Source organism: Musca domestica, unplaced genomic scaffold (assembly GCF_030504385.1).
Source record: "Musca domestica strain aabys unplaced genomic scaffold, Musca_domestica.polishedcontigs.V.1.1 34, whole genome shotgun sequence".
Taxonomy (NCBI): Eukaryota; Metazoa; Arthropoda; class Insecta; order Diptera; family Muscidae; genus Musca; species Musca domestica.
The window spans coordinates 176,778-248,866 of record NW_026712313.1 but is presented as its reverse complement, the minus strand read 5'-3'; positions in this window follow the sequence as shown (position 1 = coordinate 248,866).

Below are 72,089 nucleotides of genomic sequence, written 5' to 3'. Positions count from 1 at the left end.
CTTGAAAAAATATTCTTTAAAAATCCACGTTTATTGGTCTGGGAGTCCTTGAAAAAATATTCTTTAAAAATCCCCGTTTATTGGTCTGGGAGTCTTTGAAAAAATATCCTTTAAAATCCACGTTTATTGGTCTGGGAGTCTTTGAAAAAATATTCTTAAAAGTCCACGTTTATTGGTTTGGGAGTCCTTGAAGAAATATAAAAATATTTTTTAAAAATCCACGCCTAGTGATGGTCCTTAAAAAAATATATTTTAAAAATCCACGCCTAGTGATGGTCCTTAAAAAAATATATTTTAAAAATCCACGCCTAGTGATGGTCCTTGAAAAAATATTTTTTAAAAATCCCACGCCTATTGATAGTCCTTGAAAAATTATTCTTTAAAAATCCACGCCTATTGATGGTCCTTGAAAAAATATTTTTTAAAAATCCCACGCCTATTGATGGTCCTTGAAAAATTATTCTTTAAAAATCCACGCCTACTGATGGTCCTTGAAAAAATATGTTTTAAAAATCCACGTCCATTGATGGTCCTTAAAAAAATATTTTTTAAAAATCCACGCCTAGTGATGGTCCTTGAAAAAATATTTTTTAAAAATCCACGCCTAGTGATGGTCCTTGAAAAGATATTTTTTAAAAATCCACGCCTAGTGATGGTCCTTGAAAAAATATTTTTTAAAAATCCACGCCTAGTGATGGTCCTTGAAAAGATATTTTTTAAAAATCCACGCCTAGTGATGGTCCTTGAAAAAATATTTTTTAAAAATCCACGCCTAGTGATGTTCCTTGAAAAAATATTTTTTAAAAATCCACGCTTAGTGATGGTCGTTGAAAAAATATTTTTTTAAAAATCCACGCCTATTGATGGTCGTTGAAAAAATATTTTTTAAAAATACACGCCTATTGATGGTCGTTGAAAAAACATTTTTTAAAAATACACGCCTACTGATTGTCCTTGAAAAAATATTTTTTAAAAATACACGCCTATTGATTGTCCTGGAAAAAATATTTTTTAAAAATCCCACGCCTATTGATAGTCGTTGAAAAAATATTTTTTTTAAAACCCACGCCTATTGATGGTCGTTGAAAAAATATTTTTTAAAAATCCCACGCCTATTGATAGTCGTTGAAAAAATATTTTTTTTAAAACCCACGCCCATTGATGGTCGTTGAAAAAATATTTTTTAAAAATCCCACGCCTATTGATAGTCGTTGAAAAAATATTTTTTTTTTAAAATCCACGCCTATTGATGGTCGTTGTAAAAATATTTTTTAAAAATCGACGTTTCGTAACACTGTTCCCTTGTCCTGGAGTTAGCGTTAAATGTACTTACACCAACTGATACCGAAAAAAAAACACTTTCTCTCTGCGATCTCTCCATTTTCGAAATGTTGTCAATGGTTGTGCAACAATAAAAACAAATCAACTGCAATTAAGATGTAACGTGGCATAAACACATCCTTGTACAACTTCGAAATTGCATCAACAGCAAATCCTTGATGACTCTTAGATGGTGTGTGAGTGTGTGAGTATGTGAAATGTCCAAAAACAAACACACCCAAACACAATATTGGGCAATTCTGGATGCTATGACAACTACCGGTATATCGTTACCTATATCGCATTTGATAGGAAGCTATGTGTTTCCATATGTATGTATGTATCTGTGTGTGGTATGTATGTATCTGTGTATGGTATGGTATGTATCTACCACACAATAAACAATTGAAAGATTTTATGGACAATCTAAAAACAAGTATGAATAATTTCAGCAATTTCTTGCCCATTCGATTTTGGGGCTTCGTCCTATTTACTACAGGCTGGAAGGAAGTATGATATGTATTTTTTCATTGGAAATTGTTTGGCTTGAAATATGGAGAAATTGTAGATTGTTATTTTCTGGATGTACCCTACAGAACAGATGCGAAAAATGTTTAGTCTATAACATTTCGAAAAAATGGCATCGATCGGACATTAAAACCAATACCTCCCTCCTATTTTCACAGGATTTGTTTTTTACGGCCGCATCAGTATCAGTTTTCCCAAAATAACTGTTCGAAGCAGGTGTTTTTTTTCGTTCACAATTGAGACTAATATTTTTCCACACTTTTTGGTTTGTAAAGTGTTCGTCGATGTGTCGACAGGACATCAAACACTTGTTGAGAAATGAAAACCCATTCTAAAGTCTAAAGTGTTTGTATTTGATAATGGGAGTGGAAAAACTAAAAAAACAAAAAATCGTTTCAGGTCTTTAGACATGCATTCACTTGAATGCAGGTAGAAACAGCATGGAAGCTATGCCATGGATGACCTCAGATGAAAGAGGTCTTCTTACCTTTCCGTTATTTATGTGCATCAGGATGTGATCATGGACACCATAAAAGCTATGTGAAATGATGTGTGTTAAAAGTTATGAGTGTGTTTTCTCTGTAAAACATATAACCAATTAATTTTGAAATAAAGGCAAGACAAAATTGATTGCTCGAATGTGAAGTTTTTGATTTTGATTTTTATTTCTCTTAAGGTGGTCATGGAACTACTATCACTAGCAAATTTGTAGATTGTGTTTCTCAATTGGCACTAGTAATGGTCATATTGTGTAAAAGCGTACTGTATCTTGTCAAGAATATTAAAGACAAAAAGACAAAAACATTTTTTTTTTTTTTGGTTTGAAGGCAGTTTGGATTTTTGCAAAATATTTTAATTTTTTTTCCAGGGTTATTATCCAGCTAACAATCAGGAGATTTTAAAAAAATATTTTTTAAAAGTTCGATTTTTTAAGTTTTTTTAGATTTTTTAAGACTTTGGATAGGAGAATGGAAGAAGTGGGTGTTTTAAAATGTCAATGACCATTGGACCATTAAGCGCACATTTTTACAAATATTTCTTTAAGGATCATTAATAAAAATGGGTTCTTTAATAGGATATCAGGTTATTAAGGGTACATTTTCAGGGAACATTTGACAAATATAGGTGGATTTTCTGACAAAAAAAAAAAAAAAAGAATGAATACATAAAAAACATTGCTTTAATAATTTTATGGACCAAGTGTTTTTAAGAATATTTTTTTCAAGGGCCACTAGCATTAGTGAATTTTTAAGAATACTTCTTAACAATCTCTAGGTCAGTATTTTCACATTTTTTGAAAATACTTTTTTCATAGACTTCCCTCATAACATTTGTGGATATGTTAGGAAATTTTTCAAAAACTATTGGGGAAAAAAGCTTAGCTTAATTCAGAACGTTTTTCTAAAGAAATTTTTTCGAAGGCCTAGAGAACAATCTTTGGGAATATTTGGAAACATTTTTTAAGGATATCTAAATTAACTGCCTAGAATTTTTATGACTAAATTTTCTCAAAAAGATTTCTAGGTATACATTTCTAATTTTTTTTTAAAATGCCGCTTGTGCAACATCCATTTCTGTTGTTATACCCTACAACACTATGTGTTGGGGATAGTATAAGTTTGATTGGGCCAAAAATTATGTAACGCCTCAAAATATTGGTTTCCCGCATAGGAAAGTATATATGGATCTTCCTATCTCGCCAAGCTGTGTCGATCTACCTATGTATGTCCGCCCGTCCGTCTTTCCATGTTAATTTGTTATCACGCTACAGATCGCAATTATGGCCCGATATTCACGAAATTTAGAATGGAGATGGGGCTATAGCCAGAATAGAACCCTATTTCTTTTGGAGATGATCGCATAATATTTTAGGGTTGAAAAGGACCAACAACTGAAAAATATTTTGAATTCCCAGTTGCTTTATAGGACACAATTATGGACCAATCGACGCGGATGTTAGCATGCGGCTAGAGCTTAGGGCTGGGGAGAAGAATTCCAATTTTGATGGTCATCGGGTAAGGTTTAGTGGGTGAAATAGACCATTAAATTTGCATAAAACAAAAGTCGAATTTTCCATTAAACCGCGAATATTTTTAATCCCGGCGAAATCACAAATAGACGAACAGATCAATTCTGACCGCTAAATATATCGGAGAAATATAACGAAATATATACAATGTATATATACAAGGAGGCTGATGTTATCTTGAATGCTTATATCTCAAGAATGGCTGGACCGATTATGACAAATTTTGTCAATTCAGAATGCCCTCTTAGCATAAAAGTATAGAATCTAAAAAATTGCATAAAAAGATACCAATAATGATTTTAATATAGATTTTGTAGTATTTTGTGACTTTTTTTATTTTTTCATATTTTTTATCGCTTGCGATTTTTTTAATTTGACTTATAATATTGAAGTGTTTGTTTTGTGAAATTTTTTCACCTTACAACACAGGTTTGGGATATTATATACAGATTGCAATTATCGTCCGATCCGCACGAAAATTTTCACAAGGGTAGGGTTAGGCTTAGAAGAGCTATTTTTTTTTCAAATATGTTCGCACTATATTTGGGTGTTTAAATGGACCAAAAACAGAAAAAAAGCCAATCGACACGCTTAAGAAGAGAGTTAAGGACAGGTAAGAATTGTAGCATTTTGGATGACTACTGGATTATATTTAGCTATAAAAAAATGAACAGCACGACGGAGTGTATAAATATTGGGCAAATGTCCCTATTCAAAATGTTAAGGGTAATATCTGGTCAGTGCTCCGTGACATAATTTCAAAAGCAAATCTTCCAAAATGGATTTGGATATAAAGGAACTTCTAACATATTATAGTGTTGTAGGGTATATCTGCGAACCCGTTTTGGTACCTGACCCACAAAGGCTCACACATTCCAATACTTTTATCTGTCACAACTTGCGAAACAAGTCAGCGATTTTTTACAAATAAATTTCTTTTAACCTGAAACTTGAGATGAATATAGAATTTATGTTTGTTTTTGTATAAAAATGAAATATTCCGGTCAACTATATCTGACATCTAACGCACATTTTAACATTTTCTAGAAGTTATCACATGTCTCATATAAAGTGAAGGAAATAGTCGATATAGTCCAAACCTGGCGCGTCGCAATATTTATATCATATTTATTTAGGTCCAATACGAAGTGAACAATATTGACCCATTCATTCGGAACCTACTCTATAGAGGGTCAAACATTTGAATAATAATAACAGAAGTAAAAAAATATATTTAAATAATTGAACATTGGCTGAGGGTATACATCTGTCGGCAAAACCGACTGATACTTTTTAACTTGTTCTTTGAAAATGTTGATCTTTTGTGTGGGGTTTGGAGTGGGCTAATTTCATAAATTTTCGTACGAGGTCTAAGTTTTTTAGAAATATGACGTTGTACAAAAATTTTAAAAAATCAGATGCTGCCTTCGAAAGCTATCGTGCGTGCAGGCAGACAGAAGGATGGACATCGCTAAATTGACTCCAAATGTCCTAAAGCGGATTTCGTTCCTTATATGAAAGGGGTACATTTTCGAATATGAAATGAGATATCCTCCGTAACCACATGTGTAAGGGTGTAATTATAACTCTTTCCGACTCTGTGAGCCCCTTAGAATTTAAAATTATATGGTATAGCTCGAACGTCCAACAGATAAATTTTGGATATAATTTCTACCATATGCCAAAAAACGCATTTGAAATACACTTTAGTTTACGACTAAGCTTATCTACAGCAATACAACTTTATGATTATGTTTGTCAGCACAACTTCTACAAAAGTTTTACTAAACATTATTTAGATAAAACATTAATGTTTGCTTTATATGTGAAAAGTTGCTTGTCTCCAGCAGCAGTGGTAGAAGATTAACTCCTTTCACATTATTGTTTTCTACCTTTTCCTAGTAACCCAGAAAAACTGAGATTTTATTTGGCAACTTAGGAGGGGGTGGATAACATAAATGTTATTCAAAGTAACACACGAATACAATTTGTGTATCGTTGGCAATAAAATGTAAACGCCCTCTGATAATTTGTTTAGTATTTCTTTTTTCGTTGTTGTAGTTGTTGTTGTCCCATTATAACAAGATTTTATGTCGTTCAAGGATAATCAAAGCCAAACCCAATTCTTGTTACAGTCGTCGTTTGGGAACATTATTAAAATGAGTGAAAGAAAGAAGATTAAAAATGTAGCTGGGAGATGTAGGGGAATTTGCACACACATACATATATACATATGTATTTATATTTGTGTGGAGGGATATGTGTTTATATGTCCTAGCTTCTAGGGAGTTGAATTGTTCCCAAAGATAGAGACTTCATAATTTTGCTATACACGTGCACACATACATCCTCCCTCAGGGGGAGATGAATGCAATTGTCATTGTATTTGTACAAATACAATAATACTTCTTGGATCTCCTTTATTCTCATTTTCTCTTTTAATACCCTACACCACATAGTGGCAAGGGTATTATGTATTTGTGCATTTGTTTGTAACATGGAGAAGGAAGCAAGAATTACTTTTGAGGATCTTCAAAGAATCACTTTCTGAGTCGATTTATGCACGTCAGTCCGTCCGTCCAAGTATTTTTGTGAACAAAATACAGGTCGCATTTATTATCCGATTGAGATGAAATTTTCCAAACAATATTTGTTTGGCCCAAGAACAAACCTTATTGAAATTGGTGAGAATCGGTTCAAATTTAGAAAATACCTATGTAAATTTTTTTCTAGATCGGATTAGGTTAAGATATAGTTCCCATATCATACATCTTCAACAGATTTCGGGTTTATTGTGAACCAAGTGGATAATATAAGTCCACATGTCCTGAATTTTACCTATTCCAACTGAACTCATCCTAGAAACTAGTACTTCGCATTTTGAGAAAATAGGTTCAGATACAGCTACAGCTTCCATATATATTTTTCATCCGATTTGGGGTTTCGGTCCCTCACATTCGTAATATGCACTCCACAACAAAAATCTTTGCTACCAGATATCAGAAACATCCCAGAAATATCTCTACCAAATTTTATCAAGATCGGTTCAAATTTGGATATAACTCCCGTATATATCTTTATCCGATTACAGGTTTATTGTGCACCCAATGGCTAATATCAGCCTAAATGAACTGAATCTTGGCTATTCCGGCTAAATTCACCCTAGAAATAAGTACTTTTATTTTGTATGTACTCCACAAGAATGATATTGGGCACCAGATAACATATGCAGGATGAGATATAAAAAAGTACATCAAAGCCAAACACCATAATTTTTACATTTTTTTATTTTTTTGACTGAAAGCAAAAAATGTCGGAAATAGCATCAAATTTTAGAATAAGTTTAGATTTGTTCGAATTGGTAACCTTTAGCACGAATTATGGCCTTCAAACGGCCAATGAAACCGTTACACGCTGACCGAAAGTTGCTCTGGGGTATTTTTGCCCATTCCCGGCGAAGCGCTTGCTTGAGGTGATCGACACTTTGGTAGTTTTTAGTGCCAACCTTGCTTTCCAAAATACTCCAGACACAACAGTCCAACTGAGAGGTGGCCATTCTGCGCTGGAAATTAAGCGAGGAACCTCATTTTGTAACCAATCGCGCTCAGGATTGTGCTGAATGCGATGGTTCCAAAGGCTTTAATACACCCTCCAGAATATTTTCGCGATAATATTCGGGATTTTTTCTGATGCCACGGTCGATTAATACGAGCGGAGAGCGGCCATAGGCTGTTATGGTGGTCCACACCATCAGCATGGCCGGCGCTTGAGTTCTGGTGGCCAACCGAAGGTGCACATTTTCAGCTGACCTCTTTGGCAGGTAAACACGATCATTTTGTTTGTTGACAAACTGCTGGACAATGGATGTTTTCTCATCGGAGAAAACTAAATTCGGCAGTTCACTACTTTCGACCAATCGAAGCAACTCTTTAGCTCTTTTGAGTCTATTTTCTTTCTGTAGCGGTGTAAGTTCTCGCACTTTTTGGAATTTCAATAGCTTTACCCCGAGTTCATTTTTTAATATTTGCCGTATGGAATATTGCGATATGTTCAGCTCACGACCCATTTTTCGGCCACTGCGTCGCGGGTTTCGATCAAGTCGCTTCTTTACCTTTCGAACCATTTCTGCTGATGTTGGTGTTTTCTTCCGTCCACTTCCTTGACTTCCTCGGGCTACGTTACCAGTATCACGGTAACGAACGATGGTACGAGACAAGAAAGATTTATTCACATTTAAATGCTGGAGTGCTCTAACGATAGCCACTTGTGGTCCAGCCAAATATAAATAAATCTAACCATCACGCTTGAATTCCACCACGAATAACTTTTTTTTTTTTGGAAAATTCTCACCAAAATGCTTTTGTACACTTGTAAACAATATAATGAGCTGTCACTGGAATAATTTTAACAGCCGTCGGACGAGTGGCTTAGAAATAACTGCAGTCTGAAGTTGGTTGCATTTTTTTCATCTTTCCCTGTATAGCTCCAATAAATATTTTGTAATATAATCCTAATCGAAGTCATATCGCGCACTATTTGGTATTCGAGGTTCAAAAACCTTTGTCAAATTTGTCGAGAATCGATTCGGAGTTATGTATAGTTCCCAAATTGTGACTACTCTAAAGTCATAATACCCATTAAAATCATAGTTGAACGGGAGCTCCACTAAATAATCTTAGTGGTTAGGGTATCATATAGTCGACTCCACCCGACTTTTTGACCTTTCCTTACTGTTTCTATCTCCATTTTCCCTAAATGGCTCACCACACATAAATCAGCGCCAAGTATCAATTGCTTCGTAATGCTATGCGTGTTCTTCATCTTCTTTTCTCTTCCAAGAAATGGAGAATGAAAGGTGTTTATTGAGTTACGATTTGTTGTTGCTGCTGCTGCTGTTGTTGTTTATGTGCATATAATCCGTTAAAATGTTCTATATTCTTTGCTTCCTCACTTTGTTACCACCTTTTTGTTGTTTGTTGTCGTTTTAAATGTTATTTTCTTCGTTTCGAAGACATTTGAGTCCTTTTGTTGCAGAACAACCACAACAAGTTTAGGGGCTGTGGTTGCAGCTTCTTCTTCTTCTTGCCGTAGTTGTTTGTAGTTGTTGCTGCCATTGCCATCAACTTGTTATCCTTTCAAAAAGGTACTTATCATTCACAATAACCTGTTAGCTGAGAAAAAGAACTAGAAGAAGAAGATGGAAACTTGATCGTCGTGTTTCTTTCCACCATTGCAATATTTTGCCATTTTATTGTAGCAAAGAATTGGTGAAGAAAAATATAAAATGACGACGAATTGTCCATTATAGCAGCAGTGGCAACAGTAGCGGCATCAGCTTAAAGTCCGCAATGCCAGTTGAATAGTGGCATTGATGGCAATAGCGATGATAGCATAAACAAAGCCATAAAGTTGAAAGAAAGTATTTCTTTTAATTTTTTTGTTTCTATTCCTTGTCTTTGTAATAGTTTTCCATAAAATGGTTTGACAGGACACCCACCCACAAATGGCCAGGAAGAAAACCCGAACAACAAAGTGGTCCACTTAATAGACACTTCAATGGAAAATAATAACGAACAAAACAATAATATTAACTCAAAACTTTTAGCATTTCATAGCATCAAAGTTGTTTTGCTGGCGTAGGTGTTTAATGCCATGAATAACTGACACTTTCAGAAATGGCAAACTTGGCGATGGGGGGAGAATATGAAAAGAGAACCGGTTTGTAGGGAGGAAGTGATCAGAGAATCTAAGAATATAATAATAACCAGTAAGGAGAGGTTAAAAGTCGGACGGGGCCGACTATATAATACCCTACACCACTATGCGTATTTAGTAGAGCTCCCGTAATAAAAAAAAGTTTGTATTGGGAATTTATGTGAAGTAGGTCATACCAACTATAAACCTTGTTTCAATGCGTATCAGGGCTTCAGAGTAGTCAAAATTTGATAACTATATCCAACTCTGAATAGATTTTTAGCATGATATGACTTCGATAAGGATTATAGGAAATATTTATTAGAGCAATAGATATACCGAACCGGAGTTTCACCGAATGGAAAAATTCGATTGAATATGTAAAAATGTATATATTTTAGGCTGATATTACATATAAGATGAACAATAACCTTAGAATCGGATGAAGAAGTATATCGAAGGTATCTACAAATCTGAACCGATCTCGATAAAATTTGACAGAATTATTTTCGAGTTGTATCTGATGTCTGGTACCAAATATCATTCATTTGGAGTGCATATTACGAGCGTGAGTAACTTTAAACCCCAAATCGGATAAAACATATGTATGGGAGCTATAGCTATATATGAACCGATTTGTTGCCTCTAGACTGAATTTGGTCGGATATGCCAAAATGTAGGTAATTTGGACATATATTGGCCATTTGGTGCATAATTTACCCGAAATCGGTTGAAGATATTTATGGAATATATATATATCTAAATTTGAGCCGATTCTCACCAAATTCAAAAGGGTCCGTCCTTGGGTCACACAAATATTGTTTGGAAAATTTCATCTCGATCGGATAATACTTGGGATAATACTTGTTCACAAAAATATATGGATGGACGGACTGACATGCATAAATCGACTCAGAAAGTGATTATACGAAGATCCTTCGAAGTAACTATGGGTCTATATTCTTCATGTTGCAAACAAATATATAATATCCTTACCACTATGTGGTGTAGGGTATAATAATACGGGTATAAAAGGTCCGCTGTGCTAGAACGGTTGTACACAACAAATGAATAGCTGGAAACAATTTCGTAATTTTTTCCATTGCGGTAGTAGCAGTCATGGTTATATTTTCTAAATCCTCGGCAAAACCGAGACTATCACTGTTTATTTCGCTGCAACCTAATCGTACAACAACCACACACATGTCGACATACATTTTCTGAAATATATCGCTTATCCTATCTGGTATTGCAAATATATGCTAACACAGTTATAACAGAAACTATTAAAGTGGAGGACACTATTACTTCTGGATGAGATTGGGCTGAAAACCTTTCATTCTATTTACTAACAAGTAAGCAAAGGCTATAGTCGTGCGGGGTTGACCATGTGATGCCCTACAACACTTCAATATGTTAAAGGTCCCCTTATGTCCAAATTCATTTTGGAAGATTTTGCTTTTGAAATTATATCACGGAGCACTGCCCAGATATTACCGTTAGCATTTTGACCAGGGTCATTTGCCGAATTTTTAATGGCCCCAACACATAGTCTTGCAGGATATAACTAGCATATAAGGCCGGCTTTGCCCGGTTTGCAGATTGCGAGGTACCAAATTATGCACCACCAATGGAAATATCAATTTCGTCCTTCATCTCCTGAATCGAATAAAAAATTTACAAAAACCAACACAAAAATATTTTACAAAAATGTTGCTGTTACCAAAAACCTTTGCTCAAAATCGCACGATTATTTCTCATTCTGAGAGAGTAGTAATTATTCATAATTTTACTCTTCTTAGGGAAGGAGCCGGAAGGAGTGGACCGATATATCCAATATCCACTTTGTGATTGTTAGAAATATTGATGTTGTGAAATAACCGACTGAATGGGAATCAACGCTTAGACGATACGGTTGAAGCTAGAATCTTGAAATTTTTCACGAATGTCGGTCTTGTCGTTAAAAGGGTACGAAAAGTACCAAAATGTACTAAAATTGAATACTTTGTATTGGAGGAACGAAATTAGCTAGAATTCTGAAATTTGGAGAGAGAGTCACTGATAGAATGCAGCTTACAAAAAGGTTTTGCGAAATTCGAACTTTCAGGATACGAAAAGTAATAAAATGGTACCATTTGGTATTATGTAAACGGATAGACCACAAAGCTTAAAATTTGGTATGATAATTAAGGTTGGAAAGTAAGTGTGATACAAGAAGGTTGTTTTCGAAATGTGTACTAAGTGTACTAAAGTTCTACAAAAATAGTACTGTACTAAATGACACTAAATTTGGAGCAGTTTTGTTAAGAGTGAACAGATGAAGCAGCAATTTTGAAAATTTGTAATGGGATGATAAAGAGGTGGTTTTAGAAATGTATACTAAAAGTGCACGAAAATTACTAAATTATAGTACTATATTTGGTATAACTCGATATTTAGTTAACAGAGAGTGTTTGAAATTTGAAATTTGATATTAAGGTTACTTTTCATGTGTAGGAGGTGGTTTCGGAAATGTGTACTATAATTGTGCGTAGAGTACTAAATAGTACTGTATTTGGTAGTGAGTGAAGGAATAGAGCTCAAATCCTGAATTTTGATAGAAATATCACTGTTGGTGTCAGTGGTTAAGATGTTGAGGTTTTTTTGGAAATGTGTACTGAGTCTAAGAGCTGCACTTAATTTGGTAAAAATTATTATTAAATGGTACTGATATTGCTTAAAAACTAAAATTTGGTATAAGGATCGCTGTTCACGTTTGGCCCGATATATGAAGGCGGTTTCAGAAATATGTACCAAAATTTTGACGAAGGGATAAAGATAAACATCGAAAATTTGATATTTAAATTACTGATGATGTCTATGTTTGAGATTTGGCGGTGGTTTGGAAATACGTTCCATATTTTTTACGAAAAGTACTAAATGTTACTAAATTTGGTATCGGGAGAACGGATATAGCTGAAATCCCGAAATTTGATATAGATGCCACTGTTAGTGTCCGTGGTTAAGATATGGAGGTTGTTTTGAAAGTTTGTATTATTATTGTACGAAAAGTACTAGGTGGTACGAAATTTGGTATTGGGTGAAGGGGTACAGATGGAATTCGGATATTTGGTAAAGAGGTTACTGCTGGTGTCTAGAGTGGGGCTAGTTTTGGACATGCGTAGTATAACTGTACAAAAAGTATGGTAATAAATTTGGAATTGGGTCTAAAAATAGAACTGGATTTTTGGAATTTTATATTGAGGTCTGTATTGGTATCTGGTTTTGAGATCTACTGGTGGTTTTGCAAATGTGTACTATGATTGTTCGAAAAATACTAAATGGTACTAAATTTTTTGTTGACTGAATGGATAGAGCTATAAACCTGAAATTTGATATTTTGGTCACTGTTGGTGTCTAGAGTTTAGATATGGAGGCGTTTCTGGAAATATGAACTATAATTGTACGAAAAAAAGTGAATTTAGTATTGGGTGAAGGAATAGAGCAGAAATGTGATATTGAAGTAAGTCACAGTTGGTTTTTTTTGAAAAATATTTAAAACCTGCAAATTTAGTACGATTTATGAAGTTTTGATGAAAAATATTTGTCAAACGGAACAAATGTAAAATTTTAAGTTGGACTACTCGCACTTTTCGTAGAAGTCATCTGCTAGTGACATAATATATACCATCTGTTGCCATATGGCTGAGGGTATCAGAAGAAAGTATAAGTTTGAAGCAGTTATTAGAATTCAAAACGTTGACGTTTTATAGGCAAGGTATGAATGGGAGTGGTTCAATGGTGTCCTGAATTAAGTCGGATATAAATAGGAAAAGTAAAATTCCTCCTTTCATTGGTGCTCTGCAAGAGGCATGAGTCAGCATTTTAATCTTAAAAGACGACATAATAACTATTGGTCTACAATTAATGGAAGTTGTTCGTTTTGCATGGGTAGAATATAATTTACAGTTCTTCTGGTCTTTTACAGATCTTATATTTATAGAAGACCTGTAATAATTCTTCTATATATGGATGACCCATAGAATTTCTTCAATACGTATAAGAACCGAGGAATTTTTTATATCCTCATAAGAACTATAGAAGGCGCTTTATCCACATAAAAGTCTGGAAGGTTTTATATAGGTAACCTATTAATGATATTCAATCATTATAAGAACTGGAGAGGTCTTCTTTTTTTAATTTTTATACCCTCCACAATTCTATGGAGGGTATATTAGATTTGTCATTCCGTTTGTAACTCCTCGAAATATTCATGATTGACCTTGCAAAGTGTATACATTCTGGATCAGCGTAAAATTCTAAGAGGATCTAGCGATGTCCCTCTGCCTGTGTATCTCTCCGTCTGTCTGTTGAAATCAGGCTATCTTTCGAAGAAATTGAGATAGAAGGGCCTAAATGGGCCATGTCGGTCCACGTTTTCTATATCCCTCACATAACGGTAACTCATTTGGTAACGACATTTGGTATTTTGATGATTGTTGCGACGTTATTCACCAGAATTATTTCAAATTTCGCATTTAAAGGTCTTAATGGGTACTACAGCCTATGGCAAAAAAAAAAAACTTATGCAGGTCCACGTCTTCGAATAGTCCCCATAAACAGGTATCTCCCGATAGTCTGTAGTTTGATGATTTTAGCTACATTATTCAGCGTTACAAATTTCGTATTCGAAGTTTGTAATGGATACTACAGCCAATGCCTAAAAACTTCGTATGCAGTCCCACGTCTTCGTATAGCCCCTGTATAAAGGTATAAGAGTATTTTTCGTAATTTTTAGAAAAATTCCAAGTTCCTTCCAAATGGTGGAGTGTATTAAAAACTCGGCCCGACCGAACTTAGCTGCTTTTTATTTTTTTATAAAATAGACTGATGGTAGTTCTTCTAAAAATCTGGAACATTTTTAATTCCTAAAAGTCCTGTGAAAGTATGCTTCCGTGAATGAAAATATTTTGTTACAGAAATTCCTTGAGGGTTATCTCCTATTTGTATAAGAGTGGTCGAAGAGAGATAACTTCTTTTCAATTTTTAGCTTTTCTTTTAGTGAAACTTCATTACTTCTTTACTCCCTTATATTTCATTAACAGCTTCTACTATTTTTCTCCATTCTCTACAATATTCTCGGAATAGTATTTGCTGTTATAAGTGGCAAAGAGTCTTAAACAAGAAAAAATGCCGATTAAAAGAATACAAAGAAAATGTTTGTACTTGGGCGGGTGGGTAAACATGAATGCATTCTTTTTTCCATTTGTTTTGCTTTTCTAAGGAACTTTTTTCGCTCTTGTTCTCGCTTCAATTGTTTTTGTGTTTGTGTATGATTTATTGAAAGTCTTTGTGGGTCCCTATGTTAACACCCCATTAATCATCTTCGCTCTCTAAGCTGGAATGTAAACAAAACACTTGGTGCAGTTGTAAAAGGGTAGTGGATTGAAATGTGGTGGAAAATGTCTAATGGTATAAGTATTTCAAGGAATGAGAAATATCTATGATTGAGGTATAAACTATATAATGGAACACAGTCTAACTTGATGTAAAATATTTTGATATTTCAGTATTGCCCCATATATCCAAATCAACTTTTTCTGAACATTTTAGACAATTATACATTAGTTTCTTGCTGTTTTTATTTATTTACTATTTATTTATTTTTTTTTAAAGCTATAGAAGAAAATCTGGAAATTTTTGCTAAAGGTGTAAATAATTTTTAAACTTATTGCAGACAGTTCTCATTATTTTTTCAAACGTTTAAAAGTTTCTATATCGCCCTTTAATGAATGTACTTCTTGAGTGTAGCTAAAAAACCTCAAATTCGCCTTCATTGTATAATCAAAATTTGTTTCTTCTCAACTTTATTTTACGTCCAAACCATTTTATTTAGCATTTTACTATCATTTAACATTCTACCCTCCTTCAACTTTGATAAGCGGCTTACTGCTTACCCGGAAAAAGTATGGAAAATTAAAAAATAATATATGGCAAAATTATGCATGTTAGTGTTTGGGCTAAGTAAGAGAAAAGTTGCAAAGGCAACAAAACAAAAGTTGGTTCAAAGAATAACAGCGATGTAAGTAAAAAGAATATTGCAAAACAGTACAGAAAATTAAAAGCCTGCAGTTTTTATTTAAAGTTAAAAGAAAATTTCAGCTGGAGTAAACAATATATACAATTTAACAACACAAACTCTGTCTGAGTTTGGAAAAAAGTATTTTTCGGAGATTCGAATGGAAATATGTCTTTAGAAGTATTGTCATTGGATAGTGGACATTTTAATATTGTATCCAGAAAAGAAGGTTGGGAGTCCAATGAAAAATGAATTCAAAATTATGCCTGTGAAGAAAAATTTTAAAATAAAAATGCAAAGACACAAGTCACTTGTATTTTGTGTTGGTGCGCAAGGGGTTAATTTAAAAATATTTTTTTTTTAATATTAATGATTTTTACCATTTTTTTTTGGATAAATCGACGTATTTTTAAATTAATTTAAATGACACATTTTCCCGACGAGGACGAATAACCAGAGTGGTGTTGGCGGTAGGAAAATTGCATGGAAAATGCTGAATTGCACAAAAACTATGCTAGCTGCGTCATTGAAAGGTTTCGAGGAGTACTTTCTGACTATATATTCCTTATATTCCCAACTGATTTCAGATAATCGAATAAAATGGTACAAATCATTAATATTAAAAAAAAAACTATTTTTCGATTAACCCCTTGCGCACCAACACAAAATACAAGTGACTTGTGTCTTTGCATTTATATTTTAAAATTTATCTTCACGGGCATTTCAAAATTATACAAATATTTTGTTTAGGTATTGGGACATGAATACCATGCCAAAGGACAGCACTCCTGTCATTCCTCAAGGACCCCATTTTGACGATAGGTAGCTGACAATAAACAGGCTTAATTGTCAGGTCTTTGTGGCTGGCAATATTTCTTTTTTCAGGCCTCTGGAGGATCTTTGAATCGCTCTCTATCAGCTAGACAGACGGACGGTTGTTTTTTTTACAATACTATGTGTTGGGGGTATTATAAGTTTGATTGGGCCAGAAATTATGTAACACCTCGGAATATTGGTTTCCCACATAGGAAAGTATATATGGATCTTCCTATCTCGCCGAGCTGAGTCCATCTAGCTATGTCCGTCCGTCTGTCTGTCCATCCGTCCATCTGTCCATGTTAATTTGTAATCACTCTACATGTCGCAAATATGGCCCGATCCTCACGAAATTTAAAATGGAGGTGGGATTAAGGTCAGAATAGAACCCTATTGCTTTTGGCCATGATCGCATAATATTTAGGGGTTGAAATGGACAAAAAACTGAAAAATTTCATGATTTTGCAGTTGGTCTACAGGTCGCAATTATAGATCAACGCGAAAGTTAGCATTGGGCTAGATCTTAGGGCTGGGCAGAAGCCTTCCGATTTTGATGGTTATCGAGTAATATTTAGTGGGTGAAATAGGCCACAACATTTGTGTTAAATAAAAGTCAAATTTTCCATTAAACCGTGAATATTTTTAATCCCGGCGAAATCACAAATAGACGAACAGGTCAATTCTGACCGTTACGTAGATGCCTATAGTAAATATATCGGTTATATATAGCGAAATATATACAACATGTATATACAAAGGAAGGGGATGTTAGTTAGAATACTTATATCTCAAGAATTGCTGGACCGATTTTGACAAATTTAGTCAATTCAGAATGCCCTCTTGACATAAAAGTATAAAATCTAAAGAAAATCGCAGAAAAATATGCCAATAATGATGTTAATATAGATTTTGTAGTATTTTGTGACATATTTTTATTTTTTCATATTTTTTATCGCATGCAATTTTTTCAATTTGACTTCTAATATTTTGTAATATTTTTTCACCTTACTACACAGGTTGGGAATATTATATAAGTATTGCAAATATCGTCCGATCCTCACGAAAATTTTCACAAGGGTAGAGTTGGGCTCAGAAGGGCTAATCCTATTGTTTTCAAATATGTCCGCAATATATTAGGGGTTGAAATGGACCAACAACTAAAAATGTTCCTGATTTTGCAGCCATTATAAAGGTCACAAATAGAAACCAAAGGACACGAAATCTGGCATAAAGTTAGAGTTTAGGACGGCGGGTACAATAGAACACTAATTTTGTGTGAAAAATACCAGCATACATATACATGCACAAAAGGCGAACTTCTGGCTTTTTTATGCTGATTTCGTTGACGAATATAGCCAAATATCGTAGACAAGCAAATCATATAGATGAGTCTAAATTTGGAGGTACGGAGGGGCTTTTTGCTTTTAGAGATGATTGCAAAATATTTAGGGGTTCAAATTAACCAAAAACAGAAATGTTTTTCCGATCACACAATTGAAGCCAATCGAGACGCCTGTGAAGGGAGTTAAGGACAGGGAAGAATTCTAACAATTTGGATGACCGTTGGATTATATTTAGCTGTAAAATGGATCACAACAACTAACAGCACAACGGAGTGCGTAAATATTGGACAAATGTCCCTGGTCAAAATCCTTATTTCAAAAGCGAAATCTTCCAAAATGGATTTAGACATAAGGGAGCTTCTAACATATTGTAGTGTTGTAGGGTATCACATGGTCGGCCCCGCACCACTATAGCCTTTGCTTACTTGTTTCAATTTAAGTTACAATTTTGAATTGTACATTTTCTAAAGTTTTCCACATCCTGCGAAACTATGTGTTGAGAGTATAATATACAGATAGCAATTATCATCCGATCTTTACGAAATCTTGCATGAGGGTAGGGTTAGGGTTAAAATTAAAGCCTATTGTTATGAACATGTTCATTTAGGGTTTCTAATAAATAAAATAATAAATAAACCAATCGACTCGGGATAAGGACAGGAAAAAACTTTAGAATTTTGGATGACCATTGGAGTATATTAAGCTGTAAAATGGACAACAACCTTCGTATTGAATACCTCACAACACGACGGAGTGCGTCCGGTCAAAAAGCTGAGGGTAACATCTGGGCAGGGCACTGTGACATCATTTTAAACACGAAATCTTCCAAAATGGATTTGGTCACAAGGGGGCTTCTAATATATTATATGGTCGATCATTATTTAGCTAAACCTTTAAAAGTAATTTTATAAAGTCCTAGCAAATATTTTTAATAAAGTCCTTCAAAAATATTTTTTAGGACTTCACTTGGACTTTTCGGACATGAAGTCGTTGAAAAAATTAAGATTTGTTAAAAAAATTGTATACTAAAAAAAATTCAATATTTACCTAAAACTTAATGATTTTTGTCCTGAAGACCTTAGATATTTTTTATAAAAACTACCGTAGACCCTTTGGAGGAACTCTATGACCAAGAATATATGTTTTTTATAGTTTTCAAAGACTTTCTGTTTATCTCTCTTTAAATAGTATTTTGTATAAAATGTTCTGGGACTTCTTGGGAAGATTGACAAAAAACTGCTTATATTTTAAAAATGTTTTTACGAATTTCAGGGCAACAATCGAGGCCAAGGACTTACTGGAAATAAAGCAATATTCACTTGATGGAGTGGTCCGATATTCACACTAGATCTTGTGTTGATGTAGCTATGGGGACGTTCCGAGTTTGAATAGAATCCAATGCATATTTCCCTTTTTTGAGGCTAATGGTTGTTCTCATTGTTGACCCGTTGTGCAGGGCAAAAATTGTGACCAAGGAATATTCACAGTCTTTCTGTCGACAAACTGTCTCATATTTTTTAACTTCTTTATTATATTCATTATATCCAGAGAAAATTCCCCACTCATATCTGAAGTGTATGCGGTCTTAATTTTATGTCTTTGCTTGTTTCAACATAACCTCCCTTTCCTTCCCTAAATCGTATTCGCGCAGGGAGCGCGTTGCTTCCATCATTAAACCAGTAAAGAAAGTCTTAAAGTCGGTCGGGGCCGACTTTATGATACGCTACACCACTTTGCTAATTTAGTACAGCTGCGCATAACAATTAAAAGTTTTTATGGGAGAATTCAATCATACACGCTATGATTATAATTATAATTTACAGTTCAAAGGGCTAAATATGCCGAAGCATTTGTGTCTTTTAAATTCGGACTTCTATTACCCATTTGGTGCACAATTAATTTGAAATCGGATAAAGATATATATGGGAGCTATATCCAAATCCTTGAATATCGTTGTTACGGAGTGCATATTACGGCTGTGGGTAACAAATATGAAAAATCGGATGAACAGTATATATGGGAGCTATAGCTATATCTGAACCGATCTTCACCAAATTTGACATACTAGCTTCTAGACTCAATTCGGTCGTAAGTGCCAAATTTCATCCAATTTGGGCAAATATTAGAAGTTTGGTGTACAATAAAAGGTAAATCGGACGAAGTTATATATGGGTGCTATATCCAAATCTGAACCGATCTCGATAAAATTTAGCAAATGTATTTCTGAGATGTATTTGATATTTCCCCAAATATTGTTGTTACAGAGTGAATATTACGGCTGCGGAGGACAAAAATAACAAATCGGATGAACAATATATATGGGAGTTATAGCTATATCTGAACCGGTTTGATCAAATTTGGCATACTTATTTCCAGGTCTTATCTGATCGTACGTGCAAAATTTCATACTATTCGGACTGATGTTACACGTTTGGTGCACAATAAAAAGCAAATCGGACGAAGATATATATGGGAGCTATATCAAAATTTTGACCGATTATCTCCAATTTCAATAGGTTTCGTCCTTGGACCAAACAAATGATTTGTGCAAAATTTCATCTGAATCGGGCAATAAATGCGACCTGTACTTTGTTTACAAAAATACATGGATGGACGGACGGACGGACATGCATAAATCGACTCAGAATGTGATTCTATGCAGATCATCAAAAGGAACTATGGGTCTATCTCGTTTCCTTTTGCCTGTTACAAACAAATGCACAAAAACATAATACCCTGACCACCTTGTGATGTAGGGTATAAAAACACAATACATACCAACAATCTCCATGCTCAAGTAGATTCTACTGCGATACTAAATTGCCTCAATGGTATTCTATTCCACAGTGTGGTTTTAATATTTTATTTCAGATTTTTACACATAACAGTAAATTGATTTTATGTAATTGTATGTAATTAATATGCAATGTATATGATGAGGGAAAATGTTCGACAACTTCCCCTTCATTTCAAGATATTCTTTAAATGTCATAAGAGTTATTTGTAAATATTAAATGCAGATCTGTTCCATTGAAATCTAAGATCTGTTCTATTTAAGATTGTGGGACAAAGACCTTGTTGTAACAAAGACCTTCAATCGTGATACTTCTTTTCCCACTTCTGTGGTTAGAAATTGCATTCGAGTAAATGCCATTACTACCACATGGAAAGAGGAAGTGCTGCAACCACAATAAAAGCAGAGAAACAGTAATCTCTTTACATTTTTTCTCAAACAATAAGTACCGACTTCTTACGCTGCACTTGCTGGCAGATTGTGTGTCAAAGTTCTCACTCCAGTGGCTGGCATTGTAGCTCACGAAAGGTGAGGTGAAATAATTACTACAACAATGAAAAAATACAACAAAAAATAATAAAAGTTATATCATAAAAATAAAGCCAAAGCACAACAGGCAGTTTCCTCTCTTTCAGTGAATGAGCCCTGTAAGACCAGTTAGTAAGACATTTCGCAGGAACAAAAAAACCAATGAACGAACGAAAGAATGAAAAAGTTTATAATTACAAAAATTTAAGAACTTAATTTGTCTCAAATTACTTTGTATTTTTTATGAGCAGGTTTCCCCCTTTTTTCATTTACTCACGTTGGTGTATATGAATGTGTGTGCTGGTACCTAAAAAGAGTGTGAATATGAAACTGAGCCCACGTATTTTGCTGGAATTGTGTTAAGGTGTGAAGGCCTAGGTTTCTCAACATGGACTTCCTTGCACAATTACAACAACAATAGATGGAATTATTTTTAGAAGTGTTCATTTCCTAATATGTGACCTTAACACAAAGTAAATTTGTGCAAGTATCAAATTAACAACGCAATAGTTAAATGCACCGCAAGAAAGGTTTCAGACTTACAACGATCTTAAAAAAAATTTCTCATCGAGGGTTTTAGACCCCAGGTGTCTCTTTGGATCAAATTCGTTCCAGGACATTCGTTTCCAAGGGATTATCCGTTTTGATCCAAAATTGGTGCATCGTAACAGTATTCTCAAACTTACATAGAATTCGGAGTTGAATAATATAGGTCCCCTCCTTATGGTATCTCTCCCATAAATAGGCCATAGAAAAAAATTTGCCTTATAGAACAAGAAAGGATTATTCAACATTGTTCAAACTTTGAAAACCCTAATATTTATATCTGTGCCAGGTCTGGTGCTAAAGTTGAAATTAACATATTAAAAAGTATCAGTCGGTTTTGCCGACAGATTTATACCCTCAGCCAATATTCGACTATTTAAATATATTTTTACTTCTGTTATAATTTTTCAAATTGTTGACCCTCTATGGTGTAGATTCCGAAGGAATGAGCCAATATTGTAAATTTCGTATCGGGCTTAAATAAATATGATATAAATATTGCGACATGCCAGGCTTGGACAATATTAGTAAGTTTCTTCACTCTATGAGATATGTGATAATTTTTAGGAAATGTTAAAATGTGCGTGAGGTACTAGATATAGTCAACCGAATTATTCTATTTTCATAGTTTATGTAGTAGAGACAAAATTATTGCTATAGGCAAAATTACAAGAAAATCGAACCTTTATATCCAGTTTAATGGAAATCATAATTTCCATAATCATTTCAGGTTTCTGGTTGAGAGAAATATCAAGACATAACAAGTTGTACGGAATCACTGACTTGTTTCGCAAGTTAAAGCAGATACAAATATGACCGTGGTTCGCAGATATATACCATCTTCACAACATATCTTGTGTTAACAAAAATTAATGTATGTGTGCAATTTGAAGCGTTTTCTTTTCCAAATCTTAAACTCAATGTGGGGGAGGTACCAGAAGAAATGGTCAAATCTCTACCGTCTTTACAACAGATCTTGTGTTGAAGGAAATATTGAGATGTGCCAAGGCTGAAGGGAATAGGAGGTAAATCCGCTTTTTATGAGCTTCGTGGATTAATTCAAAATGGGGTGAGGAAGCAGAAAGAGTGAGCCGATATAACCCATCTTCATTGCAGATCTTGTGTTAGTAGAAATAATGGGATGTGTGAAACATGAAGACAAACGGAAGCTTCTTTTGGATTTTATGATAGTTTTGGTTATACAAAACTTTGACCGTTTGTGGGGGAGGTATCAGAAGGAATAGTCCAATCTTTACCATTTTTATAACCGATGTTTTGTTGATGGAAGTATTGAGATGTGCCAAGTGTGAATGGAGTCGGATGTTAATTTTTGTGTACTAGAAGGAGTGAACTGATATATTCCATATTCACAGCAGATCCTCTGTTAGTAGAAGTAATGGGGTGTGTAAAATATGAAGTGAGTTGGGTGCTTATTATGATAATTTTGGTTAATCAGATCTTTGACCATTTTGTGGGGGAGGTACCAGATGGAATGATACGATCTCTACTACCTTCATAATAGATTTGAGTTGATAGAAATATCAAGATGTGCCAAGTCTGAATGCAATCGGATATTCATTTCGCATTTTATGAGCTTCTTTGATATTCCAAAATTTGATCTTTTGTGAGGAAGGTACTTGATGGAGTGGACTGATATTGTCCATTTTCGCACCTGAGATAGCACTGACGCAAATATTAGGATTCGTTAGGTTGGATGATGTGATGTGTGTAAGAGAAGAGAACAGCATGCATATATCGGATTTTATGATCGTTTCGGTAATTCAAAATTTTAACCCTTTGTGGGGGCGGAAGGAATGGTATGATCTATGCCATCTTTATAACCAAGTGCCAAGTCTGAATGGTATCGGATGTTAATTTCGTGTTTTATGAACTTCATGGATATTCAAAATGTTGACCCTTTGTGGGGGAGGTACCAGAAGGAGTAAACCGATATATTCCAACTTCACATCAGACCTTGAGTTAATAAAAATATTGTGATGTGTTTAATTTGAAGACAATCGGACACTTACATTACATTTCATAAGAGTTATAATTTTTCACAATGTTGACCTTTTTTGGGTGAGGTACTTGTTGGAGTTGACAGATATTTCCATTTTTGCACTAATGCGAATATTAGAGTTTGCAAAGTTGGATCAAAATCGGATCATGCCTTTTCTTTCTGTGTAGTAACATATTTTTTTGAAAATTTCGAACTTTTGTGGGGGAGGGACCAGAAGGAGGGAAGCGATATTGCCAATCCATGAGCTCAATCTACTCGTACCAATTTTGGATCAAATTGGATACTCCCTTTACACAGCCAGACAAACTGACGGACAGCTCTAGATCGACTCCAAGTGTCCTGAAATGAATTTGGTCCAAAGACACCTAAAACCAACTGAAACTGTTATTTAGATGTGGCACGTTTTGACAGTAGCAAATGATATATACTCTCTGTAGCCATTTGGATGAGAGTATAATATAGGTTGATTTTTTTAGCTGTTATCTTCTTGGAAACACTGGTTTAAACAGTTCATACACGTTTAATGTTTGGTCCAGTGTGAGTTGAAATTCCTACAGGAACTTCGGTTCAATGTTCGCATCAGAAGTTTTGGCTCGCGGTTTCTATTAGAATGTTCATTCATTACTCTCTTACTGAGTTTGGTTTGCTGTTTTCATAGGAACTTCCGTTGGCTATTCCCATAGAAATTTTGATTTATTTATTTCCGACCATGTGATACCCTACAATACTACAATATGTTCGAAGTCCACATATTGGAGAATTTCGTTTTTGAAATAATGTCAAAAACAATGTCTCTCTCCTTAACTCTCTTCCGATGCGAAATTTCGTCTCGATTAGTTTCCAATTGTGGCCTATAGAGGGACTACAAAATAAGAAAAAAAAAACATTTTTTTAGTCTATTTGAACATTTTAGTCCATTTTTTTTAGTCCATTTGAATTGGACCTGAAAATAAGTATGCCAAATTTGATCGAAATCGGTTCAGATATAGCTATAGCTCCCATATATACTGTTCATCCGATTTGTCATATTTGTTACCCACAGCCGTAATATGCACTCCGTAACAACGATATTCAGGGAAATATATCAAATACAGCTCAGAAATATCTTTGCCAAATTTTATCGAGATCGGTTCCGATTTGGATATAGCTTCCATATATATATTTATCCGATTTCAAATTAATTGTGCACCAAAAAGCAGAATAAATAAGATCTATTCTTTTACATATGTATTGTTCCAATTTTTCTATATATCCGATTTCTTGGCTATCATCATCACTTTAACGGTCAGAAGTGACCTTTTAATGTATTTGTGATTTGGCTGAGACTACAAATATTCGCGGTTAAGTGGAAATTTTCCTATTTTCTTAGATAAAAGTTAGGGTTTATTTTACCCGCTAAATATAGTCCGATGGCCCAAATTGGTAGGCTTCTGTCTAGTCCTAAGCTCTAACTCCATTTAAATTTCCGCGTCGATTGGTTAATAATTGTGCCCTATAGAGCAACTGCAAAATTAGAAAAATTGTTTGTTGGTCCATTTCAACCTATTTAGTGAGGATCGGGCAATAATTGCGACCAGTTGCTTGATTACAAATTAACATGGACGGACGAACGGACAGAAGGACGGACGGACATCCATAGCTAGCTAGCTAGCTCGGCGAGGTAGGAAGATCCATAATACTTTCCTATGTGGGAAACCAATATTTCGAGGTGCTGCATACATTTTGGCCCAATCAAACGTATAATACCCCCAGCACATAGTGTTGTAGGGTATAAAAACAGAATGCCAATTATTTGCAAAATGTCTACAATTTCAAAGTCAGAATCGTAATTCTCAAATACCTAGAAATCGTCTGCAACCCGTCTATTAATCGGAGTTCCCGATTATCTACAAATCGTATTTAACCGCATTATTACGGATAGAGTTTCCAATTTTTATGGATCTTCAAATCGTCAAGACCCGATATCGATACATCGAATTAAATATGAAAATATTGAACTACCTTTTTTCTTCGAAGAATTAAATCCTATCGCCAATCCTAATTTAGAGCTTAAATCAATAAGCTCAATATATTAACTCCATTTAATGGACAACTCTGTCCTTTCGATTCATAAAAATGTAGAGAATTATTATGGAGATTTTTGACGAGGCCGACTTTTGGTCGACGACGACAAGAACAACGTTACACGTCTGCCGAACTAAAAAAAATATTTTCAATGTACTTTTTAAAACTTAAATAAAAACTGTATACACTTTATGTTTGTTACAATGCAATTCGCTTCAAATGGCTGAGATGAGCAGCGGAAGTGCAAAACACTGTTTCTTTATTTCCTTTCTCGGCTCAACATTTAACTTTTGCTTTTTTTCGCATAATTTCAGTTTTTTTCTTTTCATCATTGCCTTTTACTGAAGATGCTTTGTGGCACTGCTGCTGCTGCTGCCATTGCAGTCGCCGCTGTCCTTAACATCATCTTTGGATTTTTGTGCTGCTGCCGATGCTGTTGGTTCTTCCTTTACTTTGGCGTTATTGTGGCATTAAAAGTTAAGCACTAAATTATAAGTTTTGTTCTTTTGCACCATTTTTGTGAGTGTGTATGTGTGTGTGTTAAGCTTTCCTTTTTATTTTCGTTAGAGAACAAAGGTTCCTTTCCAGCTCTTTCATTTTGCGTGGTAGAACGTTGATCTAAGCTAAATAAAAATAATAAAAAAAGAAAAATGAAAAAGAGAGCGAAAAAGTCAAAAAGCACCCAGCGGTAGCAGCAAATATTGAAGAGCATACTTTGCTAGAACCACTTTAAGTTTTTGGAGCGCCTTTTTTCTGCTTGACTGTCGTAATGATGTTGGTCGTTTTTTTTTTTTGGTCCGAATCCCATTTTGCCATAATTAAAATCGTGGCGCAAAAAAAAGTTATGTGAAAAAATTATAATTACTTTATAGTGGACTTTCAAGGAGATAAATTTGCATGACACGGACTGTCGCAAGGGTGGAGGGAGGTGTGTTGAATTTGTTTTTTCTCGCTGAACTTTTTTTTTGAGAGAGTTGGAAATTTGGAAAAAGTTTAAAATCAAATTAACTAACCAGCGTGGAAAGAAATATTATGAACTTGTCCACATCAAAGGTGATTTAATTAAACGGGAAAACGAGGTGGCTCAAAGATTAATTCGTTTGGCCATGCAAACAAGTTGCAAGGTCAGTTGATTGCAAATTCATTTAAAATTTGAGAGATACAGCTTAAGATAGAAGAGGACTTAATTTTATATTTTCGGAAAAGAGAAGAGTTTTTAAATCCACCTTATGGTTAAAGTGATTAGGGCTACAAAAGACTCTGAACACTTGTAAATATATGAGCTTCCGAAAATGTGGCTAAGACCCTCGCGATAACTTAATATAAGGATATTTTTATATAAGTGCTACACCGAAATATGGACTTCTTTTGCTGTACAGGGTGATACGAAAAAACTGCAAACAACTTCAGACTGCTGTCATCTCTAAGCCACTCCACCGACATCTGTTAAAATTATTCCAGTGACAGATCATTATATTGTTTACAAGCGTACAAAAGCATTTTGGTGAGAATTTCCCAGAAAAAAAGTTATTCGTGACGGAATTCAAGCGTGATAGTGTGATTTCTTCATATTTGGTTGGAAAACCACAAGTGGCTATCAAGGACGTCAAGGAAGTGGACGAAAAGAAGAAAACAGCAACATCAGCAAAATGGTTCGAAAAGTAACGAAGCGACTTAATCGAAACCCGCGTCGCAGTGGCCGAAAAATGTCTCGCGAGCTGAACATATCGCAATATTCCATTCGGCAAATATTGAAAAATGAGCTCGGGGTAAAGCCATTTAAATTCCAAAAAGAGTAAAAACTTACACCGCAACAAATAGAAAATAGACTCAAAAGAGCTAAAGAGTTGTTTTGCTTGGCCGAAATTGGTGAACTGCCGAATTTGGTTTTCTCCAATGAGAAAACATTCGTTGTCCAGCAGTTTGTAGACAAACAAAATAATTTTGCTTACTTGCTAAAGAGGTCAGCTGAAATTGTGCACCTTCGGTTGGCCACCAGAACTCAAGCGCCGGCCATGGTGATGGTGTGGGCCGCCATAACAGCCGATGGTCGCTATCCGGTCGTATTAAGCGACCGTGGCATCAGAATAAATGCCGAATATGATATAACCCAAAAATGGTTAAAAAATGAGGTTCCTCGTGGAACTAGTAGAACTCGCCTTTGAGTAATAGTTCCCCAGCGGAACTAGTAGAACTCGACTTTGAGTAATAGTTGTAAACAGTAGTTTGAAATTCTGTTATAAATTACTAAGCTGCTGTGGGGGAGGTACTTGATAGAGTGGTTCGATATGTTCCATTCCATTTTTTCACCTGACATAGCACTGGCAAAAATGTGGGGTTTTCCAAAGTTTGCAAAAAATCGAATGATTCTCTTCCTTCCAGAGAAGTATATTTTTTAATTTTACCTTTTGTAGAAAGGTTCAGAAGGAGTGGAACGATATTGTCCATCTCTGAACTCGATGTAAGTTTGACAATAATATTACGATGTACCATATGTGGACCAAATCGGATATTCCCATCGGGAGTTATTGTGCAACAAGCCGGACAACTCTAGATGGAATCGAAATGTCCAAAAGAATTTGGTCCAAAGAGACCTATGGTCTAGAACCTTAATTTCGTTGAGGCACTTTTTGGCCATATCAAATGATATATACCCTCTGTAGCCATATGGCTATATTTGACTAGTTGACTCGCTTAAGGGTTAACATTTTCGAACTAAATAAACCTCGTGTTTTTATCAGTATTATAGCCAAAGATAATATACACCTGAAATCAAAGGATTCCACTGAATCTTAATCAAAAATGTCTAGAAATGTGGATGTGCTCCCAGCTTCTCAGGAAAAAAAAAACAGGAAATTTCCAAAGTAGGGAATTTTTGGTACGGGTATTATATAGCGACCAACCTGATTTTCGGTTTATTCAAGATTTTGACCAAGCTAAATAGGCTGCAACCTCGCCGATTATAAGTTTCAATTTCGAACTGAAAAAATAACCCATTATTTCCAACAGACTGGTAATATGTTATTCTGCCCATACATACAGCTTTGAAGTGGATAAACAATATCTTATTCGCCATTATTGTAAGATATGTCGTAGTGAGAATCCAGTTACTTAGTTGGCTCATTTACGTTTTACTCCCTTAGAAAACGAATGAGAATCCTTAGGATGCTCTCGAAAAGAACACTGGTGCCTATGCAACATAAATCCTGTCCCATGTCTTTGGACTCCGAAATTTCCAATGGAGCATATTTGATAGCTGACGCCCATTTCATTTCCATGAAATGGTATTGTATTTATACCCAACACCACATAGTGGTAAGGGTATTATGTTTTGTGCATTTGTTTGTAACAAGGAGAAGGAAACGAGATAGACCCATAGTTTCTTTTGGTGATCAGCATAGAATAAAATTTTGAGTCGATTTATGCATGTCCGTCCGTCCGTCCGTCTGTCTTTACGCCCGTCGGTCCATGTATTTTTGTAAACAAAATTATTATTCGATTGAGATGAAATTTTGCACAAGTTATTTGTTTGGTCCAAGGACGAACCCTATAGAAATTGGAGATCATCGGTCAAAATTTAGATATAGCTCCCATATATATTCGTCGGATTTGCCTTTTTCGTGCACCAAACGTGTAATAAAAGACCAAATAATATGGAATTTTGCACATACAATCAAATTAGGCCTGAAAAAAGTATGCCAAATTTTATCGAAATCGGTTCAGATATAGCTATAGCTCCGATATATATTGTTCATCTACAGCCGTAATATGCACTCTGTAACAACAATATTTAGAGAAATATATCAAATGTAGCTCAGAAAAATCTATGCCAAATTTTATCGAGATCGGGACAGATTTGGATATAGTTCCCATGTATAACTTCGTCCGATTTGCCTTTTATCGTGCACCAAACGTGTAATATTAGACCAACTGGAATGGTATTTGGCACTTCCGACCGAATTTAGTCTAGAAGCAAGTACGTCAAATTTCGTGAAGATCGGTTTATATATAGCTATAGCTCCCATATATATTGTTCATCCGTTTTTTAATTTTGTTCCCCTCAGCGGTAATATGCACTCCTTAAGAACGATATTCTGGGACATATATCAAATACAGCTCAGAAATATCTGTGCCAAATTTTATTGAGATCGGTTCCGATTTGGATATAGCTCCCATATATATATCATTATCCGATTTTAAATTAATTTTGCACCAAATGGGCAATACATGTCCGAATTTAAAATATACAAATGCTTCGGCATATTTAGTCCTTTCAACTTTAAATTATAATTATAATCATAGCGTGTATGATGGAATTCTCCCATAAAAACTTTTAATTTTTATGTGAAGGGTATCATAAAGTCGGCCCCACTTTTAGACTTTCTTTACTGGGTTTCCCCCTTGGATAACCATTAGATATCATGTAATTTGATTCAATTTCAAAAGCAAAGGAATACACCAAAACTTTACTTTGACATTTGATAACATATGTATGTTTGTTGTTCCACTTTTGTCTACTTCTATCGCCTGAAGAGCAATGATCATTTTATGCTACTTTTAATTGTTCTTTATTTTACTTTCACTGATTTTTCTAATAGGTTTTCACCATTGTCCTTGATAGTGGGTCCATAGTATTTCGTTTTTCTTTTTTTCTCCAAACAATAGCTATTTTCATTGTCGCTCACCATTGTTTGATCACAAATGAATTGGTATTTCGTTTTTTTTTTCAGAAAATTGTAACGAAATACACTCCGCATTGTTGGCCACTATTATTCTCTTGGTTTTTTGTTGTTGTTGCTGTCGTTCTAATAAACAAACAATAACATTTTCATTATGGTCCATTTTCACATTTTGTTTATTTGCCATTGAAGCGTGGAAAGAATTCATTCATGGACCACAAGAAACGGTAACAAGAACATGAACAACAAAAAGAAGAGAGAGAACACACACACACTCACAAAATAAACGAAATGCCATTATTTCGAAATATCTAAAATATCAAACTGAAATGAATGCCATTAATGGGAAAATATGCTCGGAGAAGTGGTTTCCATAACAAGCTGCAATTAGGTGAAACGTACCAAACGAACCATCCAACCGACCAACCAACCGGTCAATAAACCAATTTATTCATTTCCTGTTTCTTTGTCCAAATTCTGTGGAGGTGTCAAGAAAAAATGGAAAATATGTGTCAGTTATTCTGAGATCCATTAGTTTTGCAAATTATTGATGGAAGGGAAGTGTTTGCTGTAGGGCAGTCTACAATATTTTACAAATACTTGATTAGAAGATCTTCCCATAAAATAAGACTAAATCAAAGAAGTTGTAGGTAATGTTAGGATATCAATTGAAACTGATAATGTTTTTCACGTTAGAGCTTTGGTACAATAAAGCATATTCAAAGAATTGAAACGAGGTAAAAAATTTTTATATTTTTTTAAAGTTTATTGAATGAAAGCAAAAAATAGCATCAAATTTTAGAATAAGTCCAGATTTGTTCGAATTGGTTACCTTTGGCACGAATTATGGCCTTCAAACGGCAACTGAAACCGTCACACGCTGTCCGAATGTTGCTCTGCGCTATTTTGGCCCATTCCCGGCGAAGAGCTTGCTTGAGGTGATCGACACTTTGGTATTTTTTAGTGCCAACCTTGCTTTCCAAAATACTCCAGACACAATAGTCCAACGGATTGGTATCCGGAGATTTTGATGGCCATTGTGCGCTAAAATGAAGAGAGGAACCTCATGTAGTAACCATTCTTGGGTGGCGCGTGCTGTGTGCTATGGTGCTGAGTCCTGCTGGAATGGCCAAGGTCTGCGGCCAAAATATTTGCGTGCCCATGGCTTTAATATGTACACCCTCCAAAATATTTTCGCCATAATATTCGAGCGGAGAGCGACCATCGGCTGTTATGGCGGCCCACACTATCACCATGGCCGACGCTTGAGTTATGGTGGCCAACCGAAGGTGCACATTTTCAGCTGACCTTTTTGGCAAGTAAACACGATCATTTTGTTTGTTTACAAACTGCTGGACAATGAATGTTTTCTCATCGGAGAAAACCAAATTTGGCAGTTCACCACTTTCGGCCAAGCGAAGCAACTGTTTAGCTCTTTTGAGTCTATTTTCATTCTGTTGCGATGTAAGTTCTTGCACTTCTTGGAATTTTAATGGCTTCACCCCGACTTAATTTTTCAATATTTTCCGAATGGTATATTGCGATATGTTCAGCTCACGAGCAATTTTTCGGCCACTGCGACGCGGATTTCGATCAAGTCGCTTCTTTACTTTTCGAACTATTTCTGCTCATGTTGCTGTTTTCTTCCGTCCACTTCCTTGACGCCGGGCTACGCTACCGAATGTTGCTCTGCGCTATTTTGGCCCATTCCCGGCGAAGAGCTTGCTTGAAGTGATCGACACTTTGGTATTTTTTAGTGCCAACCTTGCTTTCTAAAATACTCCAGACACAATAGTCCAACGGATTGGTGTCCGGAGATTTTGGTGACCATTGTGTGCTGGAAATGAAGCGAGGAACCTCATTTTGTAACCATTCTTGGGTGGCGCGTGCTGAGTGCTATGCTGCTGAGTCCTGTTGGAATGTCCAAGGTCTGCGGCCAAAATAATTGCGTGTCCAAGGTTTTAATACACCCTCCAGAATATTTTCGCCATAATATTCGAGCGGAGAGCGACCATCTGCTGTAATGGCGGTCCACACCATCTTCATGGCCGGCGCTTGAGTTCTGGTGGCCAACCGAAGGTGCACATTTTCAGCTGACCTCTTTGGCAAGTAAACACGATCATTTTGTTTGTTTACAAACTGCTGGACAACAAATGTTTTCTCATCGGAGAAAACCAAATTTGGCAGTTCACCACTTTCGGCCAAGCGAAGCAACTGTTTAGCTCTTTTGAGTCTATTATCTTTCTGTTGCGGTGTTAGTTCTTGCACTTTTTGGAATTTAAATGGCTTTACGCCGACCTCATTTTTCAATATTTGCCGAATGGAATATTGCGATATGTTCAGCTCACGAGCCATTTTACGACGACGCGGGTTTCGATCAAGTCGCTTCTTCGCTGTTCGAACCATTTCTGCTGATGTTGCTGTTTTCTTCCGTCCACTTCCTTGACGTTGGGCTACGCTTCAGTTTCAGTATATATATATATATATATATATATATATATATATATATATATATACACATATATATATATATATATATATATATATATATATATATATATATATATATATATATATATATATACTGACATGAGTATTTCGAGGAGTTTCAACCGGAATGACAAAATGAATATACCCTCCATAGTATGGTGGAGGGTATAAAAAATATCTATCGGAGACGAGTTGCACGAAATGGAAACGTACGTCTCGAAATTCTCTTCTTTTGGGCTGATATTAGCCATTATTTGCACAATTAACCCGAAATCGGTTGAAGATATGTATGGAACCTTTATTCAAATCTGAACCAATATTTATCAAACTTGGCGGAGGCATTTCCGAGCTCTATAAGATATCTGGTACCACATATCATTGTTGCCGAGTGCTTATTACAAATTTAAGGAACTTAAACACCAAATCGGATGAAACATAGATATGAGAGCTATAGCTATATTTGAACCAATTTTTTTCGAATTCGATGTACTTGCTTCTAAATTCGGTGGGATGTAACAAAATTCAGGACATTTGGACTGAAATTGGCCATTTTGTGCACAATTAACCCGAAATCGGTATGGGACCTATATCCAAATTTGAAGCGATTTTGACAAAATTTGACAGAGGTATTTCTGGGATGTATTTGATATCTGGTAACAAAGATCTTTGTTGTGGAATGCATATTACGCTTGTGAGGGACTTTAGACCCCAAATCGGATAAAACATATATACCGAGCTATAGCTATATCTGAACCGATTTACACCAAATTTGAAGTACTATTTTATAGGATGAATTCAGTCGCAAATGCCAAAATTCAGTTTATTTGAGCCGATATTAGCCATTTGGTTCACAATAAACCTGATATCGGATAAAGATATATATGGTAGCTATATCCTAATCTGGACCGATTTCGACTAAATTTGACAGTGGTATTTTCGAGTAGTATCTGATGTTCTGTACAAAATATCATTCTTTTGGAGTGCATATGAGGGACTTAAAACCCCAAATCGGATGAAACAAATTTGATTTACTTGCTTCTAGGTTTAATTCAGTGGGATGTACCAAAATTCAGGTCATTTGGACTTATATTAGCCATTTGGTGCACAATTAACCCGACATCGGTTGAAGATATATGGGAGCTATATCTATATCTGATCCGATTATTACCAATTTCAATGGGCCAAACAGATATTTTTTGTAAAATTTCATCTCAATCGGATAATGAATGCGACCTGCATTTTGTTCACAAAAATACATGGACAGACGGACTGACATGCATAAATCGACTCAGAAAGTGATTCTATGAAGATCCTCAAAATTAACTACGGGTCTATCATGGGTTTTCATAGGTCTTCCTTATCCATGTTACAAACAAATGCACAAAGACAGAATACCCTTTCTACTATGTGGTATAGGGTATAAAAACAACAACCTAGGGGTAAAATAACTATCTGTGCCACATATCAAAGATCTTACTCAGTTTCAATGGATATAAGAAAACTTAATTCGGTTTGGAACAATTGTTATACCCTACACCACAAGGTGGTCAGGGTATTACGTCTTTGTGCATTTGTATGTAAAAGGCAAAAGGAAACAAGATAGACCCATAGTTCCTTTTAATGATCTGCATAGAATCAAATTCTGAGTCGATTTATGCATATCCGTCCGTCCGTCTGTCCATGTATTTTTGTAAACAAAGTACAGTACAAAATTTAGATATAGCTCCCATATATATCTTCGTCCGATTTGCCTTTTATTGTGCACCAAACGTGTAATATCAGCCCGAATAGTATGGAATTTTGCACATACAACCAAATTAGGCCTGAAAATAAGTATGCCAAATTCGATCGAAATCGGTTCAGATATAGCTATAGCTCCCATATATATTGTTCATCCGGTTTGTTATTTTTGTCCTCCGCAGCCGTAATATGCAGTCTGTAACAACAATATTTGGGGAAATATATCAAATGCAGCTCAGAAATACCTTTGCTAAATTTTATCGAGATCGGTTCAGATTTGGATATAGCTCCCATATATAACTTCGTCCGATTTACCTTTTATTCTGCACCAAACGTCTAATATTTTTCCAAATGGGATGAAATTTGGGATATACGACCGAATTGAGTGTAGTTGGTAGTACGCCAAATTTGGTGAAGATCGGTTGAGATATAGCTGTAGCTCCCATATATATTGTATTTGTTACCCACAGCCGTAATATGCACTCTGTAATAACGATATTCAGAGAAATATATCAAATACAGCTCAGAAATATCTTTGCCAAATTTTATATATCTTTATCTGATTTCAAATTAATTTTGCACCAAATGGGCAATACAAGTCCGAATTTAAAAGATACAAATGCCTCGGCATATTTAGTCCTTTGAATTTTAAATTATAATTATAATCATAGGGTGTATGATTGAATTCTCCCATAAAAACTTTTAATTGTTATGTGGAGCTCAACTAAATTAGCAAAGTGGTGTAGGGTATCATAAAATCGGCCCCGCCTGACTTTAGGACTTTCTTTATTGGTCTTAAATATACCTTTGTGAGATTGTGTGAATTGTCTCACCGGTTTCTGGTTACAAACTGAACATAATTGTTTTTAATAGCAAATTGTAGTCAATTTTCTTTGCATTTTATTTGCTGCAATATATTTTTCAATTTTTATGTTTCAAACATATTGTTTCGTTTTACTGGACGTCCTTGCCATTCTTGGCGTTTTTTGTTTGCACATCTCTTTATAAAGTAGAAACTCACACACACACTCACAAACACTGGCAATATTTTAACGGTAGCACAAACTTTGATTGCTTGTAAATGTAAACGAAACTGTGATGCGACTCATGAATATACAGGAGCACACAATGGATGCACTTGAAGAGTGTTTCCGCTCATTTTTGTATGGGTATCCATATGTGTGTGTGTATTCATGTGTACTACATATGAGAATGCGTGCATTTGAGAAGGTCCAATGGATTTCATGGTATTTCAATAAAAGTGTTTGCTTTGAAAGGTGTGTGTGTATAAAAAATACGTGTGTGTGTGAGCGAGTAAATATGTATATTCCAAATAGGTTGTTTGATGACGGCTAGAGCTTTATCCATATAGAAAAAACTGCATATAAGTGAACCCAAGGACACCTCCATAAATTGTATATTTTTTTTAAGCCTAGCTACATAATAAAGCGAAAAAAAAAAACAGTAAAGAAAGTCCTAAAGTCGGGCGAGGCCGATTTTATGATACCCTACACCACTTTGCTAATTTAGTTAAGCTCCACATAACAATTAAATGTTTTTATGGGAGAATTCAATCATACACGCTATGATTATAATTATAATTTAAAGTTTAAAGGACTAAATATGCCGAAGCATTTGTATTTTTTAAATTCGGAATTGTATTTCCCATTTGGTGCACAATTAATTTGAAATGGGATAAAGATATATATGGGAGCTATATCCAAATCTGAACCGATCTCGATAAAATTTGGCAAAGATATTACTGAGCTGTATTTAATATATTTCCCTGAATATCGTTGTTACGGAGTGCAAATTTCGGTTGTGGGTAACAAATATAACAAATCGGATGAATAATATTTATGGAAGCTATAGCTATATCTGAACCGATCTTCACCAAATTTGACATACTAGCTTCTAGACTCAATTCGGTCGTAAGTGCCAAATTCCATCTCATTTGGAAAAATATTAGACGTTTGGTGCAAAATCAAAGGTAAATCGGACGAAGTTATATATGGGAGCTATATCCAAATCTGAACCGATTTCGATAAAATTTAGCAAATGTATTTCTGAGCTGTATTTGATATATTTCCCCAAATATTGTTGTTACAGAGTGCATATTACGGCAGCGGTGGACAAAAATAACAAATCGGATGAACAATATATATGGGAGCTATAGCTATATCTGAACCGATTTCGATCAAATTTGGCATACATATTTTCAGGCCTAATTTGGGTGTATATGCAAAATTCCATACAATTCGGGCTGATATTACACGTTTGGTGCACAATAAAAGGCAAATCGGACGAAGATATATATGGGAGCTATATCTAAATTTTGACCGATTATATCCAATTTCAATAGGGTTCGTCCTTGGGCCAAACAAAATATCTTCGCAAAATTTCATCTGGATCGGGCAATAAATGCGACCTGTACTTTGTTTACAAAAATACATGGACAGACGGACAGACGGACGGACGGACGGACAAACGGACAGACTATCTCGTTTCCTTCTGCCTGTTACAAACAAATGCACAAAGACATAATACCCTGACCACCTTGTGGTGTAGGGTATAAAAACGAAAAGTGGTACCAAATTTGGGTGGGACCAAATTTGTTTTGATTTCTACCAAGGCTTTATATTTATACCCTGCACCACATTGTGGTAAGGGTATTATGTTTAGAGAATTTGTTTGTAACATGTAGAGGGAAGCGAGATAGACTCGAAGCTACTTTTGAGGATCCTGATAGAATCACTTTTTGAGCCGTCCGTCCGTTCATGTATTCTGGTGAACAAAATGCATTATCCGATTCTGATGAAATTTTGCAGACAATTTTTTTTTGGCCCAAGGTCGAACCATATTGAAATTGGTAATAATCGGATCAGATTTAGATATAGTTCCCATATATCTTCAACCGGTTTCATGTTAATTGTGCACCAAGTGGCTCATATAAGTTCAAATGACCTGTATTTGGTACATACCACCGAATTCAGTCTTAAAGACAGTAAACCAAATTTGGAGACAATCGGTTCAGATATAGCTATAGCTCCCATATATATGTTTCATCCGATTCTGGGGTATTAAGTCCCTCAAATACGTAATATGCACTCCAGAAGAATAATATTTGGTACCGGACATCAGCTATTGCTCGAAAATACCTCTATCAAGTTTTATCGAGATCGGTTCAGATTTTGATATAGCTCCCATATATATCCTCAAACGATTTCGCGTTAATTGTGTACCAAATAGCCAATATCAGTCTAAATGACCTGCATTTTGGCACATCCGATCGAATTCAGTCTAGAAGCAAGTACATTAAATTTGGTGGAAAGCGGTTCAGATATAGCTATAGCTCATCCGATTTGGTGTTTAAGTTCCTCACATTCGTAATATGCATTCGACTGTAATGATATTTAGTACCAGATATCAGATACAGCCCAGAAATACATTTGCCAAAATTGATTAAGATCCGTTAAGATTTAGATATAGGTCCCATATATATATCCTCAACCGATTTCGGGCTAATTGTGCACCAAATAGCCAATATCAGTCCAAATGATGAGAATTTTGGCATATCTGATGATATTCGTAAAATTCCATGACGATTTAGCCCTGCAGGCAGGCGAAGTTCGAAGATGGGTTTTATAGGTCCACGATATCGTATATCCCCCATATAACTGCACCTCCCCATATCCGGTATTTTGGCGATTTTGAGGACGTTATTCACCGGAGTTCTTTGAAATTGCATGCCTTGAATTTGTAATGAATACTATAGCGTACGACAAAAACAGCTTATGCAGACCATTAGAACAGATTTTTAGCTGATTGAAATATTGAGATGTACCAAGATGTACCAAGGACTGATACATCCCATCTCCACATCAGATCTTGGGTTAATGAAAATACTGTGTTGTGTGTAATTTGAATCGTTTTGGTTACTAAAAATTGTGATCCTTTGTGGGAGCGGTACCTGAAGGAATGGTCCGATATCTACCATCTTTATAACAGATCTTGTGTTGATGGAAATATTGAGATATGCCAAGTCTTAATGGAATCGGAAGATGATTTCGTGTTTTATGAGCTTGATGGATATTCAAAATATTGACCCTTTGTAGGGGAGGTACCAAGAGGAGTTGACCGATATATTCCATTTTCACACCAGACTTTGGATTAATAAAATTTTTTTTGTGTGTAAGTTGAAAAAAACCGGAAGCTTATTTAGGATTTTATGATCTGAATGGAATCGGATGTTAATCGGATTCTTACATCACATTTTATAAGAGTTATAATTATTCAGCATTTTGATCCTTTGTGGGGGAGGTATTGGGTGGAGTGAACCGATATTGTTCATTTTCGCAATGATGCAAATATTATGATTTGAATAGTTGGAGCAAAATCGCATTATCTTTTCTTTTTCAATGCAGTAAATTATTTTCTTTAAAAATGTTGACATTTTGTGGAGGAGATACCAAAAGGAGTGGTCCGATATTGCCCATCTCCGAACTTTGATCTAAGTTTGACAATAATATTACTATGTACCAAGTTTGTACGTAATCGTATACACCCTTCGAGAGTTATGATGCTCACCAGCCAGCTAGACAGACGGACGGCCGGACAGACATTGCTAGATCGACTTCAAATGTCCTGAAACGGATTTGATCCAAAGAGACCTAGGGTCTTATTTTGATGAGCCTCGTTTTGGCCGTATCAAATGATATATACCTGCTCTAGCCATATGGCTGAGGGTATAAAAATGCTACACTCTAACCCAGCACCAAAATGAACTCAAAGGATGTACAAATGTGACACCAAGCTCCCCCATTTATTATTACTATGTAAAATACAATTAGAGATTTGATCAATATCTCATTATTTGTCTTCTTTTTTTTCCACATTTTTTCTCACTCCTCAATGTGTCACACCAGAAATGTTTACATATTTCGAATGCAGTCAAAGGACAACATTACACTTCCTCGATGCTGACTGACACAGCTGCATGGACAACAACATAAAAAATGAAGAGACCAAAAATGGAATTCTACAAAATATTATAGGAATTTGCAACTAGGAGGGTCCTGCCGTCCCCCAGTCGCTGATATATCGCTATTTATGTATCGTTGCAATGCTCTCTGTGTTGTATTGCAACCTTCAGATGTGAATAAATAAATAGACTATAATGTAATGAAGATACTTGTTGGGTGCACGTGAATCGACATCCGGTACACGGATGTGTCGACATTTCGTATACAATGTAAATATTTCTTCGTTTTCAAATATATACATAAACAGGCACCTGCAGTTTGCTTGCTGAGAGGAATTTCAAATGCACTGTGATTAAATTGTAAATGTATTTAGGGAATATAATTTTTGAATAAGATTGCAGGAACTATAATCCTCGATTTCGAAAATAAAAAAAATTAGGACACAATTGTAAATTTTTTAAGAACAAAATTGTAAATATTTCTATGCACTTGGCGAACGATTGCGAATTTTTAAGAATATTTTTAACGAACTCTCAGGGTATCAATAAACGTGGATTTTTTAAGAATATTTTTTCACGGACCAATGAATGTGGAAGTCTTAATAATATGTTTTTTCAAGGACTCCCAAACCAAACGTGGATTTTTAAAGAATATTTTTTCAAGGACTCCCAGACCAATAAACGTGGATTTTTAAAGAATATTTTTTTAAGGACTCCCAGACCAAACGTGGATTTTTAAAGAATATTTTTTCAAGGACTCCTAGACCAATAAACGTGGATTTTTAAAGAATATTTTTCAAGGACTCCCAGACCAATAAACGTGGATTTTTAAAGAATATTTTTTCAAGGACCAATAGGCCAAGAAACGTGGATTTTTAAAGAATATTTTTTCAAGGACCAATAGAACAAGAAAACGTGGATTTCTAAAGACCCACTTACCAATAAACGTGGATTTTTAAAAAATAGTTTTTCAAGGACCAATAGATCAATAAACGTGGATTTCTAAAGACCCACTTACCAATAAACGTGGATTTTTAAAAAATATTTTTTCAAGGACCAATAGACCAATAAACGTGGATTTCTAAAGACCCACTTACCAATAAACGTGGATTTTTAAAAAATATTTTTTCAAGGACCAATAGACCAATAAACGTGGATTTCTAAAGACCCACTTACCAATAAACGTGGATTTTTAAAGAATATTTTTTCCAAAGACTCCCACACCAATAAACGTGGATTTTTAAAAAATATTTTTTCAAGGACCAATAAACCAATAAACGTGGATTTCTTAAGACCCACTTACCAATAAACGTGGATTTTTAAAGCATATTTTTTCAAGGACCAATAGAAAAGAATATTTTTTCAAGGACCAATAGACCAAGAAACGTGGATTTTTAAAGAATATTTTTTCAAGGACCAATAGACCAAGAAACGTGGATTTTTAAAGAATATTTTTTCAAGGACCAATAGACCAAGAAACGTGGTTTTTAAAGAATATTTTTTCAAGGACCAATAGACCAAGAAACGTGGATTTTTAAAGAATATTTTTTCAAGGACCAATAGACCAAGAAACGTGGATTTTTAAAGAATATTTTTTCAAGGACCAATAGACCAAGAAACGTGGATTTTTAAAGAATATTTTTTCAAGGACCAATAGACCAAGAAACGTGGATTTTTAAAGAATATTTTTTCAAGGACCAATAGACCAAGAAACGTGGATTTTTAAAGAATATTTTTTCAAGGACCAATAGACCAAGAAACGTGGATTTTTAAAGAATATTTTTTCAAGGACCAATAGACCAAGAAACGTGGATTTTTAAAGAATATTTTTTCAAGGACCAATAGACCAAGAAACGTGGATTTTTAAAGAATATTTTTTCAAGGACCAATAGACCAAGAAACGTGGATTTTTAAAGAATATTTTTTCAAGGACCAATAGACCAAGAAACGTGGATTTTTAAAGAATATTTTTTCAAGGACCAATAGACCAAGAAACGTGGATTTTTAAAGAATATTTTTTCAAGGACCAATAGACCAAGAAACGTGGATTTTTAAAGAATATTTTTTCAAGGACCAATAGACCAAGAAACGTGGATTTTAAAGAATATTTTTTCAAGGACCAATAGACCAAGAAACGTGGATTTTTAAAGAATATTTTTTTCAAGGACCAATAGACCAAGAAACGTGGATTTTTAAAGAATATTTTTTCAAGGACCAATAGACCAAGAAACGTGGATTTTTAAAGAATATTTTTTCAAGGACCAATAGACCAAGAAACGTGGATTTTTAAAGAATATTTTTTCAAGGACCAATAGACCAAGAAACGTGGATTTTAAAGAATATTTTTTCAAGGACCAATAGACCAAGAAACGTGGATTTTAAAGAATATTTTTTCAAGGACCAATAGACCAAGAAACGTGGATTTTTAAAGAATATTTTTTCAAGGACCAATAGACCAAGAAACGTGGATTTTTAAAGAATATTTTTTCAAGGACCAATAGACCAAGAAACGTGGATTTTTAAAGAATATTTTTTCAAGGACCAATAGACCAAGAAACGTGGATTTTTAAAGAATATTTTTCAAGGACCAATAGACCAAGAAACGTGGATTTTTAAAGAATATTTTTTCAAGGACCAATAGACCAAGAAACGTGGATTTTTAAAGAATATTTTTTCAAGGACCAATAGACCAAGAAACGTGGATTTCTAAAGACCCACTTACCAATAAACGTGGATTTTTAAAAAATATTTTTTCAAGGACCAATAGATCAATAAACGTGGATTTCTAAAGACCCACTTACCAATAAACGTGGATTTTTAAAAAATATTTTTTCAAGGACCAATAGACCAATAAACGTGGATTTTTAAAAAATATTTTTTCAAGGACCAATAGACCAATAAACGTGGATTTCTAAAGACCCACTTACCAATAAACGTGAATTTTTAAAGAATATTTTTTCAAGGACTCCCAGACCAATAAACGTGGATTTCTAAAGACCCACTTACCAATAAACGTGGATTTTTAAAGAATATTTTTTCAAGGACTCCCAGACCAATAAACGTGGATTTTTAAAGAATATTTTTTCCAAAGACTCCCACACCAATAAACGTGGATTTTTAAAGAATATTTTTTCAAGGACCAATAGACCAATAAACGTGGATTTTTAAAGAATATTTTTTCAAGGACCAATAGACCAATAAACGTGGATTTTTAAAAAATATTTTTTCAAGGACCAATAGACCAATAAACGTGGATTTCTTAAGACCCACTTACCAATAAACGTGGATTTTTAAAGAATATTTTTTCAAGGACTCCCAGACCAATAAACGTGAATTTTTAAAGAATATTTTTTCCAAAGACTCCCACACCAATAAACGTGGATTTTTAAAAAATATTTTTTCAAGGACCAATAGACCAATAAACGTGGATTTCTAAAGACCCACTTACCAATAAACGTGGATTTTTAAAGAATATTTTTTCAAGGACCAATAGACCAATAAACGTGGATTTCTAAAGACCCACTTACCAATAAACGTGGATTTTTAAAGAATATTTTTTCAAGGACTCCCAGACCAATAAACGTGGATTTTTAAAGAATATTTTTTCCAAAGACTCCCACACCAATAAACGTGGATTTTTAAAAAATATTTTTTCAAGGACCAATAAATAATAAACTTGAATTTTTAAAGAATATTTTTTCAAGGACCAATAAACATGGATTTTTAAAGAATATTTTTTCAAGGACCAATAACCGAGGATTTTTAAAGAATATTTTTTCAAGGACCAATAAACCAATAAACGTGAATTTTTAAAGAATATTTTGTCAAGAACACCTAAGTCTATAAACGTGGATTTTTTAAAAATAATCCCCGAAACTACTGTCTTACTTTGGTTACTGGAAATAATTCGATTTGTGCGTGTCTGTGTGTATTCATGTTTTCACCATACTCATTTATCCTATCTATCTATTACAGATACACAAGGCGTACTCATCAAAATTTCAAGCATCTATTTGTTCATATTGGTGGCTGATATGTGTTTGGGTGTATGCATGTGTGTAACATGTTCGATAGATGGTATATGAACGAAGATACTTCCGATGTTGATGCATAGAATGCATAAAATTTTAGCTGCTGCATTGAGAAGTTAAAAGAAAAGTGGGAGGAGGAGAAATAGAAGAAGAACATATATGTATAGAGAAGCAGCAAAATGGGGAACATCAATGCACATCTAATGCTAGCAATTTGTATGCAATTGATGTTAAGCTATAATATTGAAGATACCAAATGCCACAGTTAGACACATACACACATGAACATGAACACACACACATAGACACCAAGGGAGTAAAATGTACACATAGTTGCCCCTATAGGACCCAGGAAGTAAGTGAAGGATAGTAACATCAACAATGATGTAGACATCGGGTGTTCTATACTTTGATGATCATAGAACTGTGAATGTACGTGTAATTATTTGTAACAAACATCTATATACACACACACTCACGCGTACAAACACACTAGAATATGCAAGTAGTATGTAAATGTATGTCTATGGGTTTGTTGCGATGTGACATGTGTTTGAGCGAAGCGTTGAGCAAAAAGTTATGCATGTTTATTATAGCTGCAGCATCGCACAAGAAGTTCTGTTCGCGATAAATTTATTTTCTATTCTCTACTGCGTAGCTTTCTGTTTATCAATGAGACTATATATATTTTGAAAGGATGTTTGCTTCTTAGTATTCGAATATACGCATATTTATTTGGTATACACACAGACATACACATACACATACGTTTAGAATTTCGTAAAGCTACGTTTTGGAAATGCATGAAATATAAATATATTAAAATAAATAATATCAAAGGGCAAACAAGAGGTGGACATTGGGGTGGGAATAAGAAATTAGTATTTTTAAAAAATCCAGGTTTCTTGGTCTGTAGGTCCTTGAATAAATATTCTTTAAAAAATCCAGGTTTCTTGGTCTGTAGGTCCTTAAATAAATATTCTTCAAAATCTAGGTTTTTTGGTCTTTGGTCCTTGAATAAATATTCTTTAAAAATCCACGTTTATTGGTGTGGAGTCCTTGAGAAAATATTCTTTAAAAATCCAATTTTCTTGATCTAAAAGTCTTTGAAAAAATATTTTTTTTTTTAAATTAACGTTTATTGGTTTGGGAGTCCTTGAAAAAATATTCTTTAAAAATTCACGTTTATTGGTGTGGAGTCCTTGAAAAAATATTCTTTAAAAATTCACGTTTATTGGTGTGGAGTCCTTGAAAAAATATTCTTTAAAATCCACGTTTATTGGTCCTTGAAAAAATATTCTTTAAAAATTCACGTTTATTGGTGTGGAGTCCTTGAAAAAATATTCTTTAAAATCCACGTTTATTGGTCCTTGAAAAAATATTCTTTAAAAATTCACGTTTTTTTGTGAGAGTCCTTGAAAAAATATTCTTTAAAAATTCACGTTTATTGGTGTGGAGTCCTTGAAAAAATATTCTTTAAAATCCACGTTTATTGGTCCTTGAAAAAATATTCTTTAAAAATTCACGTTTTTTTGTGAGAGTCCTTGAAAAAATATTTTTTTAAAAATTCACGTATTTTTTGTGTGGGAGTCCTTGAAAAAATATTCTTTAAAAATCCACGTTTATTGGTGTGGGAGTCCTTGAAAAAATATTCTTTAAAAATCCACGTTTATTGGTGTGGGAGTCCTTGAAAAAATATTCTTTAAAAATCCACGTTTATTGGTGTGGGAGTCCTTGAAAAAATATTCTTTAAAATCCACGTTTATTGGTCCTTGAAAAAATATTCTTTAAAATCCATGTTTATTGGTCCTTCAAAAAATATTATTTAAAAATTCACGTTTTTTTTTGTGTGGGAGTCCTTGAAAAAATATTCTTTAAAATCCACGTTTATTGGTCCTTGAAAAAATATTCTTTAAAATCCACGTTTATTGGTCCTTGAAAAAATATTCTTTAAAATCCACGTTTATTGGTCCTTGAAAAAATATTCTTTAAAATCCATGTTTATTGGTCCTTGAAAAAATATTCTTTAAAAATTCACGTTTTTTTTTTTGTGTGGGAGTCCTTGAAAAAATATTCTTTAAAAATTCACGTTTTTTTTTGTGTGGGAGTCCTTGAAAAAATATTCTTTAAAAATCCACGTTTATTGGTCCGGGAGTCCTTGAAAAAATATTCTTTAAAAATCCACGTTTATTGGTCCGGGAGTCCTTGAAAAAATATTCTTTAAAAATCCACGTTTATTGGTCCGGGAGTCCTTGAAAAAATATTCTTTAAAATCCACGTTTATTGGTCCGGGACTCCTCGAAAAAATATTCTTTAAAAATCCACGTTTATTGGTCCGGGAGTCCTTGAAAAAATATTCTTTAAAAATCCACGTTTATTGGTCCGGGAGTCCTTGAAAAAATATTCTTTAAAAATCCACGTTTATTGGTCCGGGAGTCCTTGAAAAAATATTCTTTAAAAATCCACGTTTATTGGTCCGGGAGTCCTTAAAAAAATACTCTTTAAAAATCCACGTTTATTGGTCTGGGAGTCCTTGAAAAAATATTCTTTAAAAATCCACGTTTATTGGTCTGGGAGTCCTTGAAAAATATTCTTTAAAAATCCACGTTTATTGGTCCGGGAGTCCTTGAAAAAATATTCTTTAAAATTTACGTTTCTTGGTCCGGGAGTCCTTGAAAAAATATTCTTTAAAAATCCACGTTTATTGGTCCGGGAGTCCTTGAAAAAATATTCTTTAAAAATCCAAGTTTATTAGTCTGGGAGTCCTTGAAAAAATATTCTTTAAAAATCCACGTTTATTGGTCCGGGAGTCCTTGAAAAAATATTCTTTAAAAATTTACGTTTCTTGGTCTATTGGTCATAGAAAAAATATTCTTTTAAAATCCACGTTTATTGGAGTTCTTGAAAAAAATATTCTTTAAAAATCCACGTTTATTGGAGTCCTTGAAAAAAATATTCTTTACAAATCCACGTTTATTGGAGTCCTTGAAAAAAATATTCTTTAAAAATCCACGTTTATTGGAGTCCTTGAAAAAAATATTCTTTAAAAATCCACGTTTATTGGAGTCCTTGAAAAAAATATTCTTTAAAAATCCACGTTTATTGGTCCGGGAGTCCTTGAAAAAATATTCTTTAAAAATCCACGTTTATTGGTCCGGGAGTCCTCGAAAAAATATTCTTTAAAAATCCACGTTTATTGGTCCGGGAGTCCTTGAAAAAATATTCTTTAAAAATCCACGTTTATTGGTCCGGGAGTCCTTGAAAAATATTCTTTAAAAATCCACGTTTATTGGTCTGGGAGTCCTTGAAAAATATTCTTTAAAAATCCACGTTTATTGGTCCGGGAGTCCTTGAAAAAATATTCTTTAAAAATTTACGTTTCTTGGTCTATTGGTCATAGAAAAAATATTCTTTTAAAATCCACGTTTATTGGAGTTCTTGAAAAAAATATTCTTTAAAAATCCACGTTTATTGGAGTTCTTGAAAAAAATATTCTTTACAAATCCACGTTTATTGGAGTCCTCGAAAAAAATATTCTTTAAAAATCCACGTTTATTGGAGTCCTTGAAAAAAATATTCTTTAAAAATCCACGTTTATTGGAGTCCTTGAAAAAAATATTCTTTAAAATCCACGTTTATTGGAGTCCTTGAAAAAAATATTCTTTAAAAATCCACGTTTATTGGAGTCCTTGAAAAAAATATTCTTTAAAAATCCACGTTTATTGGTCTGGGAGTCCTTGAAAAAATATTCTTTAAAAATCCACGTTTATTGGTCTGGGAGTCCTTGAAAAATATTCTTTAAAAATCCACGTTTATTGGTCTGGGAGTTCTTGAAAAAATATTCTTTAAAAATCCACGTTTATTGGTCTGGGAGTTCTTGAAAAAATATTCTTTAAAAATCCACGTTTATTGGTCTGGGAGTCCTTGAAAAAATATTCTTTAAAAATCCACGTTTATTGGTCTGGGAGTCCTTGAAAAAATATTCTTTAAAAATCCACGTTTATTGGTCTGGGAGTCCTTGAAAAAATATTCTTTAAAAATCCACGTTTATTGGTCTGGGAGTCCTTGAAAAAATATTCTTTAAAAATCCACGTTTATTGGAGTCCTTGAAAATATATTCTTTAAAAATCCACGTTTATTGATGTGAGAGTCCTCAAAAAAATATTCTTTAAAAATCCACGTTTATTGGAGTCCTTGAAAAAAATTTTCTCTAAAAATCCACGTTTATTGGTCTGGGAGTCCTTGAAAAAATATTCTTTAAAAATCCAATTTTATTGGTATGGGAGTCCTTGCAATAAATATTCTTTAAAAATCCACGTTTATTGGTCTGGGAGTCCTTGAAAAAATATTCTTTAAAAATTCCAATTTTATTGGTATGGGAGTCCTTGAAAATATTCTTTAAAAATCCACGTTTATTGGTCTGGGAGTCCTTGAAAAAATATTCTCTAAAAATCCACGTTTATTGGTCTGGGAGTCCTTGAAAAAATATTCTTTAAAAATCCACGTTTATTGGTCTGTCTGGGAGTCCTTGAAAAAATATTCTTTAAAAATCCACGTTTATTGGTCTGTCTGGGAGTCCTTGAAAAAATATTTTTTAAAAATCCACGTTTATTGGTCTGGAAGTCCTTGAAAAAAATATTCTTTAAAAATCCTCGTTTATCGGTCTGGGAGTCCTTGAAAAAAATATTCTTTAAAAATCCACGTTTCTTGGAGTCTTTGAAAAAATATTCGTTAAAAATCCACGTTTGTTGGTCTATTGGTCTTTAAAAAAATTTTCTTTAAAAATCCACTTTTATTGGTCTAGGAGTCCTTGAAAAAATATTCTTTAAAAATCCAAGTTTCTTGGAGTCTTTGAAAAAATATTCTTTAAAACTCCACGTTTATTGGTCCTTGAAAAAATATGTTTAATATTCCAAAAAAGTCTGTTGGTCGTTAGAAAAATATTTCGCTTTTGGACCCTCTGGTCCAAGGTTCACCCCAATACTCATCCTCCACTTGCTGCTGTATATCGATGAATCTAGTCTATTTTATTTTGTATAGCTGTATCTATTTATGTTCGCTGTCGATAGCATCGCACATCGCCATTGCCGATGCCATGTCAAGTTACATTACTGTCAACTTGTCAGCTGGTGTTTCAAAAAGTATATTTTGCATTATGAGCCAAAATTTTTCGTTTCATTTGATAAGCAATGATGCTGATGACATTGGCCGGGAATATGCAGGGGAGGTTCTTGATTTCGGATGTAGTCACTTTCAGTTTGTTTGTCACGGAAAATCCAATCAAATTGAGGCGAAAAGGAGCGGGTGTGGATGGTGGTCTGGTGTTACAACATCAGTTCCAAACATGCTCCCAACACACACACACACACACACCGGCAGACACACGTTCATACACAAATTTCAAACATTGCCACTCAAATTTCTTTGTTGCATTTTATTTACCCAGAAATGTCAGCTAACAAGAGCACGTATTAATGGAGCCCTTTTTCATATGCACGTTTTTGCAGGAGTGTGAGCGAATGAGTGGGGGTGTGTGTGCACTCGAGCTTTGAGTTTATGCCCAATATTTCATACATCACTGGTACGCTCGTTTATCCATGCAATGACATTACCTGATCATGTGACAAATTGCAATGATGAATACTCCGGCTCGGTCCCAAATGGATGGGAACGGTGTTAGTTTGCAGGTTCAACCATAGCTGGATGAATGCACGATACCGGTTATGAAACAAGTGGATGGATGGATGACCAGTTATAGATACTGCGATATTTTATGAAATTTATGATAACACCATCGACAAAAATGGCTTTACATGTGTATAGGTGTCGTGTAACGAAAGTGATTTTATATTCGTTCGTTGCGCAAAGGTAAACTGATATTTTATTAATTGATTTAAAGTGCGAAATGTGATATTGTTTTTTTGTACAATAAAAAAAATAAAAAAAATATATGGTTATATACATTTATGGAGTGAGGTGATATGTTATATATTTGTTCAAATTATGTAGAATATTTATTCATGGAAAACAAGTCAAATAGTATCAGCAGGTTTTGCCGACAGATGTATAACACCAGCCTAGACTTATGATTATTTAAACTCTTGACTCTTTATGGAGGGAAGGTTCCGAAGCAGTTGGCCAATATTGACTAATTCGTATATTACCTAAGACTTATATAAATATTACAAGTGCCATATTTGGACTATATCGACTACTTCCTGCACATTATATGAGATATGTGCAAATTTTTGGAAAATGTGGAAACATGCGTAAGTTAACAATTATAGCGAACCGAAGTATTCCGTTTTCATACTTATTCTAATACAGATAAAAAATATTGGTATGGGCAACATTTGAAGGAAATCGAACATTTATTTCCATTTTTATGCGAAATAAGAAGTTCCGATAAATTACATATTCATATCAGATTTCTGGTTAAGAAAAATATTTAGATATAGGAAATTGTAAAGAATCACCAACTTGTTTCGCAAGTTATGACAGATATAGGTATTGGAAATTGTGTGGATGAGATACCAGAAGAGGTTGACAGATGTATGTCATCTTCACCACAGATCTTATATTAGCTAAAATGTTTGTGTGAGAGATATTTGAGGAGATGGATGAATGGATTTGGATGTTTATTTCGCGTTATGTTTTTCAAAATCTTGAATCCTACGTGGGGGAGGAACCAAAAAAAAATTGTGGGAAATGGGATTTCTACCAGCTTAAAAACAGATCTTGTGTTGATTGAGATGTATCAAATCTGAATGGAAACGGACGTTATTTTCGGGTTTTTAGCCGCATGGAAACTCAAAATTTTGACCCTTTGTTGGGGAGGTACCAGAAGGAGTGGATAAATAAATAAAAATGTGATGTGTGCAATTTGAAGAGAACCGAATGCTTATATCGGATTTTATGCTAGTTCTGGTAATTACAAATGTTAACTCTTTGTGGGGGCGGTACCAGAAGGAATGGTATGATCAATACCATCTTTATAACAGATCTTGTGTTGATGGAAATATTGAGATTTGCCAAGTCTGAATGGAATCGGATATTAATTTCGTGTTTTATTCATGAATATTCAACATTTTGACCCTTTGTAGGGGAGGTAGCAGAAGGAGTGGACCGATATATTCCATCTTAACACCAGACCTTGGATTAATAAAAAATATTGTGATGTGTGTAAATTGGAGACAATTGGACTCTTTTATTGCATTTTAAAAATGTTATAACAATTCCAAATTTGATGGAATAGGCCGATATTCTCCATTTTCACACCTGACCTAGCACTGACGCAAATATTAGGATATATACAAAGTTGGAGCAAAATCGGATTATCGTTTCTCTTTCTTTGCAGGAAAGTTTTTTTTTTTTTTGAGAATGTTGACATTTTGTGGGGGATGTACCAGAAGTAGTGGACCGATATTGCCCATATTACCCCCTCTAGCTATATGACTGAGGGTATAATTAATGCAAATATAAAGGTTCATTCTCTAATTTTCGTTTCCAATTTAAATGCACATATTGTGATTTTTAGGGCCTCATTTCGAAGAAAAAATATTTTCCAAAATCTTACCATCTCTAAAAAAATAAAAAAGTAAAGCATCGACATTTTGATAAATTATGCCTACAGCGGAAAGATCCAAATTTCTCACTGAAAAATCATTTTCCAAGCAGAATGGAGATTTCAAGCATTTCCTGATTTTGTTTACACCTTCTGTCATGCTAATTGGTATTCAAAACACTACGACGCAAAAAATATGCGGTGACTTTCTAAAATGGTAGGATTTTGCCCTATCCTAAACTCTAACCTCAAGACCTATTGATTGACTGTAAAATCGATAAAAAATCAGTTTTTCGCCAGGATCGGACTATAATTGCGACCTGTTGCGTGATTACAAATTAAAATGGACAGATGTCTGAAGGATACCCTTAGCTAGAACGACACATCTTGGAGATATAGGAGATTATACCCCCAACACATAGTGCTGTAGGTTATAAACATTACGTCAACTGGAACATACCAACCGTAGGAGAACTTTACCTAAATTAAAATTTTGAATTACCACGAATTGCATAATATGAGAAAAAAAAAATCCAGCCGATTCATTCTAAACTTCACACATTCCAATATTTCTACTAAAACAAGACTGATGTAAAGATGGTAGATATCGGCCAGCTCCTTCTGGTACCTCCCTGATTTTAAGTTTGCACATCCAATTTTTTACCAACACAAGATCGGGTGTTAATATGGAAAATATCGGACTACCCCTTCTGGTACATCTTCCATAAAAGGTCAACATTTTGGTTACTTATAACCTATATATAACGCACAATTCAATACCTTCATCGACATTATTTGTATTGTGAGTATGGAACTCTTCGGCCCATTCTTTCAGGTACCTCACCCAAAAAAGGTAAAATAATAACTATTTTATAAGCCATAGACGTAGCGTAAATAAGAAATATGTCGGTCCGCTCTTCTGTTACGTCCACCACAACTTATAAAAAATGTTGATTTAAAATTTATCCCACAAAACTGGATATACCTAATTTTTACACATCTCAATATTTCAATCATCATCATACATTATTGTAGATTATTGATTTTTCAAGCTTTACAAACTTACTTACAAACAAAGGTTCACAAAAATACAGTCTATTAAAAATACTCTAAATATACTTTTAAAAAATTACAATTATAACTTCCATGGATTTTCAAAAAATATACCAACAAAAATTACGATTATTTTTGCCATGAAACTTCAGAAAGTATCTTAAGGTCCACTACTGGGATATGCCGACCTTATGTGCTCTTATACCATACTATATTTTTTTTTTTAAATATCCAGATTTTATCCTAACACTTGAAATAGCCTTTTTACTATGTTATCTGTCATCACAATTTATTCTAATTTTCCATTTTTTAAAAAAGGAAAGTACACAAAACAATATAAGTACATGAAAATTAAACTCACCTTTTGTTACTTGTGACTTCGCCATGCAACAACGTCGATCTTTGTCTTTACTTTTTAATAACTCCTTTAGGAATATTCGCATTAAGCGAGGGTCCACACACGATCATCAATAACAACGACACATAAATGATTTGTTATCTCGTTAAACTGACTGAATTTTCAATTTCCTTTTCCTTGTTATTTATTCATTTCACTTTATCGATTGATTAACACTTTTTTTTCCTTCTATACTATTCTCTCTCCCTCCCTCTCTTTCTCTCACACAAAAACCGAATCAAACACAATAACAAATTACCACTGAATGACGCATTAACTTCTTTTAATTTTTCATTCTTTTCACAACACATTTATGGTATTTTATAAAACCTCACATATTAACACTTTGCACTCTTGCACTTTTACGAATAACATAAACCAATATTTAAATATATTTATTTTATAATTGCAATTTTATTTAGATTATTAAGGAGTTACACACTAAAAAACACACGAACAAATGCAATGACCGGCAAAAACTAACTATATTTTCAAAGGGAATGACAAAGGCAAGCAACAAGTGGAACCGTTGTGGCTAAATGGGGAGAGTGGGAGAGCTGTTACTGGACAGAGAATTCAAATATGTTCTCATTACATTCAGAAATTAAGAGTTACTGTCCATTAATGAGTTAGAGAATTGATTAGAAGAGAACGATGTTGCAATTCGAGAAAATGTATGTATGTATTTATTTTCCTAGCAATTGCAATCCCGCTTGTTCGGGTAAGCACTACATAAGTACTTATACCATTGTTCCAAAAGAAAGTACCAGTACCTACTCGCCAATACACTAGCCACGCGTTTGAGTGACGAATTTAACATGGGGATGTCATTGGAGGTATGTAATCGTCACCCTCTCGTTTACCTTCCATTAACGAAAACAGTAATGACAAGTTCAGTGACTATTCGTTTATCATTAATAATGAACTACTTCGTTAACAATGAATAATGATCTACTTCGTTAATGATTAATAATAAACGAATTCTGCATACGCAGTACTATGCAGAAGATCCCTATGAAATCAAAATCCACATATTTAATTCAAAAAATACAAAATTATTTATTTAAAACAAAACCAAAAATACTTCAAATAATGAAAATAAACGTCCGAAATTTATTTGTCTGGCTTATTTTTGATCAGCATGGCTTTGCACCGACATATTTTTAAAAATTCTCCTTTTCTGCAATTGAATTGCCTTCCGAATTTGGTCATCCGCTGGACCAATATTATTTGTTTTGGCCATTGAGACCGCTTCTGAAAATGAAAAAAATATAAATGTATTATTTATATCGGATTTTAAGACTATAATTATGCTTACCTAACAGAACACCATAAAAGTTTTTAAGTTGTTTAAAACTTTTCTTCCCTTGAACACCGTCGACATCTAAACAAAAACACAAAACTATCAAATTTTACAAACCAAATTATATTTTATTACTTCACTGGTGGGAGCACACTCAATTTATGACTAAACACTTGGATTGTTGATCAAAGAGTAAATGAAATTTGTCAACCACCAAGCTTTTTTTGCATCACACACATTCCAGAAAATAACGGAATCGAACAAAGAGAAACAAAAGAATATGTGAACTTACTTCCCGCTAGTTCGACAAAACATCAATTGACGGGTTTTCTATAGTAATTTCGTCGATTACTTCCTACAGTACTTACTTATGTATCCACTAGTATAATACGAATGATACTATTGATACTATTCATAGCATACACCATTAATGATTTTGATTTAAGGGTATGTACTTATTTCAGTATCCCAAAGTAAATGAACGGTTCGTCGATTGTATCAACTGCGCCTTACCATGGGATACTTAAGTAAGTTCACATATTCTTTTGTTTCTCTTTGTTCGATTCCGTTATTTTCTGGAATGTGTGTGATGCAAAAAAAGCTTGGTGGTTGACAAATTTCATTTACTCTTTGATCAACAATCCAAGTGTTTAGTCATAAATTGAGTGTGCTCCCACCAGTGAAGTAATAAAATATAATTTGGTTTGTAAAATTTGATAGTTTTGTGTTTTTGTTTAGATGTCGACGGTGTTCAAGGGAAGAAAAGTTTTAAACAACTTAAAAACTTTTATGGTGTTCTGTTAGGTAAGCATAATTATAGTCTTAAAATCCGATATAAATAATACATTTATATTTTTTTCATTTTCAGAAGCGGTCTCAATGGCCAAAACAAATAATATTGGTCCAGCGGATGACCAAATTCGGAAGGCAATTCAATTGCAGAAAAGGAGAATTTTTAAAAATATGTCGGTGCAAAGCCATGCTGATCAAAAATAAGCCAGACAAATAAATTTCGGACGTTTATTTTCATTATTTGAAGTATTTTTGGTTTTGTTTTAAATAAATAATTTTGTATTTTTTGAATTAAATATGTGGATTTTGATTTCATAGGGATCTTCTGCATAGTACTGCGTATGCAGAATTCGTTTATTATTAATCATTAACGAAGTAGATCATTATTCATTGTTAACGAAGTAGTTCATTATTAATGATAAACGAATAGTCACTGAACTTGTCATTACTGTTTTCGTTAATGGAAGGTAAACGAGAGGGTGACGATTACATACCTCCAATGACATCCCCATGTTAAATTCGTCACTCAAACGCGTGGCTAGTGTATTGGCGAGTAGGTACTGGTACTTTCTTTTGGAACAATGGTATAAGTACTTATGTAGTGCTTACCCGAACAAGCGGGTTAAGTATCCCATGGTAAGGCGCAGTTGATACAATCGACGAACCGTTCATTTACTTTGGGATACTGAAATAAGTACATACCCTTAAATCAAAATCATTAATGGTGTATGCTATGAATAGTATCAATAGTATCATTCGTATTATACTAGTGGATACATAAGTAAGTACTGTAGGAAGTAATCGACGAAATTACTATAGAAAACCCGTCAATTGATGTTTTGTCGAACTAGCGGGATGTTTTGGAGATCACTGATACATACATATTTGCAAATTTAATAAAGACACATCAAAAGAGCATATTTTTGACTTTCAAGATTCCATCTTGGCAGTGGAAAGAGATTAGCATGTTTTTGCCAAAATAAATAAATGAAATATTAAAGAGATTGCATGTATTTCATGAGAAATTAATTTAAAGGAATATACACTTTATTGTGGTAGTAATTCCTTTAGAAAAACACCCGCGTCAACCGAGGCTCCACACACGAACATCCACCACATCCACAGATACATAAATAGTTTGTTATAATTTTCTTGTAAACTTAATGTTTCATTTCCTTCTCCTTATTTATTTCATTTTACATATTGATTTACATATTTTGCTTCATGCCATTTTTTTATCTTTCATTCAAGATCTAATACAAAAACAACTTGCCTTTGAATGACACAACAACTTTTTTATTTTCCCTTCTATTCACTATACAATTATGGCACACAACACTTTTTGCTATTGCACTTTATTTAATGGCATAAAACTATATTTAAATTTATATTTATTTAATAATTACAATTTAATTTTCCTTATGTGGAGCCACACACAAAAAACATGCGAACGAATATGGTGACCGGCGAAAACTAACTCTAATTTTTAAGAGGATAGTAAAGGCAAGCAACAAGTGGAACCGTTAGTTGTCTATGCCAAATGGTGAGATTGGGAGAACTCTTGGAAACTGAGAATTAAAATATGTTGCTCAAGAAGAAATATCTCTTTTCAGTCAAATTTTTCTTTGCTTATTTAAATCAAGAACAAACCAGTGTTAAGTCATTACTTATACAAATAATTTTTATTGTATTTGCTTTATAAATTATTTTGGCCAACATTCGTGTTTAAAAACAATTAAATAGAACCGTAAAATATAAAGAAAAACAGAATTTTTTTTCTCTTAAATTATCTCTTTTTTCTCTTCATGTTCTAGAACACGGTTTTGAGCACCACTGATTATTGAGTTGAAAGATTTATTAGAAGAGAAAGGAGTTGCAATATGATTTACCTTGCAATTGCAATGTTTTGGAGATCATTGATACATGCATACATATTGGTCAATTAATAAAGATTTAAAAGAAGAAAACATTTTTTTCTACTATCAAAATCTCAAGTTTGGATTTAGAAGGAGACTACATTAAAATTCACGTTTTCATTTAGCCCCCATTTAACAGAATTCCCAATATTCGATACTTTCATGAATTTAGCTACATATGTTAAAAATTATACATGCATATTTCAACGGACATTTTAATAGTTTGCAAGTGACCTCTAAATGGTGAAGGGCATTAAAACTTCGGCCCGGCCGAACATAGCTCCGTTTTTACGGAATGGAATCGGATATTAACTTCGTGTTTTATGAGGTTTATTGATATTCAAAATTACCAAACGGAGAGGACACATATATCCCATCGTCACAACACATCTTGTGTTAATAGAAATAATGAAATGTATGAAATACAAAGAGTACCTGATGCTTATTTCGGATTTTATAAACGTTTTGGTTATTCAAAATACCAGATCTTGGGATTATAAAATATTGGGATGTGTAGAACTTTAATACAATCGGATTCTTACATCACATTTATAAGAGTTATAATTATTCAAAATTTTGGGGAAGCACTTGATGGAGTGGACCTATATTATCCATTTTTGCACCTGACTGAGAACTGAGGCAAATATTAGTTTGCAAAGTTGGAGCAGAATCGAATTACCGCTTCTCCTTCTGTGCAGATTTTTTTTTTGAAAATTTGACTTTTTGTGGGGGTGGTACCAGAAGGATTGTACCGATATATTCCATCTTAACACCAGGCCTTGGATTAATAGAAATATTGGGATGTTGGGAGTTGTAATTATTCAAAATTTTTACCCTTTGTGGGGGAGGTACTTCATGTGTACCGATGTTGTCCATTTTCGCACTGACGCAAATATTAGGACCTGCAAAGTTGGAGCAAAATCGGATTATCGTTTCTCTTTCCGTACTAAAAATATATTTTGAAAATTTCGACCTTTTGTGAGGGAGTAGTGGACCGATAATGCCCAACTCCAAACTCTTCTGCTTTTCTTTGTATTGAAGTTGGTCCAAAAGTAAAAACGAAGCTAATAATTAACCATAAAGAAATACATAATGTTTTAACACTGATTTCTTGATGATTTCTAAATGCAAAGAGAAATTGACTGATAACCGTGCTTTTGTTCTTGACCACCACTGCTTTATAGCATTTATAGAAGCCCAAAAAAAGAGATAATTTAAGAGAAAATTAAAATTAGGTTTTTCTTTATATTTTACCAGCCCTGCTCAAAGCCGTGTTCTAAAACATGAGCCAAAAAAAAAAAAGATATAATTTAAGAGACAATTAAAATTCTGTTTTTCTTTATAATTTACGATGCATAAAAAATATTTGTATAAATAAAAACTTGATATGTTTTGTTCTTGATTTAAAAAGCAAAGAGAAATTTGATTAGAAAGAGATATTTTTTCTAGAGCAGCGCTGATTTTTAGCAGCGGTGCTCAAAACCGTGTTCTAGAACTTGAAGAGAAAAAATATATAATTTAAGAGAAAATTAAAATTCTGTTTTTCTTTATATTTTACGGTTCTATTTAATTGTTTTTAAACACGAATGTTTGCCAAAATAATTTAATTTAAATAATGACTTAACACTGTTTTGTTCTTGATTTAAATAAGCAAAGAGAAATTTGACTGAAAAGATATATTTCTTCTTGAGCACCGCTGTTTTTAGCATTCTCATATGTTACCCAGAGCGTTTTCTTATTACTTTGAAATGTTTGCCAATATGTGGATGTGAGATTGATCACCACTACATTTTAATTTGTGTGAGAAGGGGTGGGTTTGGGTTGTTGATACATACCTACATCTTCTGTAACTCCAATATAGGTCTCTTCAAATAAAACTCAAATTAACTTTATCGGCTCTCCATACTCATTAATTGGCAAACTCTCTTAATTACTGCAATTGATTATTTTAATTCTCTGCTCCCCAACTGTTCTCCCACTCTCACGATTAGACAAGGCCAAATAACGGTGCTGTTTGTTGCTTGCCTTTATTTTCTTTGATGTTGGAGTTAGTTTTTGCCGGTCCCTACGTTTGTTTGCGAGTTTTTCGATTGGCTCCACAAAAAATAAAATTAAATTGGATTATTTGATAAATATTATTACAAAAATATTGGTTTACGTTATTTAAAAAAGTGCAATAGTAATAAGTGATAAGTTGTAATATGCTAAGAGTGAGTTATGAAAATATATTTATTAAAAGAAAATGGTGTTTATTCAAAAGTGTTAAAAGGCATTGAAAGCCAGTTTTGCATTTCTTTTATTTGATCTTTCTGTGAGAGAGTGCTGAAAATGGAAGGAAAGCAGAATTCGTAAATCACTCAGTAAAGTGGAATACTAAAAAAAGAGTATTAATGTAACAGTTGCATGATTCAATAAAGTTTAATAAGATAACAACAACAAATCATTTATAATTGTGTATCGGTTAATGCTTGTGTGTCGAGCCTCGGTTAACGCGCGAGTTACAGAAACAACATCAACAACAACAACATTAACACAAGCACCTACAAAGCCACCAAGGTTAAATCAAGCAAATAAATAATAAAAATTATTAAGAATTGCTAATAAGTCAATAACCGTATGAATTGCTACATATAAAATTAGTAAAATAAAGAATTGTTCAATAAAAGAATTGTTAAATAAGCATATATTTAAATTTCAAAGAATTGTAAACAGGCCACCAGCTATAGAATTACTAATAATTTTATAAATTGTCAAAATGCAGTTATTGCAATTTTCACTTTAAATAAGTTTATAATCGTAACTTTCATTTTTAATTATTGTTTTCAATAAAGAGGAGTAATTTTTGAGCAACCAACGAATAAACTTGTGTTTTTTTTAATACTCGGATTACTACAAGAATTAACTGGCGCAGTCGGGTAGTTCTGGTTCCTGCGTTACAAAAAAAAAAAAAAAAAAAAAAAAAAAAATTAAATAAGTGTTGTGACGGTTTATCGCAAACGAAAAAAAAAAAGCGCACGGAATTACATAGAAGACGAAGGATAATCGTCTGAAAAGAACAGAACAGAACCAGCATCCGTGACGGATCATCACGAGGAAAAGCAGAACCAACAAGAGAGGACATCTGTACGGACATCTGCCAAGGAAAACTACTTTAAGGACAACCGATTCCAGTCAACGTTACCAACAATAATGTCAATAAGAACTATAATTTTAATATTGTAAGTGAAAATTTCTATTATTACCAAATTTATTGTGGAAAAGTGCTAGAAACAAGCAATACTATTAAATATTTTACTAAAAGATAAAATAGAAACATATTTTAAAGATTCAAGATTCAGTTTAAAGACTAATAAAAGTAAAAGTGAAAACTTATATTGTGAACAAATATAAAACAATTTAACCGTGTTTTTCAAAGAAAAGAAAAAATAGATAATATTTTAAATAATTTACCTATTAAATATTATTTAAGTGAATATATTTAAATATAAACATATATATTTCGATATTATAAAATAATTTTGCTTTCTAAAGAAAATAATTGATTGAATTAAAGAGAAAAAATAAGCATATGCGTAAATTTCGTCCTTATACTATCCCAAGAACCCTTATTCCTATCCCAGAATCTGAAACCGATATGAGTATCAGTCAAAATAATCAAAGTGGTGTAATGAATTCTACGAACAGTTCACCCTCGACAGAAAGAAATATACTGGATTCCTTAAGAATCCCAGATGCTGTCAAGGATCTTCCAAAATTTGATGGAAATCCGAGATTGCTATACGATTTCATAAGCAATGTGGAGGAAATACTTACAGTATTAACACCCATTGATGGCACCCCTCTTGGCAAGATGATTTTAAGGTCTATACGTAACAAAATTGAAGGAGAAGCAAATGAGATTTTGAATATGTATAGCACAGACTTGAGCTGGCAGAGCATTAAAAATAATCTCATATTACATTACTCTGATAAACGAAATGAAACTTCATTGATTCGAGACTTACACCTACTAAAACAAAATAATAAGACACTTGAGGAATTTTATAGTTCAGTTGTAGAGATCCAAGCTTCAATTAACAATAATCTGATGATACACGAGGTAGATGCCAACATAATAAAAGCTAAACGAGATTTATTTGATAAAATGTGCCTTAACACATTTTTATCTGGACTTAGAGAACCATTAGGCTCTTCCATTAGGGCTATGAAGCCAGATACTTTACCGATAGCTTTTTCATACTGTATTACCGAACAAAACATGTTTTATATAAGACAAGAAAACAGGAACATTTTGAAAAGGCAAGAAACTCATAGACAGTACAATTCACAACATTCTTACCCTAACATTAAAAAACCATTCACTCCAAATCATTATAGACAACAAAACGCGATTTATAGTCCACCTATGCATTTCAATAGACCACAATTACCAATGAATCAACCATTTAATAGACCCCAATTAAATTTACCAACACCAATTAATAGACCTCAGTTAGCACAGAGTTTTTTACCAACACCTATGCAAACACAATACCCTACAGCCACAAACAATCAAAACCAATTTAGCAATTTTAGACAACAACGTTTAGACAGTAACACAAATCTTCCACCACCAGAACCCATGGACACTAGTTCAGGCTATACTCATCTAAGGAATAATAGTGGACAAACACGTAGATTTCCAAGAGAAGTACATCATATTGACCATAACTATAGGAACTTTAATACCTATTCAGATCCTGTAAACTATAACATTCCTAATTATTTACCTGAGTTGGACAATTACAACGAGATAGAGGATGTACAAAATTTTCAATTAGATGCCTCCAAAACCCAACAGGATACCTAGACATAAACAAACATGGCACTAACCTGCCTTACATAAACATTTCATCTCCATTTGGGCGTCCACTCCGTTTTCTTATAGACACAGGCGCATCAGCATCCTTTATAAACCCAGAATATACAGGAAAATTAAACATAGAAAACTGTGCACCAATAATCATAACCACTGTGTTAAACAAACACCAATTGAATACAAAAGTTAACATCCCTATGTTCATAGAATTCCGAGAATGTGGAATCCTGGAATTCTTTGTCTTTAAATTTCATAACTATTTCGATGGTCTCATTGGACTCGATATACTTACTAATTTAGGTGCAAAAATAGACCTCGAGAAAAAGCAATTAATTACAAACAATTGCTGCATCCCTTTGTCTTTTAAACCAAACTTAACTTCCGGTAAATTTCTTATATCACCAAAAACTAAAGCAATTATGAAAATTCCTGTAGATTTAGAAAGTGGCGATTTCCTAATCCCCGCAATATCAATTAACCCAGAAGTAACCATTTCACCTGGTATGTACAAGGCTGAAAACTGGTACAGCTTCGTTGAAATAAATAATAAGTCAAACTCGGACAAAATAATTTTAATCGAAAACCCAATTAAAGTAGATCCAATAAAAAATTCATATTATAGGGAAATTAATAATATAAGCTTCGAACATATTCCTGAATTTCAAAGCCCTCAGTTACTGGACAATCTTAGAATTGATCATTTGAATATGGAAGAACAAAAGGTTATCACAAAACTATGTAAAGAATTTGAAGATATTTTTCTTCAAGATAATCAGTCCCTTACCTTCACCAATAAAATCAAACACAACATTGTCACAAGAGACGACATTCCTATTTACACAAAATCATATAGATACCCCCATATCCACAAAGAAGAAGTAAAAAAACAAATTTCAGACATGTTAAATCAGGGTATCATACGGGAAAGCTACTCACCATGGAGTGCACCTGTTTGGATAGTCCCAAAAAAAGCAGATGCTAGTGGGAAAAAAAAGTGGCGTTTAGTTATTGATTACAGGAAACTAAACGATAAAACAATATCAGATAGATACCCAATACCAAACATAAATGAAATACTGGACAAACTTGGCAAGTGCATGTATTTTACCACATTGGACTTGGCTAGCGGATTCCATCAAATAGAAATGAATCCAAAAGATATTCCCAAGACAGCATTTACAGTAGAAAATGGGCACTACGAATTTGTGAGAATGCCCTTCGGCTTAAAAAATGCACCATCAACATTTCAACGGGTGATGGATTGCGTTCTTAAAGATTTGATAGGAACAGTGTGTCTTGTCTATTTAGACGACATCATTGTCTATTCAACCTCACTCCAAGAACATTCGGAAAATTTAAGAAAAGTTTTTGAAGCCCTTAGAGAAGCTAATCTTAAGATTCAATTAGATAAGTCTGAATTCTTACATAAGGAATGCGCATTTTTGGGCCATTTAGTGACCACAGAAGGAGTAAAACCAAATCCTGACAAAATAAAGGCGATCCAAAACTTTCCTATACCCACAAATCAAAAAGAAATAAAATCGTTTTTAGGTCTACTAGGTTATTACCGTAAATTTATTAAAGACTTTGCCAAAATAACAAAGCCATTTACAGCTTGTCTGAAGAAAAATAAAACTGTTATAGTCGACGATAACTATAAAAAAACGTTTGAAATTTGTAAACAACTCTTGGTAAATGACCCTATCTTACAATATCCAGATTTTTCTAAGCCTTTCAATCTTACGACAGACGCAAGTAATTTTGCGCTAGGAGCCATTCTTTCGCAAGGACCTATAGGGAACGACAAACCGATTTGTTACGCAAGTCGCACACTCACGACATCGGAAATCAATTACTCAACAATAGAAAAAGAGCTCTTAGCCATAGTTTGGGCTACAAAATATTTTCGACCATACCTATTTGGTCACCAGTTCAGAATCATAACAGATCATAAACCACTCACATGGATTATGAGCCTGAAAGAGCCAAACTCTAAATTAATAAGATGGCGACTGAAATTAGAAGAATTCGATTATGAAATTATATACAAAAAAGGCAAACTAAACACAAACGCCGATGCCCTTAGTCGCATAAAGACTGACACATCAGTCAATCTAAACATAAATGCATTTGATACAACGTCAAATCAAGCCACTTCTGGTAGTACTATTCACTCTGCAGAGGAAAACTGCGATGATGGTATTCCGATTTCGGAAAAACCAATAAATGATTTTAATTTACAAACATTATTTAAGACAGGAAACTCTAATTCTCACATAAAACAAGAAGTAGTTTTTAAAAACAAATATAGAAAAACATTTACATACCCCAATTATACAGAGGAAATTATAACACAAATTTTTAAAAATCATCTAGCGCCCAATAAAACCACGGCAATTTTTACAGATAATGAAACTTTTCGCATTATTCAAAATGTATATTCCAAACATTTTGCACAAAGCAAAATTTTTCGTTTAGTTAGGTGTACTGAAATAGTAAAGGACATAAAAGAAAACGATAATCAGGATAAAATCATTCAAGACTATCACGAAAACAATAATCACAGAGGCATACAAGAAACCTATGACCACCTAAAACGCGAATATTACTTTCCATACATGAAATCAAAGATAGCTCAAACAATAAATAATTGTACTTCATGCCAAAGACTAAAATATGATAGACATCCTCCGAAGAATAAGTTTGAAAAACCTCCCACACCTGTAAAACCATTAGATATAATACATATAGACATTTACACGATTAACAGCAAAAATATTTTAACCATTATAGACAAATTTTCCAAATTCGCCGCAGCATATACTCTAACAGCGAGAAACAGCCTTTGCGTTATTAAATCTTTAAAACATTTTCTTAGCCTGCATGGCATACCTAACAAAATAGTTTGTGACCAAGGAACCGAATTCACATCAAACATATTTAAAGACTTTTGTCAGCAATACCAAATTGACCTACACTTTACATCTTTTCAACAATCTTCTAGCAATTCCCCCGTAGAAAGACTCCATTCAACATTAACTGAAACTTACAGATTAATAGTCGAGAAAATTAAAGAAAAAAAGTTAGAAATGGATCATGACGACATCCTAACAGAAGTTCTTATAACCTATAATAACGCAATACATTCTTCTACTAAAATTACACCTTTCGAACTTTTCTATGGAAGAACCTATAAAATTAACCGTCAAATTACATTTAACAATGAACACGAATATCTTTCTAAAATTAATCAATTTCGAACACAACTCTACGAATCTATTAAGGAAAAATTGGAAACCGACACGGACAAACGCATAGAAAAACTTAATGCAGACAGACAAGATCCACTAAATTATGATGTAGATAACTATATATACAGGAAGGAATGTAGGAGAAACAAATTAACACCGAGATTTTCTAGGCACAAAGTGAAACAAAACAACAAAGCAACATTACTTACTACACAAAACACGAAACTTCACAAATCAAAAATAAGAAAAAAACAATTTTCATAATCTTTTATTTCAGATTAATACCCATGATACACACACAAACACTGGAGATACACAATTTAAAAGACACCCAGGGATTATTACAAATAAAACTGGGAACTGCTAAAACAATAATTGACTATATCAACCTTATACATATAATAAAATTAGATTCTTATAAGGATAATGTCATGAAAATTGAGGAATCTGTCAACAATTTACTCCCACATATTACAACAGAGATTCCTTAAAGGTAACAAAATTTAAACTTAAAGACCTTAAGGATAAATTGAATTCAATAACTCCTAAATACCGCAGGAAAAGAGGATTATTTAATGGTATAGGTTCAGCAGTTAAATTTATCACAGGTAATATGGACGATAATGATGCTCTCCGTATTAACCAGGCTATATTTAATCTAACAAATAAATTACAAACTGAAACCAGTAAACAGAATATACTTAGTACTGGAATCATTGAAAGAATAGAAAATATCACAGACCACATAAATAAAGAACAAGATATAATAGTAGAGTCAATAAAGAATTCTCAAAATAGCATAAATTCCAACTCAAGACTTATAAATGATATGCAGTATTTAAATCAGATTAATTTCCACATTGATTTACTGACAAATCATATTAAAGATGTTTCTGAAGCGATGACATTGTCTAGCCTCGGAATTATACCCAAGATGATATTAAATACGCAAGAGTTAGAAGAAATAGGGAACAATTTAGAGAATCAGTCAATTAAAATTGATACAACAGAACATTTATATGAACTCTTACAATTACAGGCATTTTACAATGATACCAATATCGTTTTTAACATTCAAATTCCCCACATCCCATTAACCAATTACACAATTTCCCATACAATTCCTATACCAATTAATAAAACAAAAGAAATAGTTATAAAACCTTACACAATTTATAATAATAATAAAATTCAATATTTCGAAAATTTATGTAAGAAAATCGAAAACATATATTATTGTAAAGAAAGTTCACTACAAGAAACTATGGAAAATTCTTCATGCTTTGGAAAAATCATAAGTAATTTAGAAGCTAATTGTAATCTCAATAATATAGGCCAAATTACAGAAATATCACAACCTGAACAAGGACTTGTGTTAATAAAAAATTTACCGACCACAGAAATGAAAACATCATGTAACTCCGAAAAACATAATATTGAAGGCAACTTATTAATAAATTTTAAAAACTGTAATGTTATTATTAACGGAATTATCTACGAAGATAACCCAAACATATATTGGGACGATTTTATTGTAAAACTACCCACAGAAATAAACATAAAACCTTTGTCTACAATAGAAACTTTAAATATACCTAAACTCAAAGAGTACCATCTAGAAAATAAGTTAGCCATCGAAGAGTTATCAAACAATACAGAACTTCACAGACACATAAATTATGGAACTTTAATGTTAATAATTGGAATTGTAATTTTCACCTATATAATGAAACAGAAGACAAAATTAGTGGTAAATGAACTTCCCGCCAATACTGTTGTCGCTTCTGACCATCAATTCTTTTGGCCATCGCTCCATACTAAGGGGGGAGGAGTTACAGAAACAACATCAACAACAACAACATTAACACAAGCACCTACAAAGCCACCAAGGTTAAATCAAGCAAATAAATAATAAAAATTATTAAGAATTGCTAATAAGTCAATAACCGTATGAATTGCTACATATAAAATTAGTAAAATAAAGAATTGTTCAATAAAAGAATTGTTAAATAAGCATATATTTAAATTTCAAAGAATTGTAAACAGGCCACCAGCTATAGAATTACTAATAATTTTATAAATTGTCAAAATGCAGTTATTGCAATTTTCACTTTAAATAAGTTTATAATCGTAACTTTCATTTTTAATTATTGTTTTCAATAAAGAGGAGTAATTTTTGAGCAACCAACGAATAAACTTGTGTTTTTTTTAATACTCGGATTACTACAAGAATTAACTCGCGCGTGTGTGAAAGATGTAATAACATCGTGGTAAAACGCAATAAGACACATTGTTGTTGCAATGCAGTCTTAATTATGGGGACGGAGGTAAGTTCTATTTTATTTAACCCATTTTACGTTCTCGTATGTAAAGGTGACTGTCCATTAATCGACATCGTCCGTTCATGATAGTAGTTTTAGTAAGAAATTTTTTTATGGAAAATTGGTTATATTTAGAATAATTTTAAATATAGGTATTTCTGGTATAGGCCTTAATTTACGAATTTTAGATACTTTAATAATATTACCTACTTAGCTTACCAAAATCTGGGTGACTTGTTTCCATATCCATTCCACATTTTCATGTATTGTTTATAAATTGACGGATTTTAACTTTTTCAAAAAATAAAAAACAAAAATATTTCATTTTTCCATATTGTTGGCTTTCCTTTTTATGTAATTTATCATAGTATGAAGGGTATATCATCTTTGACATTCTGCTGGTAACTCCTTGAAATACTCATGTTAAACCCGATAAGGTAAATATATTATTCATCAGCGTAAAATTCTAAGTCGCATCGAACGAAGGCTAACATTAAAAACACACACTTTAGTCAGTTCGAAAATGTCGGTCCATGCTTTCATATAGCCCCAATATTGCCGGTATCTTCTAATATTCTTTACCCTGATGATTTAAGACTCACTTTCTAACGGAGTTGTTTACAATTTTTTTAGGCTTCGCAGTGGGTTCTACCTCCTGTGGCAAATCATTGTCTATACAGGTTGAGATGAAAAAAACTGCAACAAAGCCAAACTTCATAATATTTACTTTTTTTAAATTTTATTGAATGAAAATAGCATCAAATTTTAAAATAAGTTTAGATTCGTTCGAATTGGTCAGCTTTGGCACGAATTATTGCCTTCAAACGGCCAATGAAACCGTCACACGCTGCCCAAATGTTTCTCTGCGGTATTTTAGCCCATTCCTGGCGAAGGGCTTGCTTGAAGTGGTCAACACTTTTGTATTTTTTAGTGCCAACCTTGCTTTCCAAAATACTACAGACACAATAGTCCAACGGTGGCCATTGTGCGCTGGATATGAAGCGAGGAACATCTTTTTGTAACCATTCTTGAGTGGCGCGTGCTGAGTCCTGTTGGAATGTCCAAGGTCTGCGTGCCCAAGGCTTGAATACACCCTCCAGAATATTTTCGCGATAATATTCGGCCGTTATTCTGATGCCACGGTCGATCATTACGAGCGGAGAGCGACCATCGGCTGTTATGGCGGTCCACACCATCACTATTGCCGGCGCTTGAGTTCTGGTAGCCAGCCGTAGGCGCATAATTTCAGCTGACCTCTTTGGCAAGTAAACACGATCATTTTGTTTGTTTACAAACTGTTGGACAACGAATGTTTTCTCATCGGAGAAAACCAAATTATTTCGAAGCGAAGCCATTCTTTAGCTCATTTGAGTGTATTTTCTTTCTGTTGCGGAGTAAGTTCTTGCACTTTTGGGAATTTCAATGGCATTACCCCGAGCTCATTTTTCAATATTTGCCGAATAGAATGTTGCGATATGTTCAGCTCACGAGCCATTTTTCGGTCAGTGCGACGTGGGTTTCGATCAAGTCGCTTCTTTACTTTTCGAACCATTTCTGCTGTTCTTCCGTCCACTTTCTTGAGGTCGGGCTACGCTACCAGTATCACGTTAACGAGCGATGGTACGACACACAAAAGATTTATTCACATTTAAATGCTGGAGTGCTCTAACGATAGCCACTTGTGGTTTTCCAGCCAAATTTAAAGAAATCACACTATCAAGTTTGAATTCAATCACGAATAACTTTTTTTCTGGAAAATTATCACCAATATGCTTTTGTAGGCTTGTAAACAATATAATGAGCTGTCACAGAAATAATTTTAACAGCTGTCGGACGAGTGGCTTAGGAATGACCGCAGCCTGAAGTTGGTTGCAGTTTTTTCATCTCATGCTGTACATCAAAGAAGTGGGTGTTAGTTGGACCGCGTATAACTCTCGAAGGGATGGACAAATGTTGACAATTCTCACCAATTCAGAATAGTCTTTAACACAAATGAATAAATTTTAGAAAAATCGCATAAAAAGTAGCTAATAAAAAAGCAAATATTATTCTGCACTATTTTGTGATATTTTTTGTACTTTTTTGTCATATTTTTAATTGCCTGATTTTTTTGTTATATTTGACATTCAATATTGAATTGTGCATTTTGTTCCAGATGTTTCCAAAATATTTAGTATTTAAAATGGAAAAAAAAATTAAATTGTCTAGATTCTAGATCGACCCCCAGTAACGATAAGGACAATAGACATGGAATTTTCTATGAGGTTAGAGTCAGGGGCTGCGCTGAAGCCTAGCATTTTGGATAATCATCGGATAATATTATGCTGATGAAATGGATACACAATTTTGGGTGAAAATATACCAAAATTATCGGAATTACAAATATATGGAAGGCGCACCTTTGGCCTTACCATTGGGACATGGTAGACAAATATCGGAGACACAGGAAATCGTGTTCAGGAATCTGAATTTTTCAATATTGTTTTAAATACTAATTAACACGAAGTAGGTGGAAGATATAAAGCAAGGGCCAGGTCAAAAGTCAAGATAAAACATTTACAGGACTATGTGACATTATTTGAGGAATGAAATGAAAATAAAGCGATGCCTTGGTAAAATTAGGTAGGGTAGCGAATTAGGTATTTGACGTAGTGGAAATATCTGCCTTGTCAAATACCTATGCTGTTTTAGAGATCGTATGTTTTTGGAAAATATTGTTTCCAGATCTATGATGATTATTCGACAATGGGAACAATTAAGTTCAACACGTTTTAAATCACGTTCAGATCTGGAGAAACTTTGCTGAAAATTGTGGTGTTGTTGTGTATAAAACAGTCGGCCCGTCCGAGTATAGATTTTACTTGCTTGTTAAAAATGTTTTCTTTACTTCTTTGTAGAGGGTACTAAAAGTTAGCCCTTGAGGAGCTTACCTTGTTTTTATACCCTACAACACTATGTGTTGGGGGTATTATAAGTTTGATTGGACCAGAATTTATGTAACACCTCGAAATATTGGTTTCCCATATAGGAAAGTATAAATGGATCTTCCGATCTCGCCGAGCTGAGTCGATCTAGCAATGTATGTCCATCCGTCCGTCTGTCCATGTTAATTTGTAATCACTCTACAGGTCGATCCGATGGTGGGGTTAGGGTCAGAATAGAAGCCTACTTCTTTTGGAGATGATCGCCAAATGTTTAGGGGTTGAAATGGAACAAATACAAAAAAAAATATCGGATTTTGCAGTAGCTATACAGGTTACAATTATAGACCAATTGACGCGGAATTTAGTATGTAGCTAGAGTTTAGGGCGGGGAAGAAGCCTACCAATTAGGGTGGTAATCGGATAATATTTAGCGGGTAAAATAGACCATATCTATTGTGTTGAAAAATTCAAAATTTTTCATTAAACCGCGAATATTTTAAATCGCGCCGAAATCACGAAGCCATGATAAGGTTACTTCTGACCTTTACATTGATGTTAACATCCAACAAAACGGATATATAGCAAAATATGTGCGATATATATGTCTATCAAAGAAGATATGCTTGAAAGATCTCTTATATGTCTAGAACGGCTGAACTGATTTCGACAGTCCTCATTAATTCAGAATGGCCTCTTGGCAGGAAAGAAACAACGTCTAAAAAATCGCATAAAAATATCTCTCTAAAGATGAAAATATTGGATTTGTAACATTTTCTCATATTTTTTCAATTTTGTCATATTTCTGGCATATTTTCGTTTTGAATTAAACATTTGGTAATATTTCTACAGTTAACAAAACTAAGTAGTTAGGATATCAGGATATCATATACAGATCGCATTTATGGCCCGATCCTTACGAAATTTTGCATAGGTATAAGATGAGGGTCAGAATAGAAGCCTACTCTTTTTGGAGATGATCGCAATATGTTTAGGGGTTGAAATGGACCAAAAAACTGCAAAATTGTCAGCAGGTCGTAATTATCGCCCGATCCTTACGCACATTTGAATGGGGGTTACCGGACATTGCAAAAGCCAAGCAGTTTTGGATGGCCATCCAAAAATATTCAATGTGCGAAATAATTTGTTGAAATAATTTCGTAGACAAAATACGAACATGTCCATTCCAGTGACTCTTTGGAGAATTCACAAATACAGGAAAGACGCACTTCTGACTATTTCGTTAACGCTGATTTCGTTGAAGACTATAGTCAAATGACTGTATCTCATATAGATGCGTTTCAGTCAAAAACCAATAATAAATGTTAATCTTTTGCCACTTCTGAGAGATTATAGGTCTTTGGGAAATATTGGTTCCAGATCTAGGAAGACCATTTAAGTGCAACATCCAATAAATTGGAAATGAGCAAATTAGTTTAAGTTGCTATTATTCGAAAATTAGAGAACGAAACCTGATGGTTTTCTTTTATTATATGTCACAATATCTTGTGGAATTCTTTCGAGTATCTTGCCTATATAATCTGTATCGATTATTATAGTGTTGTAGGGTATTCAACGGTCGGCCCCGCTCAACTGTAGCCTTTGCTTACTTGTTTTTTTTTGAATTTCTACTTCGAAAGTTCTACGTTTTATGGCATTTTCTTTTAATATCCCTAATTTTTTGTCTATTGCATTACTTCATCCGTAATCTTATCAGCACTACTAATTATGTCATGCCAAAGTGTTAACTAAAATCATATTATCCACCTAGCCAAGAGCAGTGGCAGTGGTAGTAACAGCAGTACTTTGATGTCATATCCATTAAAAATTATCGCATCCATGTGAAATCTTAGCAGCATTGGTGACGCGGGAGAAGCATACAAATTGGTACCTTGAAGTTTGCGGGTCAGGGGGGAGATCTCACTATAAAATTGTTGCCAAATAATGTTGTTGCTACTATTGTTGTTGTCGTATTATCTTTCGTGTTCTATGTAAGCTGGTAAATGGTTTTTTGCTTAATGTAAATTACTAAAAATAAAGAAGGGCTTGTTG